The sequence below is a fragment of the Ranitomeya imitator genome, chromosome 2 (genome assembly GCF_032444005.1).
Source record: "Ranitomeya imitator isolate aRanImi1 chromosome 2, aRanImi1.pri, whole genome shotgun sequence".
Lineage (NCBI taxonomy): Eukaryota > Metazoa > Chordata > Amphibia > Anura > Dendrobatidae > Ranitomeya > Ranitomeya imitator.
Genome location: NC_091283.1, coordinates 254,638,323 through 254,710,411, shown reverse-complemented (window position 1 = coordinate 254,710,411; position 72,089 = coordinate 254,638,323). Strand labels below are relative to the sequence as shown.

Here is a 72,089-nt window from a genome sequence, read left to right as displayed (position 1 = left end):
GCCATCTTGGATCCGGGGCTGGAGCAGGCAGGGAGGGAGGTAAGACCCTCGCAGCAATGCGATCACATTGCGTTGCTGCGGGGGGCTCAGGGAAGCCCGCAGGGAGCCCCCTCCCTGCGGGAAGCTTCCCTATACCGCCGGCACATCGCGATCATCTTTGATCGCGGTGTGCCGGGGGTTAATGTGCCGGGGGCAGTCCGTGACCACTCCTGGCACATAGTGCCGGATGTCAGTTACGATAGGCAGCTGACACCCGGCCGCGATCGGCGGCGCTCCCCCCGTGAGCGCTGCCGATCGCATATGACGTACTATCCCGTCGGTGGTCATAGGGGCCCACCCCACCTCGACGGGATAGTACGTCTAATGTCAGAAAGGGCTTAAGGTAACAACTATACTTTTTACTACAGAAGCACTCGTAGACACATTGTCACGTGACTGACTCCCGTTTGACAGACCTCATGCTACAACTTAGCCTCACAACGTAGTCTACTGGGGTGTAATATTATAAGTCTAAACATACCCTTTATACTGTATATATTGTTTTGTATATGTGTTGTCTTGTAATTTTTGTATATTATGTATCTAAAGATTTTGTATATACTGTTTTGTATTCACAGTGCGACTTTAGAGTAAGACCCGGGAGGGTCGAAACGTCAATCACATTGAGTCGCTTGTACAATTGTTTAATAAGTGCCTACTATTTGATCTGTCACATTTGATTGACTTCTGTTTTTCACTTGAATAAATTAGCAAGTTTCAAAAAATCCTTTTGTTTCTAAGATATTCCACACAGGGAGTGCGGTGGATTTCAATAATATTGATATTAGACCTTACGGTCTGTCTCACCAGCACCCCGATCTAAATTTAGAGTACAGGCCAAATTAGATATATTTATCCTCGGGAAGGAAAGGCATCTGCTTCCCCGATTCTAAGATCACTCCTAAGAACCTTCTTGTTGTGGAAGTTTGGAGTTTTGATTTTTCTAGTTTCGAGATCCATCCTAGGGACTGCAGGATGTCCAGTGACTTCTTTACATGAATTCTGAGTACCTGGGAAGACTGAGCTATGATTAGTAGATTGTCTAAGTATGGTACGATACAGACACCCTGCCCCCGGATGTAGGCCACGGTCTCTGACATAATTTTTGAGAATACACTTGGTGCTGAGATGCCAAAAGGGAGCACATTGTACTGGTAGTGCTTCACCTGCTGGTTTTGAAGAATGGCAAACCTTAAATATCTCCTGTGTCATGGATGAATGGGGACATGAAAGTAAGCATCTTTCAAGTCGATGGTTGCCATCAGAAAATTGGGTCCTATCAGCGGAATTGCTGATTTCACTGATTCCATCTTGAACCTTCTGTAGTATACATGCCGATTTAGACCCTTCAGGTTTATGATGATCTGTGCATCCTCTGAAGGTTTCTTTATGATGAAGAGGCAGGAGTAATGATCTTATCCCCGCTCTTTTGCTGGCACAGGGAAGATTACATTTGAACTGAGCAATTTCTGGAGACCCAATATCAAGAGGTCTTGAGCTCCCTTGGACGATAGGGAGGTGGCTATCAGACCCCAGGGGAGGACTCAAACTCTATAAGGAGGCCCTCTTTGATGATATTGAGGACCCACTGATGAAAAAAATCTTGAGCCTCCCCCAACGGCATCGGAGTAATTGTTTATCCTGATTCTGCTGCTGGGCAACAAGCGTGTTTCTGCCTTTCCCCTTAGCGTAGCTCCATCTTCCCATCTTTCCCTTGTCTCTGGCTTGAGAGGTCTGAGGCATAAAGGGACGAAAAAACATTTTCTTAGCAGGTTTCTGCTCCAGAAGGGTTTTCTTTTTCTAATGGTTTTCGCCTTTTCTAATATATCATCAAGAGGAGGCCCGAAGACGTACTCTCCTTTAAAGGGTATGGAGCAGTGGAGCCTGCTCAGCGGAGACGTCAGTCCCAGCGTCTCGCTCAGTCTGACTCTGTACAAAGAGTTACTGCTGCTTTTCCTGCTTCTGCCATTGGAGTCAATGCTGGGCAGCGGCGAGCAGATGCTTCTGGGACTAAGTCCTGCTTTTCTCGTTCTGAGCATGCCCAGAGTAAGATCTCTCAGTGGAGATCGAGGGTCACATGATCAGATACTGCAGCTAAGGCCATTGGTCCTTAAGGAAGGTCCTGTAGGTGCTCACGCTCTGTGGCAGCCTCTCATTGTTCCTTCTAGGAAGGTCCTGTACGTGCTGCAACTATTTAAGGCTCGCATGGCCGCACGGCCATGTGCTAGTATTGTTCTATGTTATGTGCTTTGCGCCAGTGTGGTCACGTAAGAGTGTGTTCAGGAACCTGGCTGAAATTAGCCTTAGAATGCTGGCACCTCCGGCGAGGAGATTGTGTTTGAATGTATTCAGGGACCTGGCTGAAATAAGCCCCTAGAATGCTGGCACCTCCGGCGAGGAGTTTTGTGTGCATGCGTGACCACTGACTGCTCTCTGTTTGGGCAGTTAGCCTGTGCCTCTGTGAAGTCTTTGCTTTCACGGCTACTCAGTGAATTAACTGAGTTAGTCCATACCGCCACATAGTGCTGCCGTTTGCTAGCAGCAGATTCTCCTGCACACTGGACCACGGGCTGCAAACGCACCAATAACAGTAAAAACATCTATATTTACTCTGTGCGTTCCGCTAGCCCTAACAGAATACTAGCGCCAGGGTCTGGCTAGTAAATGGCGGACATTCAGCAATCCTTGTGGTATATCCAGCAGCTGGAGGGTAGGTTGGCAGCTCTCGAGAGCTCAACCTCAGCTGTGGATGTTACCACAGTTGCTGTACAGGCTGCTAGCGTGGCTGCAGCAACCTTGTCCACTGCCACCCCTGTTCCGACATTATCTCGCCTCCCGCTGCCAGAAAAATTTTCTGGAGATAGCAAATCTTGTAGGGGATTTGAGAGTCAGTGCTCTATTCATTTCGAGCTCCTGGCCGCACGTTTTCCCACAGAGTGGGCTAAGGTGGGATTTATTGTGTCTCTCTTGTCGGACAGGGCGTTGGAATTGGCTACACCGCTGTGGGAGCATGGCGATCTTGTGGTGCAGAGTGCTCTGCTGTTCCTGAGCACTCTGAAACAGGTCTTTTTAGGACCTCAAGTCACCCATGATACGGTGCTCCAACTGCTGGCATTAACTCAGGGCGAGTCCTTGGTCAGCCATTTTGCTGTCCACTTCCGCACTTTAGCTTCTGAGCTGGAGTGGTCGGATAAAGCCTTTATCCCCATATTTTGGAGGGGGCTGGCTGATCACGTGAAGGACGCTCTGGCCACTAGGGAGATTCCTGCCACACTAAAGGAGTTAATAACTGTCTCTACTCGTATTGACCTCTATTTTAACCCCTTCCCGACCCATGACGCCACGTAGGCGTCATGAAAGTCGGTGCCAATCCGACCCATGACGCCTATGTGGCGTCATGGAAAGATCGCGTCCCTGCAGATCGGGTGAAAGGGTTAACTCCCATTTCACCCGATCTGCAGGGACAGGGGGAGTGGTAGTTTAGCCCAGGGGGGCTTCACCCCCTCGTGGCTACGATCGCTCTGATTGGCTGTTGAAAGTGAAACTGCCAATCAGAGCGATTTGTAATATTTCACCTATTATAACTGGTGAAATATTACAATCCAGCCATGGCCGATGCTGCAATATCATCGGCCATGGCTGGAAATACTAATGTGCCCCCACCCCACCCCACCGATCGCCCCCCCAGCCCTCCGATCTGCCCGGTACACTGCTCCGGCTCCCCTCCGTCCAGTGCTCCGCTCCCCCCGTGCTCTTGTCCGCTCCCCCCGTGCTCCAATCACCCCCCCTGCACTCCGATCCACCCCCCCTGCACTCCGATCCACCCCCCCGTGCTCCGTTTCACCCCCCCGTGCTCCGTTCCAACCCCCGTGCTCCGTTCCACGCCCCCCGTGCTCCGTTCCACGCCTGCCGCGCTCCGATTCCCCACCCTATGCTCCGATCCCCCCCCCCCGTGCTCCCACCCACCCCATCATACTTACCGATCCTGCCGGGCTCCGTCCGTCTTCTCCCTGGGCGCCGCCATCTTCCAAAATGGCAGGCGCATGCGCGGTGCGCCCGCCGAATCTGCTGCCCGGCAGATTCGTTCCAAAGTGCATTTTGATCACTGAGATATAATCTATCTCAGTGATCAAAATAAAAAAAATAATAAATGACCCCCCCCTTTGTCACCCCCATAGGTAGGGACAATAAAAAAATAAAGAAATTTTTTTCCCCCCACTAATGTTAGAATAGGGTTAGGGTTAGGGGTAGGGATAGGGGTAGGGTTAGGGTTTCGGTATGTGCACACGTATTCTGGTCCTCTGCGGATTTTTCCGCTGCGGATTTGATAAATCCGCAGTGCTAAACCGCTGCGGATTTATGGCGGATTTACCGCGTTTTTTTCTGCGCATTTCACTGCGGTTTTACAATTGCGATTTTCTATTGGAGCAGTTGTAAAACCGCTGCGGAATCCGCACAAAGAAGTGACATGCTGCGGAATGTAAACCGCTGCGTTTCCGTGCAGTTTTTCCGCAGCATGTGTACAGCGATTTTTGTTTCCCGTAGGTTTACATTGAACTGTAAACTCATGGGAAACTGCTGCGGATCCGCAGCGTTTTCCGCAGCGTGTGCACATACCATTAGAACTAGGCTATGTGCACACGGTGCGGATTTGGCTGCGGATTCGCAGCAGTGTTCCATCAGGTTTACAGTACCATGTAAACATATGGAAAACCAAATCCGCTGTGCCTATGGTGCGGAACATACCGCGCGGAAACGCTGCGTTGTATTTTCCGCAGCATGTCAATTCTTTGTGCGGATTTCGCAGCGTTTTACACCTGTTCCTCAATAGGAATCCGCAGGTGAAATCCGCACAAAAAACACTGGAAATCCGCGGAAAATCCGCAGGTAAAACGCAGTGCCTTTTACCCGCGGATTTTTAAAAAATGATGCTGAAATATCTCACACGAATCCGCAACGTGGGCACATAGCCTTAGGGTTAGAATTAGGGTTGTGGTTAGGGTTGTGATTAGGGTTATGGCTACAGTTGGGATTAGGGTTAGGGGTGTATTGGGGTTAGTGTTGGAGTTAGAATTGAGGGGTTACCACTGTTTAGGCACATCAGGGGTCTCCAAACGCAACATGGCACCACCATTGATTCCAGCCAATCTCGTATTCAAAAAGTCAAATGATGCTCCCTCACTTCCGAGCCCCGACATGTGCCCAAACAGTGGTTTACCCCCACATATGGGGTACCAGCATACTCAGGACAAACTGCGCAACAATTACTGGGGTCCAATTTCTCCTGTTACCCTTGTGAATCTAAAAAAATGCTTGCTAAAACATCATTTTTGAGGAAAGAAAAATGATTTTTTATTTTCACGGCTCTGCGTTGTAAACGTCTGTGAAGCACTTGGGGGTTCAAAGTGCTCACCACATATCTAGATAAGTTCCTTGGGGGGTCTAGTTTCTAAAATGGGGTCACGTGTGGGGGGTTTCTACTGTTTAGGCACACCAGGGGCTCTGCAAACGCAATGTGACGCCCGCAGACCATTCCATCAAAGTCTGCATTTCAAAAGTCACTACTTCCCTTCTGAGCCCCGACGTGTGCCCAAACAGTGGTTTACCCCCACACATGGGTTATCAGCGTACTCAGGAGAAACTGGACAACAACTTTTAGGGTCCAATTTCTCCTGTAACCCTTGGGAAAATAAAAAATTCTGGGCTAAATAATTATTTTTGAGGAAAGAAAACGTATTTATTATTTTCACGGCTCTGCATTATAAACTTCTATGAAGCACTTGGGGGTTCAAAGTGCTCACCACACATCTAGATAAGTTGCTTTCGGGGTCTAGTTTCCAAAATGGGGTCACTTGTGGGGGTTTCTACTGTTTAGGCACATCAGGGGCTCTGCAAACACAACGTGACGCCCGCAGAGCATTCCATCAAAGTCTGCATTTCAAAACGTCACTACTTCAATTCCGAGCCCCGGCATGTGCCCAAACAGTAGTTTACCCCCACATATGGGGTATCACCGTACTCAGGAGAAACTGGACAACAAATATTGGGGTCAAATTTCTCCTGTTACCCTTGGGAAAATTAAAAAATTCTGGGCTAAATAATTATTTTTGAGGAAAGAAAACGTATAAATAGAATACAGATAATAAATGGGAAATGTTTAAGAACATCCTTAATAGGCAGTGTAAGCGGTTTATACCTTGTGGGAATAAAAGGACTAGAAATAGGAAAAACCCAATGTGGCTAAACAAAGAAGTAAGACAGGCAATTAACAGTAAAAAGAAAGCATTTGCACTACTAAAGCAGGATGGCACCATTGAAGCTCTAAAAAACTATAGGGAGAAAAATACTTTATCTAAAAAACTAATTAAAGCTGCCAAAAAGGAAACAGAGAAGCACATTGCTAAGGAGAGTAAAACTAATCCCAAACTGTTCTTCAACTATATCAATAGTAAAAGAATAAAAACTGAAAATGTAGGCCCCTTAAAAAATAGTGAGGAAAGAATGGTTGTAGATGACGAGGAAAAAGCTAACATATTAAACACCTTCTTCTCCACGGTATTCACGGTGGAAAATGAAATGCTAGGTGAAATCCCAAGAAACAATGAAAACCCTATATTAAGGGTCACCAATCTAACCCAAGAAGAGGTGCGAAACCGGCTAAATAAGATTAAAATAGATAAATCTCCGGGTCCGGATGGCATACACCCACGAGTACTAAGAGAACTAAGTAATGTAATAGATAAACCATTATTTCTTATTTTTAGTGACTCTATAGCGACAGGGTCTGTTCCGCAGGACTGGCGCATAGCAAATGTGGTGCCAATATTCAAAAAGGGCTCTAAAAGTGAACCTGGAAATTATAGGCCAGTAAGTCTAACCTCTATTGTTGGTAAAATTTTTGAAGGGTTTCTGAGGGATGTTATTCTGGATTATCTCAATGAGAATAACTGTTTAACTCCATATCAGCATGGGTTTATGAGAAATCGCTCCTGTCAAACCAATCTAATCAGTTTTTATGAAGAGGTAAGCTATAGGCTGGACCACGGTGAGTCATTGGACGTGGTATATCTCGATTTTTCCAAAGCGTTTGATACCGTGCCGCACAAGAGGTTGGTACACAAAATGAGAATGCTTGGTCTGGGGGAAAATGTGTGTAAATGGGTTAGTAACTGGCTTAGTGATAGAAAGCAGAGGGTGGTTATAAATGGTATAGTCTCTAACTGGGTCGCTGTGACCAGTGGGGTACCGCAGGGGTCAGTATTGGGACCTGTTCTCTTCAACATATTCATTAATGATCTGGTAGAAGGTTTACACAGTAAAATATCGATATTTGCAGATGATACAAAACTATGTAAAGCAGTTAATACAAGAGAAGATAGTATTCTGCTACAGATGGATCTGGATAAGTTGGAAACTTGGGCTGAAAGGTGGCAGATGAGGTTTAACAATGATAAATGTAAGGTTATACACATGGGAAGAGGGAATCAATATCACCATTACACACTGAACGGGAAACCACTGGGTAAATCTGACAGGGAGAAGGACTTGGGGATCCTAGTTAATGATAAACTTACCTGGAGCAGCCAGTGCCAGGCAGCAGCTGCCAAGGCAAACAGGATCATGGGGTGCATTAAAAGAGGTCTGGATAAACATGATGAGAGCATTATACTGCCTCTGTACAAATCCCTAGTTAGACCGCACATGGAGTACTGTGTCCAGTTTTGGGCACCGGTGCTCAGGAAGGATATAATGGAACTAGAGAGAGTACAAAGGAGGGCAACAAAATTAATAAAGGGGATGGGAGAACTACAATACCCAGATAGATTAGCGAAATTAGGATTATTTAGTCTAGAAAAAAGACGACTGAGGGGCGATCTAATAACCATGTATAAGTATATAAGGGGACAATACAAATATCTCGCTGAGGATCTGTTTATACCAAGGAAGGTGACGGGCACAAGAGGGCATTCTTTGCGTCTGGAGGAGAGAAGGTTTTTCCACCAACATAGAAGAGGATTCTTTACTGTTAGGGCAGTGAGAATCTGGAATTGCTTGCCTGAGGAGGTGGTGATGGCGAACTCAGTCGAGGGGTTCAAGAGAGGCCTGGATGTCTTCCTGGAGCAGAACAATATTGTATCATACAATTATTAGGTTCTGTAGAAGGACGTAGATCTGGGTATTTATTATAATGGAATATAGGCTGAACTGGATGGACAAATGTCTTTTTTCGGCCTTACTAACTATGTTACTATGTTACTATGTTATTTATTATTTTCACGGCTCTGCGTTATAAACTTCTATGAAGCACTTGGGGGTTCAAAGTGCTCACCACACATCTAGATAAGTTCCTTTCGGGGTCTAGTTTCCAAAATGGGGTCACTAGTGGGGGGTTTCTACTGTTTAGGCACATCAGGGGCTCTGCAAACGCAACGTGACGCCTGCAGAGCATTCCATCAAAGTCTGCATTTCAAAACGTCACTACTTCACTTCCGAGCCCCGGCATGTGCCCAAACAGTGGTTTACCCCCACATATGGGGTATCAGCGTACTCAGGAGAAACTGGACAACAACTTTTTGGGTCAAATTTCTCCTGTTACCCTTGGGAAAATAAAAAATTGCAGGCTAAAAGATCATTTTTGAGAAAATAATTTTTTTTTTTTATTTTCATGGCTCTGCGTTATAAACTTCTGTGAAGCACTTGGGGGTTCAAAGTCCTCACCACACATCTAGATTAGTTCCTTTGGGGGTCTAGTTTCCAAAATGGGGTCATTTCTGGGGGATCTCCAATGTTTAGGCACACAGGGGCTCTCCAAACGTGACATGGTGTCCGCTAATGATTGGAGCTAATTTTCCATTTAAAAAGCCAAATGGCGTGCCATCCCTTCCGAGCCCTGCCGTGCGCCCAAACAGTGGTTTACCCCCACATATGGGGTATCAGCGTACTCAGGACAAACTGGACAACAATATTTGGGGTCCAATTTCTCCTATTATCCTTGGCAAAATAGGAAATTCCAGGCTAAAAAATCATTTTTGAGGAAAGAAAAATTATTTTTTATTTTCATGGCTCTGCGTTATAAACTTCTGTGAATCACCTGGGGGTTTAAAGTGCTCAATATGCATCTAGATAAGTTCCTTGGGGGGTCTAGTTTCCAAAATGGGGTCATTTCTGGGGGAGCTCCAATGTTTAGGCACACAGGGGCTCTCCAAACGCGACATGGTGTCCGCTAACAATTGGAGCTAATTTTCCATTCAAAAAGTCAAATGGCGCGCCTTCCCTTCCGAGCCCTGCCGAGTGCCCAAACAGTGGTTTACCCCCACATATGAGGTATCGGCGTACTCGGGAGAAATTGCCCAACAAATTTTATGATCCATTTTATCCTACTGCCCATGTGAAAATGAAAAAATTGAGGCGAAAAGAATTTTTTTGTGAAAAAAAAGTACTTTTTCATTTTTACAGATCAATTTGTGAAGCACCTGAGGGTTTAAAGTGCTCACTAGGCATCTAAATAAGTTCCTTGGGGGGTCTAGTTTCCAAAATGGGGTAACTTGTGGGGGAGCGCCAATGTTTAGGCACACAGGAGCTATCCAAACGCGACATGGTGTCCGCTAACGATGGAAATAATTTTTCATTCAAAAAGTCAAATGGCGCTCCTTCCCTTCCGAGCCTTACCATGTGCCCAAACAGTGGTTTACCCCCACATGTGAGGTATTGGTGTACTCAGGAGAAATTGCCCAACACATTTTAGGATCCATTTTATCCTGTTGCCCATGTGAAAATGAAAAAATTGAGGCTAAAAGAATTTTTTTGTGAAAAAAAAGTACTTTTTCATTTTTACGGATCAATTTGTGAAGCACCTGGGGGTACAAAGTGCTCACAATGCATCTAGATAAGTTCCTTGGGGCGTCTAGTTTCCAAAATGGGGTCACTTGTGGGGGAGCTCCAATTTTTAGGCACACGGGGGCTCTCCAAACGTGACATGGTGTCCGCTAAAGAGTGGAGCCAATTTTTGATTCAAAAAGTCAAATGGCGCTCCTTCCCTTCCAAGCCCTGCCGTGCGCCCAAACAGTGGTTTACCCCCACATATGAGGTATCAGCGTACTCAGGACAAATTGGACAACAACGTTCGTGGTTCAGTTTCTCCTTTTACCATTGTGAAAATAAAAAAATTGTTGCTGAAAGATAATTTTTGTGACTAAAAAGTTAAATGTTCATTTTTTCCTTCCATGTTGCTTCTGCTGCTGTGAAGCACCTGAAGGGTTAATAAACTTCTTGAATGTGCTTTTGAGTACCTTGAGGGGTGCAGTTTTTAGAATGGTGTCACTTTTGGGTATTTTCAGCCATATAGACCCCTCAAACTGACTTCAAATGTGAGGTGGTCCCTAAAAAAAATGGTTTTGTAAATTTCGTTGTAAAAATGACAAATCGCTGGTCAAATTTTAACCCCTATAACTTCCTAACAAAAAAAAATTTGATTCCAAAATTGTGCTGATGTAAAGTAAACATGTGGGAAATGTTATTTATTAACTATTTTGTGTCACATATCTCTCTGGTTTAACAGAATAAAAATTCAAAATGTGAAAATTGCGAAATTTTCAAAATTTTCGCCAAATTTCCGTTTTTATCACAAATAAACGCAGAATTTATTGACCTAAATTTACCACTAACATGAAGCCCAATATGCCACGAAAAAACAATCTCAGAACCGCTAGGATCCGTTGAAGCGTTCCTGAGTTATTACCTCATAAAGGGACACTGGTCAGAATTGCAAAAAACGGCAAGGTCTTTAACCCCTTCCCGACCTTTGACGCATACGCTGCGTCATGAAAGTCGGTGCCATTCCGACCCATGACGCAGCATATGCGTCATGGAAAGATCGCGTCCCTGCAGATCGGGTGAAAGGGTTAACTCCCATTTCACCCGATCTGCAGGGACAGGGGGAGTGGTAGTTTAGCCCAGGGGGGGTGGCTTCACCCCCTCGTGGCTACGATCGCTCTGATTGGCTGTTGAAAGTGAAACTGCCAATCAGAGCGATTTGTAATATTTCACCTAAAAAAATGGTGAAATATTACAATCCAGCCATGGCCGATGCTGCAATATCATCGGCCATGGCTGGACACATTAATGTGCACCCACCCCACTCCTCCGATCGCCCCCCCAGCCCCCCGATCTGTGGTCTGCTCCTTTCGGTCCTGTGCTCCGCTCCCCCGTCCTCCTGCCCGCTCCCCCCGTGCTCCAATCACACCCCCCGTGCTCCAATCAAACCCCCCCGCACTCCGATCCCCCCCCCGCACAGCGATCCCCCCCCCCGCACAGCGATTCCCCCCGTGCTCCGATCCACCCGCCCGCACAGCGATCCCCCACTCCGTGCTCCAATCCACCACCCCATGTTCCGATCCACCCCCCCGTGCTCCGACGCCCCCCCCCGTGCCCTGATCTTCCCCCCCCTATACTTACCTGGCCTCCCGGGGACCGTCCGTCTTCTTTCCTGGGCGCCGCCATCTTCCAAAATGGCAGGCGCATGTGCAGTGCGCCCGCCGAATCTGCCGGCCGGCAGATTCGTTCCAGAGTGAATTTTGATCACTGAGATATAACCTATCTCAGTGATCAAAATAAAAAAAAAAAGTAAATGACCCCCCCCCCCTTTTGTCACCCCCATAGGTAGGGACAATAAAAAAAATAAAAATTTTTTCCCACTAAGGTTGGGGTAAGAACTAGGGTTAGGGTTAGGGGTAGGGTTAGGGGTAGGGTTAGGGTTTCGGTATGTGCACACGTATTCTGGTCCTCTGCGGATTTTTCCGCTGCGGATTTGATAAATCCGCAGTGCTAAACCGCTGCGGATTTATGGCGGATTTACCATGTTTTTTCTGCGCATTTCAATGCGGTTTTACAACAGCGATTTTCTATTTGAGCAGTTGTAAAACCGCTGCGGAATCCGCAGAAAGAAGTGACATGCTGCGGAATGTAAACCGCTGCGTTTCCGTGCAGTTTTTCTGCAGCATGTGTACAGCGATTTTTGTTTTCCATAGGTTTGCATTGAACTGTAAACTCATGGGAAACTGCTGCGGATCCGCAGCGTTTTCCGCAGCGTGTGCACATACCTTTAGAATTAGGCTATGTGCACACGGTGCGTATTGGCCGCTGCGGATCCGCAGCAGAGTTCCATCAGGTTTACAGTACCATGTAAACATATGGAAAGCCAAATCCGCTGTGCCCATGGTGCGGAAAATACCGCGCGGGAACGCTGCGTTGTATTTTCCGCAGCATGTCAATTCTTTGTGCGGATTCCGCAGCGTTTTACACCTGTTCCTCAATAGGAATCCGCAGGTGAAATCTGGACAAAAAACACTGGAAATCCGCGGTAAAACGCAGTGCCTTTTACCCGCGGATTTTTCAAAAATGGTGCTGAAAAAATCTCATACGAATCCGCAACATTGGCACATAGCCTTAGGGCTAGGGTTGGGATGGAATTAGGGTTGTGGTTCGGGTTAGGGGTGTGTTGGGGTTACGGGTGTGTTGGGGTTAGGGTTGTGATTAGGGTTACAGCTACAGTTGGGATAAGGGTTAGGGGTGTGTTGGAGTTAGAATTGAGGGGTTTCCACTGTTTAGGCACATCAGGGGGTCTCCAAACGCAACATGGCGCCACCATTGATTCCAGCCAATCTTGTATTCAAAAAGTCAAATGGTGCTCCCTCACTTCCGAGCCCCGACGTGTGCCCAAACAGTGGTTTACCCCCACATATGGGGTACCAGCATACTCAGAATAAACTGCGCAACAATTACTGGGGTCCAATTTCTCCTGATACCCTTGTGAAAATAAAGAAATGCTTGCTAAAACAATTTTTGAGGAAAGAAAAATGATTTTTTATTTTCACGGCTCTGCGTTGTAAACGTCTGTAAAGCACTTGGGGGTTCAAAGTGCTCACCACATATCTAGATAAGTTCCTTGGGGGGTCTAGTTTCTAAAATGGGGTCACTTGTGGGGGGTTTCTACTGTTTAGGCACACCAGGGGCTCTGCAAACGCAATGTGACGCCCGCAGACCATTCCATCAAAGTCTGCATTTCAAAAGTCACTACTTCCCTTCTGAGCCCCGACGTGTGCCCAAACAGTGGTTTACCCCCACACATGGGGTATCAGCGTACTCAGGAGAAACTGGACAACAACTTTTGGGGTCCAATTTCTCCTGTAACCCTTGGGAAAATAAAAAATTCTGGGCTAAATAATTATTTTTGAGGAAAGAAAACGTATTTATTATTTTCACGGCTCTGCATTATAAACTTCTATGAAGCACTTGGGGGTTCAAAGTGCTCCCCACACATCTAGATAAGTTCCTTTCGGGGTCTAGTTTCCAAAATGGGGTCACTTGTGGAGGGTTTCTACTGTTAAGCCACATCAGGGGCTCTGCAAACGCAACGTGACGCCCACAGAGCATTCCATCAAAGTCTGCATTTCAAAACGTCACTACTTCACTTCCGAGCCTCGGCATGTGCATAAACAGTGGTTTACCCCCACATATGGGGTATCAGCGTACTCAGGAGAAACTGGACAACAACTTTTTGGATCCAATTTCTCCTGTTACCCTTGGGAAAATAAAAAATTCTGGGCTAAATAATTATTTTTGAGGAAAGAAAACGTATTTATTATTTTCACGGCTCTGCATTATAAACTTCTATGAAGCACTTGGGGGTTCAAAGTGCTCACCACACATCTAGATAAGTTCCTTTCGGGGTCTAGTTTCCAAAATGGGGTCACTTGTGGGGGGTTTCTACTGTTAAGCCACATCAGGGGCTCTGCAAACGCAACGTGACGCCCACAGAGCATTCCATCAAAGTCTGCATTTCAAAATGTCACTACTTCACTTCCAAGCCCCGGCATGTGCCCAAACAGTGGTTTACCCCCACATATGGGGTATCAGCGTACTCAGGAGAAACTGGACAACAACTTTTGGGGTCAAATTTCTCCTGTTACCCTTTGTAAAATAAAAAATTGCAGGCTAAAAGATCATTTTTGAGAAAATAATTTTTTTTTTTATTTTCATGGCTCTGCGTTATAAACTTCTGTGAAGCACTTGGGGGTTCAAAGTCCTCACCACACATCTAGATTAGTTCCTTTGGGGGTCTAGTTTCCAAAATGGGGTCATTTCTGGGGGATCTCCAATGTTTAGGCACACAGGGGCTCTCCAAACGTGACATGGTGTCCGCTAATGATTGGAGCTAATTTTCCATTTAAAAAGCCAAATGGCGTGCCATCCCTTCCGAGCCCTGCCGTGCGCCCAAACAGTGGTTTACCCCCACATATGGGGTATCAGCGTACTCAGGACAAACTGGACAACAATATTTGGGGTCCAATTTCTCCTATTATCCTTGGCAAAATAGGAAATTCCAGGCTAAAAAATCATTTTTGAGGAAAGAAAAATTATTTTTTATTTTCATGGCTCTGCGTTATAAACTTCTGTGAAGCACCTGGGGGTTTAAAGTGCTCAATATGCATCTAGATAAGTTCCTTGGGGGGTCTAGTTTCCAAAATGGGGTCACTTGTGGGGGAGCTCCAATGCATAGGCACACAGGGGCTCTCCAAACGCGACATGGTGTCCGCTAACAATTGGAGCTAATTTTCCATTCAAAAAGTCAAATGGCGCGCCTTCCCTTCCGAGCCCTGCCGTGTGCCCAAACAGTGGTTTACCCCCACATATGAGGTATCGGCGTACTCGGGAGAAATTGCCCAACAAATTTTATGATCCATTTTATCCTACTGCCCATGTGAAAATGAAAAAATTGAGGCGAAAAGAATTTTTTTGTGAAAAAAAAGTACTTTTTCATTTTTACAGATCAATTTGTGAAGCACCTGAGGGTTTAAAGTGCTCACTAGGCATCTAAATAAGTTCCTTGGGGGGTCCAGTTTCCAAAATGGGGTCACTTGTGGGGGAGCGCCAATGTTTAGGCACACAGGAGCTCTCCAAACGCGACATGGTGTCCGCTAACGATGGAAATAATTTTCCATTCAAAAAGTCAAATGGCGCTCCTTCCCTTCCGAGCCTTACCATGTGCCCAAACAGTGGTTTACCCCCACATGTGAGGTATCGGCGTACTCAGGAGAAATTGCCCAACACATTTTAGGATCCATTTTATCTTGTTGCCCATGTGAAAATGAAAAAATTGAGGCTAAAAGAATTTTTTTGTGAAAAAAAAGTACTTTTTCATTTTTACGGATCAATTTGTGAAGCACCTGGGGGTTCAAAGTGCTCACTATGCATCTAGATAAGTTCCTTGGGGCGTCTATAGTTTCCAAAATGGGGTCACTTGTGGGGGAGCTCCAATTTTTAGGCACACGGGGGCTCTCCAAACGTGACATGGTGTCCGCTAAAGAGTGGAGCCAATTTTTGATTCAAAAAGTCAAATGGCGCTCCTTCCCTTCCAAGCCCTGCCGTGCGCCCAAACAGTGGTTTACCCCCACATATGAGGTATCAGCGTACTCAGGACAAATTGGACAACAACTTTCGTGGTTCAGTTTCTCCTTTTACCATTGGGAAAATAAAAAAATTGTTGCTAAAAGATAATTTTTGTGACTAAAAAGTTAAATGTTCATTTTTTCCTTCCATGTTGCTTCTGCTGCTGTGAAGCACCTGAAGGGTTAATAAACTTGGTTTTGAGTACCTTGAGGGGTGCAGTTTTTAGAATGGTGTCACTTTTGGGTATTTTCAGCCATATAGACCCCTCAAACTGACTTCAAATGTGAGGTGGTCCCTAAAAAAAATGGTTTTGTAAATTTCGTTGTAAAAATGACAAATCGCTGGTCAAATTTTAACCCTTATAACTTCCTAACAAAAAAAAATTTTGTTTCCAAAATTGTGCTGATGTAAAGTAAACATGTGGGAAATGTTATTTATTAACTATTTTGTGTCACATATCTCTCTGGTTTAACAGAATAAAAATTCAAAATGTGAAAATTGCGAAATTTTCAAAATTTTCGCCAAATTTCCGTTTTTATCACAAATAAACGCAGAATTTATTGACCTAAATTTACCACTAACATGAAGCCCAATATGTCACGAAAAAACAATCTCAGAACCGCTAGGATCCGTTGAAGCGTTCCTGAGTTATTACCTCATAAAGGGACACTGGTCAGAATTGCAAAAAACGGCAAGGTCTTTAAGGTCAAAATAGGCTGGGTCATGAAGGGGTTAAGGTCAAAATAGGCTGCGTCATGAAGGGGTTAACGAGCGGAGGTTAGAGCGAGCCCAGCGTAGGCAGAGGTTTCGGCTGGCTCCTACCTTTGCCAAACCTCTGGAATCTCTGGTCCTGGTTCCTGAGTCACATGAGGCCATGGAAGTGTCACGAGCGGGATCTAAGTCCTGGACCGCTTGAGCACTAAAGGTCTGTCATGTTTGCCAGCAGTCAGGACATCTTGCCACCAGATGTCCCCAGCGGTCGAGGAAACGTCAGCGTCTAGTGGTAGTAGGTGGAGGTACACTAGACACGGCGACGTTTGCCTCCAAATTGTCCTTCAAGGGGACAATTATTATAGGCTCATCCTCCCACTCGGTAGAGCTCTGCGTGGATTCTGGGGCGGAGGGCAATTTTATGTCTTCTGCCTTCGCCCATCATCACGCAATACTCTGGAACTCTCTACCCCAACACATCAGACTTGCGCCTACCATAGAAACCTTCAAAAAGAACCTGAAGACTCATCTCTTCCGACAAGCCTACAGCCTGCAGTGATCCTCAACCTACTGAACAGCCGCACAGCCAGCTCTTCCCTCTCCTAGTGTATCCTCACCCACCCCCTGCAGACTGTGAGCCCTCGCGGGCAGGGTCCTCCCTCCTTATGTACTCGTGTGCCTTGTTATCTGTTCATGTTTAATGTAATTGTCTATATTTGCCCCGTATTCACATGTAAAGCGCCATGGAATAAATGGCGCTATAAAAATGTATAATAATAATAATAATTATGCAGACGTGTTCTCCAAAAAGGCGGCGTAGACCCTTCCGCCCCATCGCCCCTATGACTGTCCTATTGATCTCTTGCCTGGGGCTGAGCCTCCCCGGGGTTGAGTCTATCCATTATCTCTCCCGGAGACTGAGGCAATGTCTCAGTACATTCAAGAGAATCTGGCAAGAGGTTTCATCAGGAAGTCAGTGTCACCTGCTAGGGCTGGGTTCTTCTTCGTGCAGAAGAATGGGGAACTGCGTCCATGCATAAACTACAGGGATCTTAACGCCATCACCGTTAAGAATAAGTATCCTTTGCCCTTGATATCTGAGCTCTTCGATAGGCTTCGGGGAGCAAGGGTATTTACTAAATTAAATCTGCGGGGTGCTTACAACCTGATTCGCATCCGTGAGGGGGATGAATGGAAGACGGCTTTTAACACCAGGGATGGCCACTATGAATATCTGGTGATGCCCTTCGGGTTCTGTAATTGTTCTGTCTCCGCCATCTAATATTGTTACCCTGATTATCTGTTTGCGTAATTGCAGGTTTCTCAGTATGGATATTCATACCTTTATTAGTTTGTGATGCTTTGGCTCCCTCTAGCGGTCAGAGTTATGTTGGCAGTTCAATCTTGTTTTTGTATTATCCATGTCTGATTCTCCTCCTCCTTTGCAATGCATTATGGTAGCTCAGCCTCCATTTCCCTCCATTTTTCCTTTCACTTTCTTCAGTCTGCCTTCAAGGAAAGACGCTTCACTTCATCCCCCTTGCGATTGCATTGCCGGTATGTCTTTATGCTTTCCGTAGATATTTCTGCTCCATATTAGCCTAGCCTAGCCAGCTGTACTCCCAGTTTAGTCACTAGCTTTCTAAATGTTATGCATAATGTATATCATGTGTATTATGTATCTGTTCTATACCATGCACTGATTCTATGTATATCATTGTTCACAGTTTCACCGCATCAATATACCACTACATTTAATAAAGCACAGACTCAACCACAGTCTCCTTATTGGACCCCGGTATAGCGGTTTAGCTGACTGTATAGCTACGTATGAGCCTGCCTCAGCTAGTGAGGACAGAACAGTAATGCCCCAGCCGTTTTCCAAGACTTTGTGAACGACATCTTCCGGGATATGCTCTCCACCTCGGTCGTAGTCTATCTGGATGATATTCTCATCTACTCTCCAGATATTGACTCCCACTGGAGAGATGTTTGCAAAGTCTTCGACCTCCTACGGGCAAACTCCCTCTATGCCAAGTTGGGGAAGTGTATGTTCGAGCAGGAGTCCTTACCTTTCCTAGGCTATATCATCTCCGCCCAGGGATTGGCTATGGATCCTGCCAAACTACAGGCTGTGATGGACTGGCAGGAACCCCATTCTCTTAAAGCGGTGCAGCGCTTTATGGGGTTCATTAATTATTATCGCCAGTTCATTCCGCACTTCTCAGCTTTGGTAGCTCCCTTGGTTGCCCTCACCAAGAAGGGGGCAAATCCCAAATTGTGGTCTGAGGAGGTCTCCAAGGCCTTTAACTCCATAAAGTCACACTTCGCTAGCGCTCCCATCCTACATCGCCCCGATGTAGATAAGCCAGTTATCATGGAGTCAGTGCTGGGCAGCGGCGAGCAGACGCTTCTGGGACTAAGTCCTGCTTTTCTCGTTCTGAGCATGCCCAGAGTAAGATCTCTCAGTGGAGATCGAGGGTCACATGATCAGATACTGCAGCTAAGGCCATTGGTCCTTCAGGAAGGTCCTGTAGGTGCTCACGCTCAGTGGCAGCCTCTCATTGGTCCATCTAGGAAGGTTCTGTACGTGCTGCAACTATTTAAGGCTCGCATGGCCGCACGGCCATGCACTAGTATTGTTCTATGTTATGTGCTTTGCACCAGTGTGGTCACGTAAGAGTGTGTTCAGGGACCCGACTGAAATAAGCCCCTAGAATGCTGGCACCTCCGGCGAGGAGATTGTGTTTGAATGTATTCAGGGACCTGGCTGAAATAAGCCCCTAGAATGCTGGCACCTCTGGCGAGCAGTTTCGTGTGCATGCGTGACCACTGACTGCTCTCTGTTTGGGCAGTTAGCCTGTGCCTCTGTGAAGTCTAACAGGGCACAGTGCTTTGCTTTCACGGCTACTCGGTGAATTAACTGAGTTAGTCCATACTGCCATATAGTGCCGCCGTTTGCTAGCAGCAGGTTCTCCTGCACGGTGGACCCCGGGCTGCGAACGCACCAATAACAATAAAAACATCTATATTTACTCGGTGCGTTCCGCTAGCCGAAACACCATGGATCTGGCAGCTACACGAACTGATTCCGCTGAGGCATCAGCAAGAAATCCAGCTGAATTTTTCAGCAACTGAAGGGAATCTAATAATTCCGCTCTTCAGGTCCCTCTTGTTATGTGACTCTCCAATAGGTCCATCCATCTACAGAGTGATCTAGCCACGCATGTAGAGGCTATATTAGAAGAGGAGGAGGTGTCCCAGGATTTTTTCAGGAGACTCTCCACTTTTCTATCCATAGGGTCCTTTAGCTGAGAGGAGTCCTCGAAGGGGAGAGCAGTTTTCTTAGCTACTCTCGCAACTTGAACGTCTACTTTAGTAACGTCCCAGGATACAGAATCACCCTCTAAAGCAGTGGTCCCCAACTCCAGGCCTCGAGGGCCACCAACATTGCAGGTTTTCAGGATTTCCTTAGTATTGCACAGAGGTTGGAATCATCACCTGTGCAGATGATCACATTACCACCGATGCAATACTAAAGAAATCCTGAAAACCTGAACTGTTGGCGGCCCTCGAGGCCTGGAGTTGGGGACCACTGCTCTAAAGGGAATCTATGTTTTAAATCTGAAGGGATGTTCAGACATTTTTCCAGAAACCTCCATTCTTGGGAGATCATGTTTACGATGTTCTCATGAACTGGGAACCCTATTTGCCTCTCTGCTTAAAAGCCCCCAAACATCTGATCTCGTACTGTTTGGGGAACCTGTTCCTCCTCACGGCTTATAGTGTTATGGACCGCAGTTATTAATTCCTCCATGTACTCCATAGGGAAGTATTTCCTAGCTTCTGTGCTGTGAGATGAAGATTCTTCCCATCTCCCTGAGGCTTGTAAGAGCCCTCAGAATCTGAATCAGAGTCCTCAACCTGCAGCTTCCTTTTCTTAGGGAGACATGGTCCCGGAGAAGGAGTAGGAGTGGGTGCAAAGGTAGCTAAGGAGGACTGGACCTTCTGCTTCAGTAGGGTACGGATTTCTTCTAGAAGCGAGGGATGTTCGGCCCTAACCAGGAGTCCGTACACTCCTGACATAACTTCTTTTCCCATCGGGATGGAAGTTAATTAGAGCAGAGGGCACACTTACGAATTTTCCTTGCCGGGTTTTTGTGGGTAGATCTGTCTTCCTATGGAAGAGTGGGGAGAGTAATACAAAAAAAAAAACAGGAACCGGATTAGGACCCCTCATTTCCAGTACTTACTGGGGCAGCGCTGAGTTCTGCAGAAGCAGTGCCTGAGGCGGAAGCACCCTCCATAGTGTAGGGCAGGGGTCCCCAACTCCAGTCCTCAAGGCCCACCAACATGTCATGTTTTCAGGATTTCCTTAGTCTTGCCCAGGTAATAATTGCATCACCTGTGCAATGCAAAGGAAATCCTGAAAACATGACCTGTTGGTGGGCCTTGAGGACTGGAGTTGGGGACCCCTGGTGTAGGGGATCAGCCTTACCTGAGGGTGTCTACTGGCAGGTTTACATAAGAATAAACCCTACCCACTGCGCCACAATCATTCCCCCTCTTCCTCCCTGGGTCCAGAGCAGGCTTCCACTGACTTTCACGTGCTCTGTAGGCCGTTCAGAGGTCCAGAGGCCGAAGAGGGCCGAAACCTGGAAGTACATGCGTTCCAGCGGTGAAACGCAAGACCCAGAAGTGACACGCGCCCTTTGATGATATCACTTCCGGGTCACAGAACAGCGCGCGCGTGCGAGAGGAAGACCAGAGAGCTCAGGGAGGTCTCTGGCATGGGAGTCTCCATCCCATTTTACCCTCATAGGGGCGCAGGAGGGCCAGGGGAGGGTCCCAGAATCCACACGAGGGGAGACAGGAGCAGAACGGAGGAGGGAAGCAGAGCCCCGACTACCACTGCCCAGTTATACAAATACCAGGTAACTGCAGTCACCAGCCACGCAGCATACCAGACCCTCTCCATGCCCCATAGGGGACAGGACAGACACTGGCAAGTGGATGGAGGGAGGGTCTTTTAACCTCTCTGTGCTTCCTGTCCCCCATTAGAGCGTGGAGACAACATCCTATGCTGTCGTGGAAGGTGACTAGAGAAAAATGCATTACACTCGTCTGACTCTCCTGCATCAAAATCAGACCGATTTTAAAATCGCTAGTGTGACACCAGCAAGAGTGTTTATACGTCACCTCACCCTACATACTAAGATGTGGGGTATATGTGTTTTCTATTAGTCACCTTCTGACTAACCTTCAGGGGGTGAATTCTGGGTTTAGTTTTACATTTGGAATTGATAAAGTTTAGTTTTATCATTTTGTCAGCAAACATGAGGAATGACAAGAGACAACACATTTCAGAAGATCCAATTTTGGAATAAAGAAGTGCACACTGGCGGTTACCACTCAGAAATAGATTGTTGATAAGTCTCAGATGCAGCTGGTGAAAGTGACAGGCTCTGTGCCAGTTCCTGTAAAAAATTTTGGGCTAATAAACGAGATACCAATTAACTGGCTATGCTGAGATAATAGAGAGAGAAAGAAAAAAAAATACTCACTCTGATTGTTAATATGGAGCATATATCAGGAAACTCATAAGAATGAAATCCTTTTGGTGGACTGCCAATAAAAAATAGTATAGATCATATACGGAAATGGATAGGATTACCAGTAGTACTGCTGGCTAAAAACTGTTCAGTACTTACTAGTGTTGAGCGATACCTTCCGATATTTGAAAGTATCGGTATCGGATTGTATCGGCCGATATCCGAAAAATATCGGATATCGCCGATACCGATACCCGATACCAATACAAGTCAATGGGACAAATATCGGAATGTATCCTGGAATGGTTCCCAGGGTCTGAAGGAGAGGAAACTCTCCTTCAGGCCCTGGGATCCATATTCATGTAAAAAATAAAGAATAAAAATAAAAAATATGGATATACTTACCCCTTCGGCGGACCCTGGACCTTAGCGGTGTAACCGGCAGCCTGCGTCCCTAAGAATGCAGGGTGAAGGACCTTCGATGACGTCGCGGCTTGTGATTGGTCTCGTGACCGCTCACGCGACCAATCACGAGCCGCGACGTAATTGCAGGTCCTTCACTCGCTCATTCTTAGGAAGGGAGGCTGCCGGTTGTAGCGGTTACAACCAGGGCGCGTCTGAGGGTGAGTATATCAATATTTTTTATTTTTATTCTTTATTTTACACATGATTATTCATCCCGATACCGATTCCCGATATCGCAAAAATATCGGAACTCGGTATCGGTGGGTGCTGCTGCTAAGCGTGGTGGTGCTTGCTGGCAGTGACAGTGTGGTCTGAGGACACGCCGACTCCTTGCGTGCTCCGGCCGCAAGCAGCGCTAAGGGTAGCGGCGTGGAAAAAAACTTCTGTGACGTCACGTAGAAGCAGGACGGGTGCGCGATATATTCAATCCTACGCATTTAACTCTATGCGAGTATTTCTCTAATCACGGCTATCTTATATCATTTATTTAGTGCTTGCTATCAGTGTTTCCACTAGTTGGGCTGTCATCACCTACAATTATTACACGCTGCCTCTGCCCGTATCTTATATCGCAGTAAGGTCTTATGGGCTCATATTAATCTTACACATAGAAGCACAGGTTATTCAAGCACTCAGCTGCACGAGCGATTTCCTCTAATTACCGCTCTCATTTACCTAGTGCTTTCTACCAGTATCTCATTGGTTGGACTGCCTTCACCTTCAAGTGTCAATTGCTGCCTCTGCCTATACTGCAATAAGCCTCAAATACTCCGAGGCTCGTATTTAGGTATAGGGAACACATCCATTAATCATATAACATATTGTTATTCCCTGAAGTACTAAATATGCACAATTAAAGCACACTACTAGCAGAACCCCTTGATGCTAGAACCCAGTACCAGGTTCAAGAAGTCTCTCATGGACATTCGCACCAAGTAGTAGGTACTGAACATTTTTTAGCCAGCAGTACTACTGGTAATTCTATCCGTTTCCGTGTATGATCTATACTATTTTTTATTGGTAGTGACCACAAAAAGGATTTAATTCTTATGAGTTTCCTGATATATGCTCCATATTAACACAATCACAGAGTGAGTATTTTTTTTTTCTTTCTCTCTCTATTATCTCAGCATAGCGTGGTGAATTGGTATCTCGTTTATAAGATCCAATTTTGGTGAAAACAATTTCAACATTCTGAACATAAAAAAGGCATCTTCCCTATGTGACATCTCTGATGTTTATTAACAGTTGATTTCCAAATAAAAAATTTCCACATTAAGAAAATGAAAAAGGCTTCTCTCCTGTGTGAGTTCTCTGGTGACTAACAAGATGAGCTTTCTGGATAAAACATTTCCCACATTCTGAACAGGAAAAAGGCTTCTTCCCTGTGTGAGTTTTCTGGTGGATCTCAAGAACTGATTTCTGATTAAAACATTTCCCACATTCTGAACAGGAAAAAGGCTTCTCCCCTGTGTGAGCTCTCTGGTGGATATCAAGAACCGATTTCCGATTAAAACATTTCCCACCTTGAAGCGGACCTTCCCCTTCAGATGGCAACGGGATCAGATTTCATATCTCGGGGTGAACCTCACCTCGGATCCTCTTCAATTATTTTCTTTGAACCATCAGGTCATTTTGAACAAGGTGGGATCCCTTCTGGAGTCTTACGGCCCATTGAGGCTGTCGTGGCTCGGTAGGATTCAGGTTGTTAAGATGGATATTCTGCCGAGATTTCTTTATATCTTTCAGGCGATTCCCATTTGGCCACATAAATCTTTTTTATTAAAATACAGTCCTTGATTTCCCGTTTTATCTGGAAGGGGAAAACACCGAGGGTGAGTTACAAGGTTTTATCTAGGCCACGTCAGTTTGGTGGGGTGGGTCTTCCCAACCTCCGAAGCTATTGCAGGGCGGCCATATTAGTTCGCCTCTTGGACTGGAAATATAAAATTAAATTTAAAAAATGGGTAGAGTTGGAACAAGAATGGTCCGATTTGCCTCTTCATTATCTTCAGTGGATCCCAAAGCAATATGCACCTAACCTAAGGCTATGAGGGCATGGCACTGCAGTGGTGTGAAGGGGTCTGCTCCTTCTGGGGCCAGCCTTCTTACACCTATTTTTTGCAACCCGGCATTTCCTCCGGGCATTCACAGGAAAGCCTTCATGGGTTGGAAATACGAGGATGACATACGGGTTGGTGATATCTTACAGCGTGGCGAGATTCCCACCCTCTGTTCCCTCCAAACCCAATCTCCCTCTACTAAACTTCTTTGGTGGGAGTACTTGCAGGTCCGGTCCTTCCTGGCCTCTTTGAATTTGCCAAGGGGTTCGCACTGTAGACTCTCTCCCTTGGAACTGTTGTTTGCCGGTGGAGACGCCCCGAGCAGGGGAATCTCTTCCCTCTACTCAATTCTTTCAACACCTGACTCTGACACAAGGCTCTATTTCCAGTCTGCTTGGGAGAAGGATTTGGGGCGGACTTTGTCGGATGAGGAATGGGAGCGTTGCTTCCTGATGAACCATAAACTCCCGAGTTCCAGTGAGGCCTCGGAGAAGGGGTATAAACTGCAATATAGGTGGTACCTCACTCCTGACAGGTTACACAAATTTTCTCCCTCAATTTCAAACTGCTGCTGGAGGTGTGGAAATGGCATTGGCTCCCTTTTGCATATCTGGTGGGACTGCCCCTTGATTAGAACATTCTGGGACCAAGTGTTCCGAAATTATGGTTTGATCACAGGCAAGCACATAACCGGTACTCTGGAGATAGCATTGCTCTCCATGAATCCCGGTTCGGTGGGATCCCAAAAAAAGGATATCCTTAAGTTTTGCCTAGCGGCTGCTAGGACGGTGATTCTCCGCCGATGGCGAGACCCGGTTCCCCCCGATGTTGTGCAGTGGTTTTCAGAATTTGAAACCATCTTTAGGTTGGAGGAAATTGATGCAGACATTTCACAGACAAGGGTCTCCTTTTTAGGTATCTGGACTGAATGGATTTTATTTAAAGATTCTGCTCGTTTCCCTGACCTGTTTACCTGATACGCATGTCTATTCTACAGTTGATTACTAAGCTATTTTTCTTTTCTTTTCGTATTCTCATTTTATATTTCTTTTCTTGAGCCCCACCTACTTGGGCTCCCCCCTCTATTTCCTCCTCTTTCTATCTCCCCCCTGGGTGAGCTGTTCTCCTTCCACCAGTTCGGTGTGATAGGTCTGTACCATGATTTACCAGTTACTTTTATAATTATAATAATACTATTTGCGTACATGTCTCGCTCTTGGAGACATGGGCGATCTGATTTTAGGTATGCTTTCTTTTATTTATGGTTTTGAAAGTCCTCGCCTGTTGCGGGGGCGTTTTTGCTTATAAGTTAAAGTTACCGTAGTCATTCTGGAGGGTTTACTCCCTCTAATTGTTTTTCTCTTTTCTCTCTTTTATGTAAGATTTATGCAAAGGTTTGTGAATGAGTGTTTTTTGTGTTACTCTTCTCGAATTGTATATTATAAGGAAAAGTACTTTGCTCATTGTCGTAGTTTTTAACTACTGTTTTTCTTGTAAAATTCTCTTCTCTATAATAAAAATATATTTACACATAAAACATTTCCCACATTCTGAACAGGAAAAAGGCTTCTCCCCTGTGTGAGATCTCTAATGGATATCAAGAACTGATTTCTGATTAAAACATTTCCCACATTCTGAACAGGAAAAAGGCTTCTCCCCTGTGTGAGCTTTCTGGTGGATATCAAGAACTGATTTCTGATTAAAACATTTCCCACATTCTCAACAGGAAAAAGGCTTCTCCCCAATGTGAACTTTCTGGTGGATATATAGAGCCGATTTCCGATTAAAACATTTCCCACACTCTGAACAGGAAAAAGGCTTCTCCCCTGTGTGAGCTTTCTGGTGGATATCAAGAACAGATTTCCGATTAAAACATTTCCCACATTCTGAACAGGAAAAAGGCTTCTCCTCTGTATGAATTCTTAGATGAATAATAAAATTACATTTCTGGATAAAACATTTCCCACATTCTGAACAAGAAAAAGGCTTCTCCCCTGTGTGAGCTTTCTGGTGGATATCAAGAACTGATTTCCGATTAAAACATTTCCCACATTCTGAACAGGAAAAAGGCTTCTCTCCTGTGTGAACTTTCTGGTGGATATCAAGAAGGGATTTCCGATTAAAACATTTCCCACATTCTGGACAGGAAAAAGGCTTCTCTCCTGTGTGAGCTCTCTGGTGAATAACAAGATGAGCTTTCTGGATAAAACATTTCCCACATTCTGAACAGGAAAAAGGCTTCTCCCCTGTGTGAGCTTTCTGGTGGAGATCAAGAACCGATTTCTGATTAAAACATTTCCCACATTCTGAACAGGAAAAAGGCTTCTCCCCTGTGTGAGATCTATGATGACTAACAAGATGTGATTTCTTTACAAAACATTTCTCACATTCTGAACAGGAAAAAGGCTTCTCCCCTGTGTGAGCTTTCTGGTGGATATCAAGATCTGATTTCTGATTAAAACATTTCCCACATTCTGAACAGGAAAAAGGCTTCTCCCCTGTGTGAGCTCTCTGGTGACTAACAAGATGAGCTTTCTGGATAAAACATTTCCCACATTCTGAACAGGAAAAAGGCTTCTTCCCTGTGTGAGCTTTCTGGTGGAGATCAAGAACCGATTTCCGATTAAAACATTTCCCACATTCTGAACAGGAAAAAGGCTTCTCCCCTGTGTGAGCTTTCTGGTGGAGATTAAGAACCGATTTCCGATTAAAACATTTTCCACATTCTGAACAGGAAAAAGGCTTCTCTCCTGTGTGAGTTCTATGGTGAGTAACCAAATCTGATTTTTTGTTAAAACATTTCCCACATTCTGAACAGGAAAAAGGCTTCTCTCCTGTGTGAGTTCTATGGTGAGTAACCAAATCTGATTTTTTGTTAAAACATTTCCCACATTCTGAACAGGAAAAAGGCTTCTCCCCTGTGTGAGATCTCTGGTGGATATCAAGAACTGATTTCTGATTAAAACATTTCCCACATTCTGAACAGGAAAAAGGCTTCTCCCCTGTGTGAGCTTTCTGGTGGATATCAAGAACTGATTTCTGTTTAAAACATTTCCCACATTCTGAACAGGAAAAAGGCTTCTCCCCTGTGTGAGCTCTCTGGTGAATAACAAGATGAGCTTTCTGGATAAAACATTTCCCACATTCTGAACAGGAAAAAGGCTTCTCCCCTGTGTGAGCTTTCTGGTGGAGATCAAGAACCGATTTCCGATTAAAACATTTCCCACATTCTGAACAGGAAAAAGGCTTCTCCCCTGTGTGAGCTTTCTGGTGGATATCAAGAACCGATTTCCGATTAAAACATTTCCCACATTCTGAACAGGAAAAAGGCTTCTCTCCTGTGTGAGTTCTATGGTGAGTAACCAAATCTGATTTTTTGTTAAAACATTTCCCACATTCTGAACATGAAAATGACTTATTTGCTTTAGGAGCAGTTTGTTTTTTAATGCCTCTTTTGTAACTTTGATTTTCCTTAGTATTCAGTAATGAATCAGAAGATTGAACCTGTTTTATAGGATCAGATGACAGATCTTTGCTGTGAATGGATGATGATATATCTGGAGTAACAGCAATCACTTCAGTTGTATCTTGTAGGATCTCAAGATCATCAGATTTAAAAATTGAAGATGGCATCTGTCCCTCTGATCTCCTGGTACAGTCATCTGCTAAGATAAACAATTTTTAACAAAATATCCTTGAGTTTTATAATATTGAACATTTCTACTTAAACTGTCCATAAAAATGGAAAGTTATGTAAAAAAACTAATTATTTACCAAGACAATGACTGTTCACAGTCTAATAGAAAACCTTGTTGGATGAACCAGTAGTGCGTGGCGTTAAACTGTTTGGTTTCTTTTTATTCGATATTTGGGAGGCAGAATGAACAATCAATGTTATGTAGGCGAAAATAAAGTAAATATGTATGAGCAGGCACCACCGCAAAATAAATTGGGATCACCTAATGCATATCAATAGTAAACATAGCAACAAGCAAGGAAAGTATATGCACACAAAACAGGGATCACTAAAAAATAAACAATTCTCTATTAGAGAACACATACAATTTAAAAACAATTAAAATAGTCCACAACATGGACTGAAAAAAATCAAGATCCATAATAAAGAGTATAATACTCGTGGACCCGTTAGCCTAAAAAATGACAGTCAGAGTATCAAGCAATATCCCTGGAATAAAAGGCATCAATCTATAACACTTATCAACCAGAGGAATATGCCCCATTTACCATATATAGATGCTGTCAGCACAATAGCTGCACCATGCCACAGTGAGAGCAAAGCAATCTATACAATGTCAGCACCAAAGTGTGCATAGACACTTCAGGTGTTGATACGTGTGGGTCCATGAACCCGTTTAGCCGAATTATTTGTACACAGGGGAGACTGTAGGACTTGTATCACATTTCTATATCCTTGTGTTTTCTTTATTATGTTCCCATGTTTTTTTATTTTACCATGCCACTGTGATTATGCACATTTTGGTGCTGACATTGTATAGATTGCTTTGCTCACGCTGTGCCATGGTGCAGCTATTGTGCGGACAGCATCTATATATGGTAAATGGGGCATATTCCTCTGGTTGATAAGTGTTACACATTGATGCTCTTTATTCCAGGGATATTGCTTGATAGTCTGACTGTCATTTATTAGGCTAACGGGTTCTCGAGTATTATACTCTTTATTATGGATCTTGATTTTTTTCAGTCCATGTTGTGGACTATTTTAAGTGTTTTTAAATTGTATGTGTTCTATAATAAAGAATTGTTTATTTTTTTAGCGATCCCTGTTTTGTGTGCATATACTTTCCTTGCTTGTTGCTATGTAGGCGAAAATAATATCAATTCTCATCTGACAAAAACAAGTCCCCACTCAGGTCCATCATCTGTCAATGGAAAAACAGAGGATCCCACACTATTAGTGGCTCAAAGGTTGTTAAAAACCAACAGAGTTTCTATAAACCAATTGAGCAAAATCCGCTCTCACTTCTGAGTCTTGCAGTGTGCTCTAACAACATTTAGGATCCCTGTATCTTACAATACTATAGTGAGAAGAATCCACTTAATTTGCAGTGTGTGTCTCCTGGAGCACAATCTGGGCACTATGTGCTGGGTAATAAAATGGCAAATGTGTAATTTTCACTCTCCAACATCCACTGCGTGTTCATTTCCGAAAAGTGGCGTCAAAATAGTCACTCCTATACATTATAACCCTCAGTGAATTAATTTATAAAATGGAATCACTTTATGGGGATTTCGACTTTTCTGGCTTTCTGTCATTTAGTCATATTAGGGCTTCTGCATATGGTGTGTCCAATCTCATCTGGGATCTGTTCCTGCTGTCCAGCTGGAGTAATCTGCTCCCTACATCAGCCAATTGGAAAGTACCACACCCTACTAAAGCTCAAAGCATGAACCACAACAGGAGGAAAAAAAGGGAGGAAAAAACCTCCACTATTCTAGAAAAAACACCACAGAAAATCAGACAAAGGTGCTTACCTGTCTAGGCCTCAAATCATGGTGCAGCGGGCCCAAGTAAAGATGGCGACTGCACAGGTGCGGTAATACAAAATGAGACAGCCAGCCTACAATCTGGGATTGGCCGCTTGGCACACCAGTGCAAATAAATAATCTGCAGCAGTGATCGCACAGAGTATGCACAGCAACTGGATCATGGCCTATTAGTAACACCCTGTTTTGTAAGTTGTGGCCTCTGTTCACACAAGACGCATTACAGTTAGCACTGGGCAGCCCGCCACAGGGTGTTACTAATGGGTTATGATCCAGTTGCTGTGCATACTCTATGTGAACACTGCTGCAGATTATTTATTTGCACTGGTGTGCCACACCTGTGTAGTCACCATCTTTACTTGGGCCAAGTGCACCGTCTGTTTGTGTTTCTCTGTCACGGAAATCGCGTGTCACTGATTGATCGTGGCTGGCTGGGCACGACCAATCAGCGACAGGCACAGTCCGGCCGCGAATTGGCCCCTCCCTAATCCTCTCCAGTCAGTGCCCCCTCCATACTCCCCTCCAGTCAGCTGCCATTACCCCTGTAAGTGTGACCAACTTTTTACTATTGATGCTGCCTATGCAGCATCAATAGTAAAAACATATAATGTTAAAATATTATATTATATTAATTATAATATTATATTCTCACCTTCCGACGTCCGCGGCAGCCTTTTCCGCTCCTCGCGACGCTCTGGTCCCAAGAATGCATTGCGACAATGACCCCAGATCGCGAGACCGCTACATCATAGCGGGTTATTGCCACAAAGGCATTACTGGGAACAGAGGGTCTCCCGCATCGCTGATTGGTCGCGGCCGGCCGGGCATGACCAATCAGCGACATTGGGGTGGTATATTCTGCGTGGGCTGGGCTATGTACTACATGGCTATGCTATATACTACGTGGGCTGTGCTATATACAACGTGGGCTGTGCTATATACTACGTCTGCTGTGCTATATACTACGTCTGCTGTGTTTTATGCTACGTGGGCTGTCAGACTCTTTCGCCCGGGCCCTCAAAAACCTGGAGTTGGCACTGGCTTCACTAATTGGTCACTCCCGGCCGGCAGCGAACAATCAGCAACAGACGCAGTCCGGCCACAAATTCGAGCGGGATTTCAACCACGCTTCGCTAATTGGTCGCGCCCGGCCAGCCGAATCCTGTGTATTCATTGCATTATTCTGAAATCTTCATAAATAAACTACATACATATTCTAGAATACCCGATGCGTTAGAATCGAGCCACCATCTAGTCAGTAATAAATGAGGAGCTAGTGGTGAAACCTCTCTGGGTAATTAGAGCACGGGGCTCGGTGACTTCACAATCTAAACTATCGGAAGCTCCAATATTTTCTGTCAGATGAATTTCAAGAAGAAATATTACACATTTAAAGAGAACTGTGTATAATAGTGCAGAGTGGAAATTTCTTAAAGGGAACCTGTCAGCAGGATTGTGCTCAGTGACTACAGACACAGTCAGGTCGGTGTCGTTATACTGATTACACCGATACCTGGTGATGAAATCCGTCTTGTGGTTGTCGTTTAATCTGTATTTGTAGTTTTCAGTTAATGAGATTCTCGTGCTCTGGGGCGGGGCTGTGGGCGGGGCTATGTGGTGCTCTGGGGTGGGGCTGTGGGCGGGGCTTTATGTGGTGCTCTGATTACATATTCATCTGTATTGGCTTATGATAGGTCGCTGATCCCTCACTAACCTGTCCCCATTTTTACATAATGTATATAATAGTGTTGATATTATTGTTGATAATGCCTATAATATTGCGGCTATTGGGAGGATTAGAAAAAAAACTTACATCCAGCAAAATGTCACCGGCGATGGAAGCACCTGCTCAGTCTATAAGTAAGAGATAGATGCTACTGGACAGGCGCCGCTGGTGACATTTTGATGGATGTAATTTTTTTTCCTAAGCCTCATAATAAAACTACAAATACAGATTAAACAACAACCACAAGATGGATTTCATCCCCAGGTATCAATGTAATCAGTATAACGGCACCGACCTGACAGTGTCTGTAGTCACTGAGCACAATCCTGCTGACAGGTTCTCTTTAAATTTGGATCTTAGGCATTTGGAAGAGGCGATGGAGAGGTTTTTTTTTAAGACTATCAGGGAGTTACAGGGTATGTGCACACGTTGCGGATTTTGCTGCGGATTTTTCCGCAGAGGATTTGGAAAATCCGCAGTGCAAAACCACTGCGGTTTTCACTGCGGATTTTCACGCGGTTTCTTCTGCGGATTCCTCTGCGGGTTTTCAACTGCACTTTCCTATTGGTGCAGGTTGAAAACCGCTGCGGAATCCGCAGAAAGAAGTGACATGCTACTTCATTTTTTCCGCAGCGTTTCCGCGCGGAATTTTCCGCAGCATGTGCACTGCGGTTTTTGTTTTCCATAGGTTAGCATTGTACTGTACACCGCATGGAAAACTGCTGCGGATCCGCAGCGTCAAATCCGCTGCGGATCCGCAGCAAAAACCGCATCGTGTGCACAAAGCCACAGACTCATAAGTGAGACAGGCCGATCCCACCACAATCAAACTATCATACAGAATGAACAGGTGAAAAAAGACATTTTTTATTCTATATTACATCCCCAACAACAACGTATCTATGATGGGAGAACTCCAACAGTAAACCAGAGTAGCATTCATTTATGGTGGACCATTGGAGCTACTATGAATCCTGACCAGAAGATTAGAGAAAATAATATCGCTCCCCATTTCAGGAGAGATTGTGCAGTAATCTGAATTTCTTAGGATCAAAAACAATGTAATTTATGAGGTGGAGTGAATCCATGAATCCAGGGCTGGAGCCAACACATCTCCTGCAGGCGGAGTTGTAACTAATATAGAAAAGGGCTTTCAATGCCCAAAGCCATTTGAACATTTTTGGGTGGAGGAGAATGTTGTGGTCTAGAGGCAAAATGGTGACCATGGTAATACGGCCGGACCACACCACCGATAAAGCAGCCACAGCCGGTGATGAGAAAAATCTGTGACCTCTCTGCATTTAGTGGTTACTACTCACCTGGGTAGCCATATGTGGGAATCTCCTCTATACACCGCTCATCCCCCCTCACATATGTCTCTTTAGTATTAATATGGGTCATATCTTCACCCTGAAACAAATATTGTAAAAGTCACCGACAGATGGAGAAGTAACATCTATGATCAGCTCTAATCCTGCCATCTCCACCGTTCTCATTACACAAGTATAAAACATATAATACTGGTGGATAAAACAAGACTGAGCACAAGACCTTCACCGGTATCTACACATCATAGGGGAGATCTCCTGACACCTTCTCTCCATCTACCTGATGATCCTGAGGAGCATTGGGATCTTCTTGGTTACAGTCCTGTGGAAGAAGAGGACGGGGACATCTCTCTGGTGTTGTCCTCTTACTGGATAGATCTGGAGGAAACACATACAGGGAGTGAATTCATTCTTTACATACAGATAATTATAGGCCGTGTGTATTTAGTCCTGTCCTATTACCTGGAGATGTGAGGGGCTGGGGAACCTCCATTATGACGTTCTTGTACAGATCTCTGTGTCCTTCTAAATACTCCCACTCCTCCATGGAGAAATAGACGGCGACATCCTTACACCTTATAGGAACCTGACACATACAATGATACCGTCATCCCCCGATCCCTTCATAGTGTTACTGTATAATGTCCCAGTATTCCCAGCACTGTCACCTCTCCAGTCAGCAGCTCAATCATCTTGTAGAGGAGTTCTAGGATCTTCTGGTCATTGATGTCCTCATGGATCAGGGGGTGAGGTGGAGGCCCCGTGATTGGGCTCAGGGGTCTTCCCCATCCCTCAGACACAGGGTCCTGACAGCGATCACTAGAGGTCTTCTTCACCACTGTATAATCCTGGTAATGGAGAGACACATTAATAAATCTCACTACAGACATTTCCAGAGTCCTCAGCTCTCCAGTTCTGTCCATCTGTTATTCCCATAGATAAGAATGATGTAATGTGACGTCATCAGAATCTCTCACCTCTCCAGTAAGCCGGAAGAGGATCTCTAGGGTGAGGTGTAATATCCTCTCCGCCATCTTGTCTCTGTCCATATCCATCTTTGATGGGTAAATCAGGAAAATGTTCTTTTGTAGAAAATCTTCACTGAGAGGATCCGATATTGTAGAGACCTGAATGAGAAGATGAGCCGATGTAACATCATAAGAATCCTGTAATAATACAATTACTGGAGATAATAAGGGAAACATATGAGGAGATTTATTATTTTACAGTATTTAGTTTCCTTCTTTACATCTACTAATAAATCCTATATATTTAGGCCACAGACAACAAGCAGTTTCCTCCTCGGAGTCGGCAGCTGAATACGTTCCTCATAGACTCATCTTCCATAACGCTAATTCTCGTCTCATTTACCGACCCTGGAATCGGCATTAGCAATACTGCAGGAGATATTCATTACACGCGACATGATAAATAACTACTTCATGATGAGGACGACATTTTCATCTTCTACTACGGGTCTAGAAGTCTTGGGCGAACTGAAGACCGCGCTCACGAGGTAGATTTTAGGTTTTTTATTGAAGCCTACGCCTAGCGTAGGCTTCAATAAAAAACCTAAAATCTACCTCGTGAGCGCGGTCTTCAGTTCGCCCAAGACTACTACCCTCAATATCCTTTTGGATTTTTGTGGAGACCTGCTGCTACGGTTATGCCTTCATGGGAGTTGTGACCTTTGGTTCACAACTGAAATAGGTGAGCACATTTCCCGCAAAGGATTGTATTCTTTCAAATATAGTGAGACACATTGGGGGCGCCTTGTGTTTTTTTTTTTTCTTTACTACGGGTCTAGAGACAGATTTGGCCAGAGTCGGTCACTGACTCCATCACCACCGGCCTCTATATGAAAGTTTCCCGTCTTCCCCGCACTGTAATCTTCTATCACGTTAGATCTCAGGTCTGATTCACATGCAGAAGTTTGTTTATAGCCTAGGAAGGGGGTAATACCCATGGAGCTTCCATGGCTAGTAATATCAGCTCACAACTATATACTTAGCCTTTAGTGGCTATTAAAATGGGGGCCCTCCCCAAAAATTGATGTGGGGTCCCCCTATAATTAATAACCAGCAAAGGTTATGCAGACAGTTCCGGGTTGATATTAATAGCCTAGGAAGGACCATTGATACGGTGGCCCCAGGCTAAAAAAAATCAGCTCTCAGCCACCCAGAAAAGGCACATCTCTAAGATGCACCAATTCTAGCACGTAGCATCTCTCTTCCCACTTGACCGTTAGTGGATATCGCTGAAATTGTGATGATGGGAAGGAGAGGGTGACCAATACCACACGCCACCGAGCCTTGTCAATTCATAGGCATCATAGCAACCAAGTGGGCTACCGTTTTGGATTATACACTCCTGCCTATTCAACTATCGTATTATTATTTATTGTTATAGCGCCATTTATTCCATGGCGCTTTACATGTGAGGAGGGGTATACATAATGAAAACAAGTACAATAATCTTAAACAATACATGTCATAACTGGTACAGGAGGAATGAGGACCCTGCCCGCGAAGGCTCACGTATGGGAAATATCTCATAGATCCTGGGTTCATTAGTATTTGCACCAAGAATGAGGCTAAGTGAGTATTTATTGTCAGTGGTCGGAGGTAGTCAGTGAGGTGGATGGTACCATATTGTGCATGTAGGGGGCAGTGCTGTGGGAACATTAAAAAGTGGGGGGATGGCAGTACTGTGGAAACATTATCCTGTGTCTGTGGGAACAAAATACTGTGTGGTGGGATGATGGTACTGTGGGACCTTTATACTGTGTGTGGGGGTATGGCGGTACCATGAGAACATTATACTGTGTGTGGTGGGATGGAGGTACTGTAGGAACTTTATACTATGTGGAGGGGGTAAGGCGGTACTATGAGATTATGTGTGTGGTGGGATGAAGGTACTGTAGGAACTTTATACTGTGTGTGGTAGTATGGCGGTACTGTGAGAAGATTATACTGTGTGTGATGGGATGATGGTACTGGGGAACTTTACTGTGTGGGGGGTATAGCGGCGTCTACACATCATAGAGGAGATCTCCTGACACCTTCTCTCCATCTACCTGATGGTCCTGAGGAGCATTGGGATCTTCTTGGTTACAGTCCTGTGGAAGAAGAGGACGGGGACATCTCTCTGGTGTTGCCCTCTTACTGGATAGATCTGGAGGAAACACATACAGGGAGTGAATTCATTCTTTACATATAATTATAGGCCATGTGCATTTAGTCCTGTCTATTACCTGGAGATGTGAGGGGCTGGGGAGCCTCCATTATGACGTCCTTGTACAGATCTCTGTGTCCTTCTAAATACTCCCACTCCTCCATGGAGAAATAGACAGCGACATCCTGACACCTTATAGGAACCTGACACATACAATGATACCGTCATCCCCCCGATCCCTTCATAGTGTTACTGTATAATGTCCCAGCATTCCCAGCAGTGTCACCTCTCCAGTCAGCAGCTCAATCATCTTGTAGATGAGTTCTAGGATTTTCTGGTCATTGATGTCCTCATGGATCAGGGGGTGAGGTGGAGACCCCGTGATTGGGCTCAGGGGTCTTCCCCATCTCTCAGACACAGGGTCCTGACAGCGATCACTAGAGGTCTTCTTCACCACTGTGTAATCCTGGTAATGGAGAGACACATTAATAAATCTCACTACAGACATTTCCAGAGTCCTCACCTCTCCAGTTCTGTCCATCTGTTATTCCCATAGATAAGAAGGATGTAATGTGACATCATCAGAATCTCTCACCTCTCCAGTAAGCCGGAAGAGGATCTCTAGGGTGAGGTGTAATATCCTCTCCGCCATCTTGTCTCTGTCCATATCCATCTTTGATGGGTAAATCAGGAAAATGTTCTTTTGTAGAAGATCTTCACTGAGAGGATCCGATATTGTAGAGACCTGAATGAGAAGATGAGCCGATGTAACATCATAAGAATCCTGTGTAATAATACAATTACTGGAGATAATAAGGGAAACATATGAGGAGATTTATTATGTTAGGGTACCGTCACACTATAACATTTCGATCGCTACGACGGTACGATTCGTGACGTTCCAGCGATATCGTTACGATATCGCTGTGTCTGACACGCAGCAGCGATCAGGGATCCTGCTGAGAATCGTACGTCGTAGCAGATCGTTTAGAACTTTCTTTCATCGCTGGATCTCCCGCTGTCATCGCTAGATCGGTGTGTGTGACACCGATCTAGCGATCTAGCGATGCGATCCAGCGATGCGTTCGCTTGTAACCAGGGTAAACATCGGGTAACTAAGCGCAGGACCGCGCTTAGTTACCCGATGTTTACCCTGGTTACAAGCGTTAAACTAAAAAAAAACAAACAGCACATACTTACATTCTGGTGTCCGTCAGGTCCCTTGCCGTCTCTGCTTCCCGCACTGTGACTGCCGGCCGTAAAGTGAAAGCAGAGCACAGCGGCTGTGCTTTCACTTTCACTTTACGGCCGGCAGTCAGTGAATGCGGGAAGGGACCTGACGGACACCAGAATGTAAGTATGTGCTGTTTGTTTTTTTTTAGTTTAACGCTTGTAACCAGGGTAAACATCGGGTAACTAAGCGCGGTCCTGCGCTTAGTTACCCGATGTTTACCCTGGTTACCCAGGGACCTCGGCATAGTTGGTTGCTGGAGAGCTGTCTGTGTGACAGCTCCCCAGCGACCACACTACGATTTACCTACGATCACGGCCAGGTCATATCGCTGGTCGTGATCGTAGGTAAATCATATAGTGTGACGGTACCCTTACAGTATTTAGTTTCCATCTTTACATCTACTAATAAATCCTATATATTTAGGCCACAGACAACAAGCAGTTTCCTCCTCGGAGACGGCAGCTGAATACGTTCCTCATAGACTCATCTTCCATAACGCTAATTCTCGTCTCATTTACCGACCCTGGAATCGGCATTAGCAATACTGCAGGAGATATTCATTACACGCGACTAGGGTTGAGCGACTTTTACTTTTTTAGGGTCGAGTCGGGTTTCGAGAAACCCGACTATCTCAAAGGTCGAGTCGAGTGAAATCGGCCGATTATCGCGAAAAGTCGGGGATCGACCGAAACACGAAACCCAATGCAAGTCAATGGGAAAGCATAGTCTGCAGTGAGTGGAGGCCAGGAAAACACCTACAGTGCCCATTTTAATGGCAAAAACATACATTCTTGTTACTGAAGCTTGTCAATCTTAATTTACCTTATAATAATAGTTAGGCATTGGAAATTGGGGGTCATTTGGCTAAAGTTGTGGGGGGTAGGGCTGGTTCAAGTATTTAGTGGACCCAGGAAACGTGAACCACGTCACGGCAGTGGAGCAGGGAGAGGTAAGTATTTCAACTTTGCAAGTGCTGTGATCCTGAGCAAGCAGTTGGGGCCCACTCGTTCGCATTGGCACTGGGCCCCTCAAAGTACGGCGGTGTTTGCACGGCGGTGGTGCCTCCCACCGGCAGCGACACTTTTGCGTACTATGAGGGACCCTGTGCCAGTGATGTCACCAATGAGTATGCCCCCCCCACCTGATGAAGGAACCTGCACTTTCATCTGCACCTTCCTCTTTATCCCCGTGTAAGGTGGTATGCTATGCGGGAAGGGGAACCTGACTTGCAGCAGGGTCACATTCAGGCTGTGTAGCGTGCAAGGGGAATGTAGCGGTCTGGGTCAGTGTACCAGTATAGTAGAGTAAACAAAGAGCTAGCACTCGACTGTAGATGGATTGTGGACGGTGCAAGTGAACGGAGTCAGATGACCCCAAATCTTTGAAGAAAAACGAATCACCGCACACGTCAGGACAAGTCAATTTTGCTGAAGTGAATGTCTTTATTGAAGGTGCAAAGACTGAAGACGTAACAAGGCAACAATTTCTAACGTTTCGGCCACATATTGGCCTTGATCACAGAATGGTGCCTTAATAGTAGTCCAAATCATATCGTATGGTAAGAGTTGAATTCAAAAGTAAGTACGGCCCTGTGATCCCCCAGATGGACGCCGGCGGGTACCTATTTTCAATCGCAATAGTACGTGATCGTGCAAATGTAGTTCAAGTATATAAGTCCAATGTGAGCTTCAGCTAGGGTCCTAATGCAACACATGTTCCATGGCAATGTAGGGAAGGACTGTAGAAGGTAGACGCAGAGGATACCAAGCGTATAATTGTATCAGTGTGGAGTAGGCACACGAAAAGCTCTACGAAGAGATGCACGTTATTAATGTAAAGTGGTATAACCGCATAGGAGGAAAGAGGTCCCATATCTATAACATGTATATAAACGGAAAAAAGCACTACCTAGGGTCCTACTGCAGCAAATGTTCCTTAGCAAAAAACGGAAGAAATGTAGGAAGTGGAAGCAAAGGATACCACGTAGCGTTAATGAACCAGCGTTGAGTGGATTCGCCCGTATAGAATATCCATAGGTGGCGCAGGGGTCACGAAGTCCGCAACATTTCGGCCACATATTGGCCTTGATCACAGAATGGTGCTGAAAAAACGGAAAAAAAATCGTATGAATATACAGTATGTACAGTGATAAACAAAATATATACATCATATATACAATATATACAGACTCAGTATGGAAAAGAACGCCAAAAACTGAGACGTAGGAAAAACAGAACTCATGTCGGTAGAAAGTCAATGACTAGGCAGGTAAAGGCAGTCACCATCCTGCAGACCACGTTATCAATCGGGACATTCAGACAAGGAACTGGGTCCTTATAGGAGATTTACCTAGATATGGATGAAGAAAAACAGCAGGAGGACAAGATAGATAAACATACCCTTAATAGTAGTCCAAATCGTATCGTATGGTAAGAGTTGAATTCAAAAGTAAGTACGGCCCTGTATGTATATGTATATATATATATATGTGTATGTATGTATGTGTATATATATATATATGTATGTATATATGTGTATCTTCCACCAGTGCATTTAGTTTTGCCTGCGGTTATTCCCTCAGTTACTTTCCTCTTCTATTTCTCTCTTGGTACTACTTAGGATTGTACAACCATCCCCATATAATCTATATCCCCTCTCTCGGGCCTTTAATTATACCCGGTCTTACTTCTCCTCCACACCGTTATCATTAGACTCTAACTGCGCAGCGATTAGGCACACACATATATACTCCACTTCTCCCATGTCAGGTTTCCTGACTGTGCGGACACCGCCGCAGTAGATTGGCGTCCTATGCCTTTATACCCCCAGCTGCTAGTACGCAAGCGCAGGTTTTTTTACAGCGCCCGCCCACACCCTTTTCATGACGGCGCGTGCGCCGTCGGGCCTGGCTTTACGTCAGTGCATAATGGACACAGTGCAGGCGCCGGCCCCTTCTGGCTGTCCTCGTACAATGCCTACATACACTGCGCAGGCGCCGGCGTTCTACCCGCACATCCGGTCAGGTGGTTCCGGGATCGCTTAAGAATAGCGTCCCCCGGCGCATCCAACGGGACCACCTTTGCGGACTTCGTGACCCCTGCGCCACCTATGGATGTGAGACCTCCGACCTCAGATAAGTTCCCACGCAGTTACACCGCTCAACATTTATAATGTGCATCTTTCCATGGATTCTATACGGGCGAATCCACTCAACACTGGTTCATTAACGCTAAGTGGTATCCTTTGCTTCCACTTCCTACATTTCTTCCGTTTTTTGTTAAGGAACATTTGCTGCAATAGGACCCTAGGTAGTGCTTTTTTCCGTTTATATACATGTTATAGATATGGGACCTCTTTCCTCCTATGCGGTTATACCACTTTACATTAATAACGTGCATCTCTTCGTAGAGCTTTTCGTGTGCCTACTCCACACTGATACACTTATGCCGCTTGGTATCCTCTGCGTCTACCTTCTACAGTCCTTCCCTACATTGCCATGGAACATGTGTTGCATTAGGACCCTAGCTGAAGCTCACATTGGACTTATATACTTGAACTACATTTGCACAATCACGTACTATTGCGATTGAAAATAGGTAACCGCCGGCGTCCAACTGGGGGATCACAGGGCCGTACTTACTTTTGAATTCAGCTCTTACCATACGATACGATTTGGACTACTATTAAGGCACCATTCTGTGATCAAGGCCAATATGTGGCCGAAACGTTAGAAATTGTTGCCTTGTTACGTCTTCAGTCGTTGCACCTTCAATAAAGACATTCACTTCAGCAAAATTGACTTGTCCTGACGTGTGCGGTGATTCGTTTGGGTCAGTGTACCAGCAGACTCATCTAGCACTGGCTGGGCAATGGGCAGGATGAGGAGGAAACACAGATATAGGCCCAAATAATAAAGTGGGCTAAATGCAGTTCAAAATTGGTAACAGGACTAACCAGGCGGCATTGCTTTGTTCAGTGGAGGACAACTGTAATGAGAGGCTGACACAGTGAGTAGGCCCAAATCAGTAAGTAGGCTAAATGCAGTTAAAAATTGGTAACAGAAGTAAATAGGCGGCACTGCTTTGTTCAATGGAGAACAGCAAGGAGCGGCAGACACAGTTAGTAGGGCCAACAAAACTAGTAGGCCAAATGCAGTGTTATATTAAAAACAGACTTAGTAGGCCTAAAATAAAAAAAAGTAGGCTCTATGCACTTTTAAATAGGTACCAGGGGTACACAGGCAGCATTGGTGTGGTCAGCGGAGGACAATTGGAAGGATTGTCTGACACAGTACTCCAAAATAATACCTAGATGTTAACGTCTCGCAAAAAAAACAAAACAAAAAAAAGGGTGGCATACTTAGGTACAGGGGTGGGCTCCTCTGCTGACTTTCAGACATTGTTATTTGGCGCAAAGTATTTACTGGTGTAAATGTAGGACAGGGCCACTGAATATTTTAACCCCTTCATGACCCAGCCTATTTTGACCTTAATGACCTGGCCGTTTTTTGCAATTCTGACCAGTGTCCCTTTATGAGGTAATAACTCAGGAACGCTTCAACGGATCCTAGCGGTTCTGAGAGTTTTTTTCGTGACATATTGGGCTTCATGTTTGTGTTAATTTTAGGTCAATAAATTCTGTGTTTATTTGTGATAAAAACGAAAATTTGGCAAAAAGTTGGAAAATTTCGCAATTTTCACATTTTGAATTTTTATTCTGTTAAACCAGAGAGTTATGTGACACAAAATAGTTAAAGGGAACCTGTCACCCCGTTTTTTGAGATTGAGCTATAAATACTGTTAAATAGGGCCTGCGCTGTGTGTTCCTATAGTGTATGTAGTGTACCCCGATTCCCCACCTATGCTGAGAAATAACTTACCAAAGTCGCCGTTTTCGCCTGTCAATCAGGCTGGTCAGGTCGGGAGGGCGTGGTGACATCGCTGGTTCTTCCTCAGCTTTACGTTGGTGGTGTAGTGGCGTAGTGGTGAACAAGCAGCGCGCGATCTGCGCTGTCATCCCTTTCGTCGGTGGGGGCGGCCATCTTCCTGGGGCCGCGCGTGCGCAGATCGAGTGCTCTGCTGCACGGGGCTTCAGGAAAATGACCGCGGGATGCCGCGCGTGTGCATTAGAGATCGCGGCGACCATTTTCCCAAAGCCGAGATGCAAACTCCCACATGTATACTTTACATCAGCACAATTTTGGAAACAACATTTTTTTTTGCTAGGAAGTTATAAGGGTTAAAATTTGACCAGCGATTTCCCATTTTTACAACGAAATTTACAAAACCATTTTTTTTAGGGACCACCTCACATTTGAAGTCAGTTTGAGGGGTCTATATGGCTGAAAATACCCAAAAGTGACACCATTCTAAAAAGTGCACCCCTCAAGGTGCTCAAAACCACATTCAAGAAGTTTATTAACCCTTCAGGTGCTTCACAGCAGCAGAAGCAACATGGAAGGAAAAAATGAACATTTAACTTTTCAGTCACAAAAATTATCATTTAGCAACAATTTTTTTATTTTCCCAATGGTAAAAGGAGAAACTGAACCACGAAAGTTGTTGTCCAATTTGTCCTGAGTACGCTGATACCTCATATGTGGGGGTAAACCACTGTTTGGGCGCATGGCAGGGCTTGGAAGGGAAGGAGCGCCATTTGACTTTTTGAATGAAAAATTGGCTCCACTCTTTAGCGGACACCATGTCACGTTTGGAGAGCCCCCGTGTGCCTAAAAATTGGAGCTCCCCCACAATTGACCCCATTTCGGAAACTAGATGCCCCAAGGAACTTATCTAGATGCATAGTCAGCACTTTGAACCCCCAGGTGCTTCACAAATTGATCCGTAAAAATGAAAAAGTACTTTTTTTTCACAAAAAAATTCTTTTAGCCTCAATTTTTTCATTTTCACATGGGCAACAGGATAAAATGGATCCTAAAATTTGTTGGGCAATTTCTCCTGAGTACACGGATACCTCACATGTGGGGGTAAACCACTGTTTGGGCACATGGTAAGGCTCGGAAGGGAAGGAGCGCCATTTGACTTTTTGAATGAAAAATTATCTCCATCGTTAGCGGACACCATGTCGCGTTTGGAGAGCCCCTGTGTGCATAAACATTGGAGCTCCCCCACAAGTGACCCCATATTGGAAACTAGACCCCCCAAGGAACTTATCTAGATATGTGGTGAGCACTTTGAACACCCAAGTGCTTCACAGACGTTTACAACGCAGAGCCGTGAAAATAAAAAATCATTTTTCTTTCCTCAAAAATTATGTTTTAGCAAGCATTTTTTTATTTTCACAAGGGTAACAGGAGAAATTGGACCCCAGTAATTGTTGCGCAGTTTGTCCTGAGTATGCTGGTACCCCATATGTGGGGGTAAACCACTGTTTGGGCGCACGTCGGGGCTCGGAAGTGAGGGAGCACCATTTGACTTTTTGAATACAAGATTGGCTGGAATCAATGGTGGCGCCATGTTGCGTTTGGAGACCCCTGATGTGCCGTAACAGTGGAAACCCCTCAATTCTACCTCCAACACTAACCCCAACACACCCCTAACCCTAATCCCAACTGTAGCCATAACCCTAACCCCAACACACCCCTAACTACAGCCCTAACCCCAACACACCCCTAACCCTAATCCCAACTGTAGCCATAACCCTAACCACAACCCTAACCACAACCCTAATTCCAACCCTAACCCTAAGGCTATGTGCCCACGTTGCGGATTCGTGTGAGATTTTTCAGCACCATTTTTGAAAAATCCGCGGGTAAAAGGCACTGCGTTTTACCTGCGGATTTACCGCGGATTTCCAGTGTTTTTTGTGTGGATTTCACCTGCGGATTCCTATTGAGAAACAGGTGTAAAATGCTGCGGAATCCGCACAAAAAATTGACATGCTGCGGAAAATACAACGCAGCGTTTCCGCGCTGTATTTTCCGCACCATGGGCACAGCGGATTTGGTTTTCCATAGGTTTACATGGTACTGTAAACCTGATGGAACACTGCTGCGAATCCGCAGCGGCCAATCCGCTGCGGATCCGCAGCCAAATCCGCACCGTGTGCACATAGCCTAATTCTAAAGGTATGTGCACACGCTGCTGAAAATGCTGCGGATCCGCAGCAGTTTCCCATGAGTTTACAGTTCAATGTAAACCTATGGGAAACAAAAATCGCTGTACACATGCTGCAGAAAAACTGCACGGAAACGCAGCGGTTTACATTCCGCAGCATGTCACTTCTTTCTGCGGATTCCGTAGCGGTTTTACAACTGCTCCAATAGAAAATCGCAGTTGTAAAACTGCAGTGAAATGCGCAGAAAAACCACGGTAAATCTGCCATAAATCCGCAGTGCTAAACCGCTGTGGATTTATGGCAGATTTACCGCGGTTTTTCTGCGCATTTCACTGCAGTTTTACAACTGCGATTTTCTATTGGAGCAGTTGTAAAACCGCTGCGAAATCCGCAGCAGAAAAATCCGCAGCGGAAAAATCCGCAGAGGACCAGAATACGTGTGCACATACCGAAACCCTAACCCTATTCTAACGTTAGTGGAAAAAAAAATTCTTTATTTTTTTATTGTCCTTACCTATGGGGGTGACAAAGGGGGGGGGTCATTTACTATTTTTTTTATTTTGATCACTGTGATATAACCTATCTCAGTGATCAAAATGCACTTTGGAACGAATCTGCCTGCCGGCAGATTCGGCGGGCGCACTGCGCATGCGCCCGCCCATGGAGAAGACGGACGGACGGACCCCGGGAGGATCGGTAAGTATGATGGGGTGGGGGGAGAGCACGGGGGGGGATCGGAGCATGGGGGGTGGATCGGAGCGCGGGGGGGGGGGTGCATCGGAGCACGGGGGGGTGGATCGGAGCACGGGGGAGGTGGATCGGAGTGCAGGGGGGTTGGATCGGAGCATGGGGGGTGACTGGAGCATGGGGGGAGCGGACAAGAGCACGGGGGGAGCGGAGCACAGGATGGAGCGGTGCATAGGACTGATCGGAGGACTGGGGGGGGCGATCGGTGGGGTGGGGGCACATTAGTGTTTCCAGCCATGGCCGATGATATTGCAGTATCGGCCATGGCTGGATTGTAATATTTCACCAGTTTTAATAGGTGAAATATTACAAATCGCTCTGATTGGCAGTTTCACTTTCAACAGCCAATCAGAGCGATCGTAGCCACGGGGTGGGGGGGGGGGGGTGAAATACCACTCCCCCTGTCCCTGCAGATCGGGTGAAATGGGAGTTAACCCTTTCAACCGATCTGCAGGGACGCGATATTTCCATGATGCCACATAGGCGTCATGGGTCGGATTGGCACCGACTTTCATGACGCCTACGTGGCGTCAAAGGTCGGGAAGGGGTTAAGTAGCATCATACATGTCAACAAATTGGTATTGTCAGTGCCAGGCATTGAAGGATTTCACTGCATAGACTAAACAGAGGTGGAGCAGTGACAGATAATTTTGCAAGTGGTAGAGCACAGTTTGAGCTGGGGGGTGGGGAGTCAGCCCATTTAGGGAGGTGTAAACATGTCGTATGCTGGACATACAGCAGCTGCAAATTAAGAGATTGGAATAGTCAGTAAGACCAGTCCAAAAGCAGGACCTTTTTACAGGAAAGCTAGGTGTCAGCCGGGAAAGGTGGGGCAAAATAATTAGAAATCCATGAATGGTTCATTTTAATGGTTAGATCATCAACATTTTGGGTAGCCAGACGAGTCCTTTTTTCGGTCAGTATTGAACCTGCAGCACTGAATACTCTTTCTGATAGCACACTAGCTGCTGGGCAAGCAAGCTCCTGCAATGCATATTCGGACAATTCAGGCCAGGTGTCTATTTTGGATGCCCAGTAATCAAATGGGAATGACGGGTGAGAGAGAACATCGATAGGGGAGGAAAAATAGTTAGTAACTATACTGGACAAATGTTGTCTCCCGTCACTTTGAATTGATGCTGCAGTACCTGTCCTGTCTGCGGTCATTGCGAAATCACTCCACAACCTGGTCAGAAAACCCCTCCGTCCAACGCCACTTCTGATTTGTGCACCTCTAACTCCTCTGCCCTGTTGCCCCCTGCAGCTCGTGTGAGAACCATCACCGCCGCTGTGTGCTGGGAATGCCTGAATCAAACGGTCAACAAGAGTTGCTTGTTTGGTTGCCAATATTTGTTCAAGGTTCTCATGTGGCATGATATTTTGCAGTTTCTCCTTATAGCGTGGATCCAGAAGGCAGGCCAACCAGTAATCGTCATCGGTCATCATTTTTATAATGCGGGGGTCCCTTTTTAGGATACGCAAGGCATAATTCTCCATGTGGGCCAATGATCCGGTTGTCAATTCACTGCTTGTGCTGGGTTGAGGAGCACTTTCGGGCAAATCAACGTCACTTGTCTCCCTCAAAAACCCTGAACCTGGCCTTGCAACGCCACCAGTTTTTATTGCCCCCTGAGAAGCTTCCTCATCCAAAAAATACTCATCCCCATCATCCTCCTCCTCTTCGCTCGCCACCTCGTCCAGTAGACTTTCCTGACCAGACAGACAATGGCTGACTGTCATCAAGGCTTCGCTCGTCCTCGGCTGCAGACGCCTGCTCCTTTATGTGCGTCAAACTTTGCATCAGCAGACGCATTAGGGGGATGCTCATGCTTATTATGGCGTTGTCTGCACTAACCAGCCGTGTGCATTTCTCAAAACACTGAAGGACTTGACACAGGTCTTGTAGCTTCAACCACTGCACACCTGACAACTCCATGTCTGCCATCCAACTGCCTGCCCGTGTATGTGTATCCTCCCACAAATACATAACAACACGCCTCTGTTCGCACAGTCTCTGAAGCATGTGCAGTGTGGAGTTCCACCTTATTGCAACGTCGGTGATTAGGCGATGCTGGGGAAGGTTCAATGATCGCTGATGGTTCTGCATACGGCTGGAGTGTATGGGCGAACGGCGGATGTGTGAGCAAAGTCTGCGCACCTTCAGGAGCAGGTCGGGTAACCCCGGATAACTTTTCAAGAAGCACTGCACCACCAGGTTTAAGGTGTGAGCCAGGCAAGGAATGTGTTTCAGTTGGGAAAGGGAGATGGCAGCCATGAAATTCCTTCCGTTATCACTCACTACCTTGCCTGCCTCAAGATCTACAGTGCCCAGCCACGACTGCGTTTCTTGCTGCAAGAACTCGGACAGAACTTCCGCTGTGTGTCTGTTGTCACCCAAACACTTCATTGCCACTAGCTGTTCCATAATGGGACACCTCATGTGCAACAGTGGCAGCTGCGGATGGAGTGGTCGTGCGACTGCGGTCTGTGGACGAGTTCTCGCTTCTGCTGGAGGACGAGGAGGAGGGGGGGGCGAACGCCTACAGCCAACTGTTTCCTAGACCGTGGGCTAGGCAGAACTGTCACAATATTGCGTCCCCTGTGGACCCTGCATCCACCACATTAACCCAGTGTGCCGTGATGGACACGTAACGCCCCTGGCCATGCCTAATGGTCCATGCATCTGTTGTCATGTGCACCTTTCTACTCACAGATTGCCTGAGTGCATGGACAATGCGGTCTTTTACATGCTGGTGGAGGGCTGGGATGGCTTTTCTCGAAAAGAAGTGTCGACTGGGTAGCTCGTAGCGTGGTACAGCATAGTCCATCAGGGCTTTGAAAGCTTCGCTTTCAACTAACCGGTAGGGCATCATCTCTAACGAGATTAGTCTAGCTATGTGGGCGTTCAAACCCTGTGTACGCGGATGAGAGGATGAGTACTTCCTTTTCCTAATGAGAGTCTCATGTAGGGTGAGCTGGACTGGAGAGCTGCAGATCGTGGAACTAGCGGGGGTGCCGGTGGACATGGCAGACTGAGAGAGGGTTGGTGATGGTATTCTTGCTGTTGCCCTACATACAGTGTTTCCTACCAAGAACCTGGTGATTCTCTGACTGCTTTGGCCTTGCGACGAAACTTCCACATTTGCTGCAGGTGGTGTGGTAAACGGTGGGCTTACAGTGAGGGAAGGGATGTAGCGTTGCTGACTAGCTTCTTTGTGAGAGGGTGCAACAACGTTAAGGGACGTTTGGTAGTTAGTCCAGGCTTGCAAGTGCATGGTGGTTAAATGTCTATGCATGCAACTTGTATTTAGATTTTTAACATTCTGACCTCTACTGAAGGTCCTTGAGCATTTCTTACAGATGACTTTGCACTGATTATTTGGAACTTGTTTAAAAAAGTGCCAGACTGCACTCTTCCTACTATCGGATACCTTTTCAGGCATTGCACACTGAGCTACTTTAACCGGATGGCCACGCTGTCCTACAACAGTTATAGGTTTTGACACACATTTTTGGCCAGATACGGGCCTGCCAGATGGAAGCTGTTGCGATGTTGATGCCTGCTGTGGCTCCTCCTCCTCCTCCGCTTCAGAGCTACTGCCGGCTGCACCCTGTTCCCCCAATGCTGCCAATCAGGGTCAACAACTGGGTCATCTATGACCTCCTCTTATATGTCCTGTGCACCTTCCTCTGTGTCACCGTGTAAGCCGGTGGTATAGCGTTCGTGACGGGGCTCCATAGTCTCATCAGGGTCAGATTCTGGATCAGTACACTGCGAGGGCAATGTTGTGATCTGAGTCAAACGAACAGCATAATAATCTGGCTGTGGCTGTGCATCTGTGCACTCCATGTCCGATTCATCTTGTAATGGGCATGGCCTGTTAACAATTTCCCTTTCTAACCCAGGCACGGTATGTGTAAAGAGCTCCATGGAGTAACCCGTTGTGTCGCCTGACACATCCTTCTCTGTTGTTCTGGGTGAAGAACACAAGAAAGCGACTTATCCCTGACCGGGAACATCCACTGACGACGCGCTGCTTTTACATTTTGCACTTTCCGAAGAGGAGGCAAAAGAGCTAGAAGCAGAGTCAGCAAGGAAAGCCAAAACTTGTTCCTGCTGCTCCGGCTTTAAAAGCGGTTTTCCTACTCCCAGAAAAGGGAGCGTTTGAGGCCTTGTGTAGCCAGACGATGACGCTGGCTCAACAACTCGAGATTTAGGTGCTATATTGCTTTTCCCACGACCACCTGATGCTCCACCACCACTACCATCATTACTAGCTGGCAATGACCGCCCACGGCCACGACCTCTTCCACCAGACTTCCTAATTCTTGGAAAAATGTAACCAAACTAACAAACGGTACTGTAAAACCAGTTAGAAGGTGGACGCAAACTTGTTGTGAATTTAAATCTCCCTTTATAGGTGGGTGAGACTGCAGGGAAAATCAGGCCCACTGTATTACAGTACACAGCTTCAGTGGCTGACAGATATGCCACTAACAGGACTGACGCAGATGCACACAGTGGAAATAAAAATCTCCCCCTTATTTTTTTTTTTTTTATATGGGAGACTAGTGAATAAATCTGGCCCACTGTATTACAGTATAGTTTCTGTGGCAGAAAATGAATGACAGCTACAGCTACCACAGACAGGACTGGCGCAGATGCACAGATTTGCCAATATTAATCTCCCCCTTTTTTTTTTATATGGGAGACTAGTGAATAAATCTGGCCCACTGTATTACAGTATATTTTCTGTGGCAGAAAATGACTGACAGATACCACAGACTGGACTGGCACAGATTTGCCAATATTAAGCTCTCCTTTTTTTTTATATGGAAGACTAGTGAATAAATCTGGCCCACTGTTTTACAGTATAGTTTCTGTGGCAGAAAATGACTGACAAGATACAACAGACTGGACTGGCACAGATGCACTGATTGGCAATATAAATCTCCCTTTTTAGGTGTGGGACAGTGCAGAAAAATACAGGCCCACTGTTTCACACTACACAGTTTCAGGGGCAGAAAGTGGCTTGAAGAGATTATATATATATATATATATATATATATATATATATATGTATATATATATATATATATATATATATATATATATAGGGACTGTACTACAATTACTATGTCCCTACAGTAATCTCAGAAAAGTATGGCAGGCAGCAAGAAAAAGGACTGCTGCACAAAAAAGTGTGGACAAACAAACAAGATAGCTGTGCAGAAAGGAAGGAGCAACAGGATTTGTGCTTTGAAACAAGCAGTTGGTTTGCACAGCGGCGTACAAACAGCAATGCAGCTATCAGGGAGCCTTATAAGCTACAGAGCTGATGCACAGAAATCTAGCCTCCACTGTCCCTGCAAGGAAAAGGTGGTGTTGGACAGTGGAAATCGCTACAGCACAAGCGGTTTGGGGGTTTATATTCCCTGCCTAACGCTATCCCTGATTCTGACAAAGCTGCAGCAACCTCTCCCTATGCTCAGATCAGCAGAAGTAAGATGGCGGTCGGCGTGCACGCCCCTTTATAGCCCCTGTAACGCCACAGAAAGCAAGCCAATCACTGCCATGCCTTCTCTAAGATGGTAGGGACTGAGAACCATGTCATCACGCTGCCCACACTCTACGTCCACCTTCATTGGCTGAGAAATGGCGCTGAATGCGTCATATGAAACGCGACTTTGGCGCGAAGGTCGCCTACCGCGTGGCCGACCCCACACAGGGATCGGGGCAGGTTTCATGAAACCCGACTTTGCCAAAAGTCGGCGACTTATGAAAATGACCAATCCGTTTCGCTCGATTCTAATGGTGACTGGTTGTTGCTCTAGGTGGTTGCTGTGTTTCATTCTCAGATATTGCAGCCACAATGCACTGGTGTTGTTTTTTTACACTTTGGATGGTTCTTTGGAGAACAGGGCATTTATCTTCTTGGCCTCAGCTTCTCTAATGTATCTCCCTTGTCTTGCAGCGAGTGCTGTGAGCCTTTGTTTAGCAGTCTCTAGAGTTGGGGTCAGGCCTTTGTACTTCTCCAGCTTGGTTTTATTCTTGATCTTTACACACTTTTGTATTTCTGATAGTTGGCTGACTTCCCTTCGTGGCACCTTGATCTTTGTCTCCAGGCTTCTTTTGCAAGGGGGACACGTACTTCTGTTGTTCTTTCTGGTTGTATAGCCAAGCATTTCCATGATTGCTGAGGCCGTAGCATAGATCATATTATTAGTTTGAGTTATGGTGGTGGAAGGTATTGATGCAAGAGTTGCTCTATTAGCATCCTCTAGCATACTGTCTGGTGGTGTTTCTTTGCTGAGCCTTGGCAGTCGACAATTGGTATTGATGGTATTTAGTTTATCTAAGATCTTCTGTCAGACCAGTTGCAGTTCTCTCTAGTTGCAGGGTTGGATCAGGATCTTCAGGGGGTTGCACATGTTGTTCTTCCAGGTCTTCATGTGGGGTGGATCTACAGTGCAGTTGATCCATCTCAAGTTGTGATAATAGCTTTCTCTTTATGATATTGAAACGTTGTGTGACTAGTTTTCCAGATCCAGGTTCTCTTGCCTTGTCCATGTATGGTTTGGTCCAGTAGCCCAGGTATCATCAGATTGTCCTGGTTCCTCGACATCTGACGCGGACCTTGTTAATCCAGACAAATCCAAGCAGGCATGACTCTCTTTGCTCGTGACACTCTCATGGTTATCGAGGTAGGCACCATAGTGTTATGGACCATTACTGGTATATTATGTCCAACAGGGCAGAGCCAGGATTTGAACCCCAGTCTCCCACATTGGTGGCTGTGATTTTACTAAATGCGGCACATGTATTGCCGGCTTCTATTATATCTTTTATCCAATGTTGCCGACTTTTTCCGATCTTAAGAAAAATGTTCGTGTTACCGATCATGAATCCGAATATAGAATATTCGTGACAAATTTATTTTTGACGATCGTTTTCTGAACATATTCGCTCATCTCTAATTATGGCCACCACAACCTGCTACACAAAATAAAACCCACACTCTGTATGGAGGCATTTACAGTACACCACAACCCCAGTATAATGGCCCCTACCAGCCACACATTCAGTATTAGAGTCCCAACAGCTCTTCTCTTAATATGATGCCCCCACAATTCCTGATATAACCACACACACTACTCAGCCAACCCAGTTTCTGAGGAGCGCTGCTCTGGTCTGTGCAGTGTGAGTACTGAGGCTCCGCACTACAGGTGTGATGTAGTGACGTCATTGTGCCTGCAGTGCACGGAGTCTCAGACTCAGAAGTGAAGGCTGAATGGTGGATCAGGAGCTTTCCACTCCCTGATTCACTAATCTATTCAGCGGTATCACCGTCATGGGAATGTGGATATCACTGACATTGTGATGATGGGAAGGAGAGGGTGACCAATACCACACCCCACCGAGCCCTGTCAATTCATAGGCCTCATAGCAACCGAGTGGGCAACCTTTATGGATGACACACTCCTGCCTATCCAACTATCGTATGGAAATATCTCATAGATCCTGGGTTCATTAGTATTTGCACCAAGAATGAGGCTGAGTGAGTATTTATTAATTGTCGGAGGTAGTCAGTGAGGTGGATGGTACCATATTGTGCATGTAGGGGGCAGTAAATTATACAGTCTGTGAGGGGGATGCCAGTCCTGTGGAAACATTATCCTGTGTTTGCGGGAAGCCACAAGTGTGGGAACATTATACTGTGTGTGGGGGTATGGCGGTACTGTAGGAACATTATACTGTGTGATCGGGATCATATATATTGCATAAGGTGTCTAAAAAGTGAAGGGGTGCCAAGCAAAGGAAAGCATACCTCCCAACCGTCCCGGATCCAGGGGGACTGTCCTGATTTTGACAATCAGCCCCGCGATCCCGGGCGGGACATTAATTGTCCCGCACTGGATGGAAGGTGTGTAATGTCACCCGGTCAGTTGAGAGCTCCCTGAGTCCCTGCACCCGCAGAACAGCACACCACATAATCATAATGGCTGCTCTGTGCGCACAGGACCTGTGATGAGGACACAGGAGGGAGGAGTCAGGGGTCACATGATCGATCGGGAGGACCTCTGTGTACAGGACTCTGCTGGTTGCTATGGCGCCGGACGAGGGTAAGTGTATGTGTGAGGTCAGGAGGTGTTTACAGTGTGGATGTAGCAGAGTCGTGTGTGTATGAGGTGTATGGATCGGAGCAGCGTGTGAAAGGTGTATGGAGCGGAGTCGTGTGTGTAAGAGGTGTACAGAGCACAGCCACGTGTGTACGAGGTGTACGGAGCGGAGCCATGTGTGTAAGAGGTGTGCGGATCAGAGCAGAGTGTGAAAGGTGTATGGAGCAGAGTCGTGTGTGTACGAGGTGTACGGAGCGGAGCCGTGTGTGTACGAGGTGTACGGAGCGGAGCCGTGTCTGTACGAGGTGTACGGAGTGGAGCCATGTGTGTAAGAGGTGTGCGGATCAGAGCAGAGTGTGAAAAGTGTGTGGAGCAGAGTCGTGTGTGTACGAGGTGTACGGAGCTGTGTGCATGAGGTGTACAGAGCACAGCCGCGTGTGTACGGAGCAGAGCCATGTGTGTAAGAGGTGTGCGGATCAGAGCAGAGTGTGAAAGGTGTATGGAGCAGAGCCGTGTGTGTACGAGGTGTACGGAGCAGAGCCGTGTCTGTACAAGGTGTACGGAGCTGAGCCACGTGTGTACGAGGTGTACAGAGCAGAGCCACGTGTGTACGAGGTGTACAGAGCAGAGCCACGTGTGTACAAGGTGTGAGGAGCAGAGCCACGTGTGTACGAGGTGTGCGGAGCAGAGCCACGTGTGTACGAGGTGTGCGGAGCAGAGCCACGTGTGTACGAGGTGTGCGGAGCAGAGCCACGTGTGTACGAGGTGTGCGGAGCAGAGCCACGTGTGTACGAGGTGTGCGGAGCAGAGCCACGTGTGTACGAGGTGTACAGAGCAGAGTCATGCGTGTACAAGGTATACGGAGCGGAGCAGTGTGTGCAATGTGTATAAAGCTGAGCCATGTGTGTACGAGGTGTACACAGTGGAGCCGTGTGTGTATGAGGTGTATGGAGTGGAGCCGTGTGTGTATGAGGTGTACGCAGTGGAGCCGTGTGTGTGCAAGGTATACGGAGCGGAGCAGCGTGTGCAATGTGTATGGAGCGGTGTTTGTACGAAGTGTACGGAGCGGAGCAGCGTGTGCAATGTGTATGGAGCAGAGCCGAGTGTACGAGGTGTATGGAGAGGAGCCGTGTGTGTATGAGGTGTATGGAGCAGAGCCGTGTGTGTACGAGGTGTATGGAGCGGAGCCGTGTGTGTACGAGGTGTATGGAGCAGAGCCGTGTGTGTATGAGGTGTATGGAGCGGAGCCGTGTGTGTACGAGGTGTATGGAGCGGAGCTGTGTGTGTAGGAGTAGCTATGTGTGGCCATTATACGGTATGGAGCATCATGTGCGGGGAAGAATCTGAGGTACCAGCTCATGGTAAAGTGCCCGAGGCAGCTGGGTGTGGGGCAGAACCTACTTACAGGGCATAATGGGGGCATTACACTGTGTGGGGCCAAGAAAGGGGCCCTGTACTAGGAGAACAATCCGCTCCCTCACTTCCTGTCCTCCATAGTTGGCTTGTATGTATCTATTACAGGAAACACAACAACGTTATGATTCTTATAAAGAGTCTCAGTGCAGAAGGGGTTAATGTCCCCGCGCTCAGTAATGGGGAATCTCCACATACCTCCACCTGCAGAGCCGCACTCCACATATATGGCTGCTCTGTGAGCACAGGACCTGTGATGAATTAGAAGAATATGCTCCACTATGGAGGATTTTGAATGCCGGGCAACAGAAATGAAGGCAAGATTTTTGGAGAGGGGATACAGCAAGAGGAGTATTAAAAAAGCTTATAACAGAGCCAGGAACACTGATTGTCACCAACTTCTTTATTCCTCCAATAAAAGAGCAGCAAGTAATCAGGTAAGACTGGTAACTACGTACAGTTCCCAATGGGGTAAACTTTTGGAAAGTGTGGAAAAGCACTGGCCAGTTTTGCTGGCAGATCCAGGGCTGAGACAATATTTGGCTAAAAAACCCTCAATCACAGCACGGAGATCCAAAAATTTGAGGGACTTGCTAGTGCAGAGTTATTACACACCAAAAGAACGCCCCCAATTATTTCCATCGCTAAAGCATCCTTCGAAATCTCCATGGGGTAGCAAACCTTGTGGGAAGTGTGTGGGCTGTCCCAACATGGATACGGCAACGGAGTTTGAGTCCTCAGATGGACGCAAGTTTAAAATTACGCATACGATAACTTGCACTACAAGTGCAGTGGTGTATTATGCATACTGCACTTGTACAAAAATTTATGTAGGCCTGACTACAAGGGCCTTAAAAGTGCGCGTAAGGGAACACGTTAGGGATATTCTGGCTGCCAAGGAGGAGGAGAACTTGGACTTACTTAAAAGTGTTCCTAGACACTTTAAACAGCATCATGCCTGTGATCCCTCCCAGTTTCGTGTGAAGGGCATTGATTGTATTCCTGTAAGCCCAAGAGGGGGTAATGTGAGTCGGAATTTAGCTCAAAAAGAGTCCCGATGGATATGGGAATTACGGACCCTTAAACCAGATGGGTTGAATGAAACCCTGAGTTTTGCACCTTTTCTTTAATATGGTCGTTTTTTAATTTTTTGTTGGTTTCATTGGTTTCTGTTTTTAATGTGATTATGCTGATTTTAACTTTGTATTATTTTATTTACAGTCACCAAGTTGCATCCCCGTCATTGCATTCGTAAATGGATGATTGAGAGTATGGAGAGAGTGGGCATCATTTCTGAGCATGTTCAAGCACTTTGCACTTTATTGTGTTGTTTAGGCTTTTGTATATTTCATAATCATAATAATATGGTATATTAATGTATTATGTAAATTATAGGGTCCATTAGTGTAAGACTGTCATACTTTGCACTTTTTCCACTACGCACCAGAGCAATAAATATTGTTTATTTAAATTTTTGTATGTATCTCTTATATGCATTTTATGTAAATGGATATGATGTATTTATTATTGTATTATCCTTATTGTTGTTATTACTTACTGGACTTTTCATATGGGAAGTGTCCTTGTATATGTATTACTGTAAAATTCGTTTTGTTATTATTTTCACGGTGCTCATTGATGTCTATGTATGATGTATTGATTTGTTGGGGGTGCACTTACTTCGTTTATGGTGGCTTGTTGCGTCTGGGATCCCCTCCTGTGCGCGTGCGTGTTCTCTCCTGGGGGTTGCGCGTTGTTGCCGGCGTCTTGGTCGGGCTGGCGCTCACGTCACCGTCCTATGGGCGTTCCCGTGGGCGTGTTTGCCGGAAGACGCTGGCGGTGACTGGGACCTTGACGGAGCGATCTGCGCACGCGCCGCTACTAGGCTGTGATCCTATGACGCAATTTTGCATTCTAAAGTGATTGGTCAGTTGAGGTATTTAAGGGAACGTTGGATCTGATGATGCCACTCCCCCGGAAGGCATACGAGCCGAAACGCGCGTAGGGGTGGCACCATCAGACCGGAGGTAAAGTAATACTACTAACAGGGATTTTGATTACTGTGCTGCCGGATTGAACTGTAGTTTGGGGGCCATATAGTGTGACGCTGTTTAGGCATTCAGTGATAGTGCCGTTTGAGCATAAGGGGTTTCCCTTCTTGGAGCTTTTGATACATTTTCCTGGCAGTGGGTTATATGAGATGTAACACGTTTACCTCTGGTCTGGGGTGTTTTTATATAGTACCGTTTTCCATCACAACTGTGTTTTAACATTCTTTTGTTATGTTGTTGAATAATAAATACTGATTTTTTGTACGATGAGGTCTCTGTGCAAGCTTTTTGTAGGTCATTTGTATTGGAATTGTGCGGGGCCGATATGATATATATCCCCGGAGGGGCATAGGGTGTAATTTGGTTCACCCTGCGTATTGTTTGTCTTAATTGGTACTGATATTATAAAGGCCGGAGCCCCAAAGGCAGAACAGATTTGGCGCCAACAAAGGAAAGGGGTGCGGGGAAGAATCTGAGGTACCAGCTGATGGTAAAGTGCCCGAGGCAGCTGGGTGTGGGGCAGAACCTGCTTACAGGGCATAATGGGGGCATTACACTGTGTGGGGCCAAGAAAGGGGCCCTGTACTAGGAGAACAATCCGCTCCCTCACTTCCTGTCCTCCATAGTTGGCTCGTATGTATCTATTACAGGAAACAGAACAACAACGTTATGATTCTTATAAAGAGTCTCCGTGCAGAAGGGGTTAATGTCCCCGCGCTCAGTAATGGGGAATCTCCACATACCTCCACCTGCAGAGCCGCACTCCACATACATGGCTGCTCTGTGCGCACAGGACCTGTGATGACGTCATGCCCATGTGACCGGAGGGGGCGGAGCCTCTCCCTCCATAGAGCAGACAGGAGGAGGCTGTGGATGTCAGGGCGGAATTGGGGTATTTTTGGGTCATTCTCCAAAGTCACAGATCAGGTAAGTGGGGGTCTGCCTGGGGAAGGGGGTGACGTTGCTTGCCTGGGACTGCGTGCTGGAGGGGCCTGCCTGGGGAAGGGAGACTGCATGCTGGGGGTCTCTGTGGGAAGGGGGTCATGTTGCATGCGTGGTGGATCTGTGTGCAGGGGGTCTACCTGCAGAATGGGGCTGATGTTACTCGCATGGGTCTGCATGGTGTGGGGGGCTGATGTCACGTGCTGTGCAGGTCAGTGTGTGATGTCACTTGCAGTGGGGGCGCTGGGATGTATAGTGCTACGTGTGAGGGGGCGAACGGGATGGATGATGATGGAGATCTGAGGGATTCATATTACTTATCATGAGAATCTCTGCCTGATGGGGAGTCAGTCCTGTTGTTGTTTCTTTTTTTTTTTTGTTTGTTTTTTTTACATAAAACTTTCTCATTAATATTATTGGGCACACATGACGTCAGGTTGATGACTGACCTATGACCTCTGGGAGCGAAACTGCGTGATAATAATGTCTCCAGATCCTGGGCTTTATTCTGTTCTGTTCAGTATTATCCCGGTGGCCACTGGTGTCGGCCATTACTTGTATAGATTTTTCTCCATGATTTTTTTTTATTCTCGGTATTGTGGCTTTTCCCCATCCTGTGCCCCCGGAGCAGTGACCTCCCTGCAGATGTCATCTCATCACTGGACTTCTCTTCACCAAGTGGAGCTGGAGCCCCCACAATCCATGTGAGGACCCAAAGGGAGGACACTGCGGGCGTCTGATGATGTCAGATAGATGAGTAGAATTACTTAAAAAAAAAAAAAAAAACAACTCCATTTTCTCGATTTATTCTGTCTCCCGCGCTCCCCTCTGTCTCCCGCGCTCCTCTTAATTGTTTTGATTTCTAAAATTCTTTATTATTCATTTGTATGGATGCATATATTTATATATCTTTTATTTCTAACTATCTAACTTGTAATAAACTTGTTTGACAGCTATGAGTTGAGTTTTCATTTCTATAATTCTTAAGCGCGGGGTGATATTAGTGGAGGGTAACGCAGTTGGATCTGTATCAGGCTGAGTTTACACATTGCAGGTTATTGGGGAAACGATCTGTAGGGGCGTCCTCACCAGTAGACCGGACCCGCACTTCCATGTAGCCCATACAGCCGGACTAGCTGTATGGTTTTTCTTTTTGTTTTTTTTAAATCCATAATTGTTTTTTCTTTATAAGACATAAGCTGGTCTTCTCTGAGGGTTTCACTGCTGCTGCCACCACTGATGGGACAGGCTGTGACATATTTTCCAGAGGAATAATGTATCTCTGGAATGTTAGGCAATATTCACATTTTTATTTTTTTTGTACTAATGGTTTACAAAATTCTGACGACCCTTGACACAGCTGGAATGAATGTGTCGCATGGATTTGTCTTGCTCCATCAATGAAGGAATGTTCCCCTCAGACCTCCTGGATCAGACCTAAATCACAGGACAATAAACCCTCACCCTCCTCATCTATGAGCTGCCCCAATATTTATGGCCACAACTGTTTCCCCCTCCCATATTGATAGTTCTGCGTCACTTTTCTTACTTATTGCCAGTTCTCTATAATATGTCACTCTTCACATTTTATCTCGCTTTTGTTAGCATAACAATCAGATGAGGGCAATCCTGTAAATGTCGGCCGCCCTCGGAGCAATGTTCTTCTATCAGGCTGGGCAGATCTGTATTCAGCTGCAATGTGACTGAGATCAGATGGGTGTGAGCAGAAAACATTGGACGCCATACGGCCCATCAGTGCGACATTTATAAAGATACAATTCTGTAATATGGAAAACTGGAAATGGTCCTGTAAGATTAATAAAAACTGGGCTAGTCCACCAATGAGAAGTGGGAACAAAACATCCCGTTCTCCTGGATGAGCGTGGGAGCGCTTTCTGTAACCACGGCTGTAAGCGTCCTCCTATACCGAGCCTGATAAAGACCGGAGGAGACACCGGCTGCAATCATTGTTACACTTCTCCTTTAAAAGGGTATCGACCACTAATGATTCTCAAATTTTAATTTTTTTATTTTTTTTTTTAATAGAAAAATGTAGACAATTACCGTATACTGTTTATTTACCACCCTTGTGCAGCATGCTGTAACTACCTGATGCACGCTGCCAGTAATGAAGCATGGGTCAGTGTGCCCTAATTCAGCCTCTTTACTGGGAATTATTGTATAGTATTGTAGAGGAGAGCATCAAATGAAGGTCGTGGTGGAGGTGTACCTGCTCCAAGGAGATGACATGGTTGATCTGTGCCCGTTACGTGTCCACATGAAACACGTTCCTCTGCTGCATGCAGTCCACGGGATGTTGTGCACCATATCCTAGGCACGAGCACCGCTGGATGGATAGTGAGGCAAGAACATGTGCAGACGGTGTTAGATTGGATGGCTGATAGCGCCTCCAGTCCCATCCACTGCTGAAAGTGCAGAGTTTTCACCTGAGGACCTTGGGCATCTTTCTACCACCTCAACCACTTGCAAATCGGCTAAACAGTATCAGCCCAAAGTCATGAAGCAGTCTCTTCTGATTTTTTTTTTTTTTTTTTTTTAACATTTCTTAACCTGAGCACCACCTGCATCTGAGTTCTAAGTACGAGCTGCAGTAGAGTAGACACCTTAAAAAACATGACAGATTTGAGCTTTCCTCCCGCTCCCTCTTCTGCTGCGGTCTTGACCTCTTCATCCAGCTCACAAACAGCCTACCCGCAAAGACAGGATGTGACCGCACCACCACCAGCAGTGTCACCAAGCATCTCCACCCTGTCCCATGGAAGTGTTCATCTCTCCATCACCCAAACCCCATAGAGAAAGAGGAAATACCCCACTACCCGCCCACAGGCCCTGGTCCTGAATAACAGCATTTACCAATTCCTGGCCTTTGGAACGCTGCCATTCCAGCTGATTGAGAAAAACCATTAAAAAAAAATGGTGGTGGCTGTTGCGAAGTACGTGGTTCTCATCCACCACTAATGTTTCAAGTTGGCCATCCCTGCCCAGCACACACATGATGCAACCAAAATCAGGTGTGCACTGTGCAACACCATCAGTGGCAAGGTCCAGATAACTACCGATACGTGGACCAGTAAGCATGGGAAGGGACGTTACATCTCCCTATCTGCACACTGGGTAAATGTGGCAGCTGGGACAGAGGAGGAAGACGTTCTAGCGCATGTCCTACATCTATTGTTGGACATTGCTCTGCCCATGTGGCCTACTCCGCTTACTCCATCACCTAGCAGGAAGACTTGCACCAGCAACTTCAACACAGCCAGGGGGAAAAGACAGTAGGCTGTTCTCAAACTCATCATTTTGGGGGACAAGTTCCATACTGCACAAGAGCTGTGGACAAGGAATAAACGAGACTGATGAGTGGTTGGTGCTGCTGGACCTAAATCCAGGCCTGGTGGTGTGCAATAGCGGGCGATACCTGGTAGCAGCTCTAGGCCTAGCTGGTTTGATCACATCCCTTGCCTGGCACATGTGTCAAGTTTAGTGGTGCAAATCTTTCTTAAAAATTACCCATATGTGAGTACACGATTATGGCGTTCACACCCTGCAGCTGCTCGACGGTCTGCACTGCAGTGTCACTTCTGCCTTCTCGCTCAGCGCCTCATATGTGACATATCAACAAGGTGGAACTGAAAAGTTGAATACGCTGTAGAGGCTGTGCGAGTAGAAGCAATACTGGAGTTTCAGCTGCAGCACGCACGGGCGAGTCGCTCTGTGGAACAACACTTCACCGTCATGTCGTGAACACAACAGGATGGCACTCAAAGTAGCTCACGGGCATCGCTGGAGTATGGCAGGGAGGATATAGGACATAGACCATACACCTCCCACAAAGGGCAGTTTGTCTTTGCCTCTGGGCAGCCTGGCATGAATTATTATTATTTATTTACTAGATGGTGGCCCGATTCTAACGCATCGGGTATTCTAGAATATGCATGTCCACGTAGTATATTGCCCAGCCACGTAGTATTTTGCCCAGTCACGTAGTATAATGCTCAATGCAGTTATGGCCCCATAGATACACCATATAATGCTCCATGCAGTTATGGCCCCATATAATGCTCCATGCAGTTCATTATGGCCCCATAGATGCCCCATATAATGCTCCATGCAGTTCATTATGGCCCCATAGATGCCCCATATAATGCTCCATGCAGTTATGGCCCCATATAATGCTCCATGCAGTTATGGCCCCATATAATGCTCCATGCAGTTCTTTATGGCCCCATAGACGCTCCATATAATGCTCCATGCAGTTCTTTATGGCCCCATAAACGCTCCATACAGCATAGTGCCACATGTAATGCTGCTGCTGCTGCAATAAAAAATAAAAAAAAAATCACATACTCGCCTCTTGTCGCTGCTCCTCAGCGTCCCGTCTCTCCGCACTGACTGTTCAGGCAGAGGGCGGCGCGCACACTAATACGTCATCGCGCCCTCTGACCTGCACAGGCACTACAAGAGGACGGTAAAACGGAGCGGCGTCCGGCAGATGGAACGCGGACAGGTGAATATTAAATACCTGCTCCTGATGCTGTCCCTGCCTGTTCCATGGTACCGCAGATTCTTCGTGCCTGCGAGAGAAGGACCTGCCATGACATAACGGTCACATGACCGTGACGTCATGGCAGGTCCTTCTCGCGCAGGCGCGCAAGGCCTGTGATGACACCGCGGTCACATGACCGTGACGTCATGGAAGGTCCTTGTCGCATACCATCCTTAGCACCGGAACATCGCGAACAGCGGGAAAGGCGCCGGAGGGTGAATATATGATGATTTTTTATTTTTGTATTTTTAACATTAGATCTTTTTACTATTGACGCTGCATAGGCAGCATCAATAGTAAAAACTTGGTCCCACAGGGCTAATAGCGGCGGTAACGGAGTGCGTTACTAGCTGCATAACTGTTATGATCAGGTGGCCTTGGAGCAGCATGAAATGACCTTCGCTGGAGCAGTGGTAACTTTACTGACCACAAACCCTGATCCTACCACCGCAACTAGAAGTAGCCGTGGGGTGTGCCTAACCAGACCTAGACACCTCGACACAGCCTAAGGACTAAATATTCCTAAAGATGGAAATAGGAAAACTCTCTTGCCTCAGAGTAGACCCCCAAAGGATAGGTAGCCCCCCACAAATAATGACTGTGAGTAGGAGAGGAAAAGACACACGCAGACAGAAAACAGGGATAAGCAAAGGAGGCCACTTCTACCTAGATAGGAAAGGATAGTACAGGATACTATGCGGTCAGCATAAAACAATACAAAATATCCACAGCAGAAAAATACAAAAACTCCACCACCTAACTAAAGATGTGGAGAGTATATCTGAGACTCCAGCGAGTCCAACTAGACTGAGAAAAACATCAGGCACAGTCTAGCAGGAACAAAATAGAAACAAGATAAGCACAGAAAATAAACGCACAGCTGTGTGTCTAAAAAAATGAAGAAAACACTTATCTTAGCTGAATTGGCAACAAGCAGGAGGGGCCAGGCAGAGGACCAACACTTCCACAGGAACATTGACTACTGGCAAGGACTAATGAGTCCTGCACAGCTAAATACCCCAGTCCGAATTGCAATTAACAGAAACACCTGTCCAAGACTGCTGCTCAAGAATAACTGCATTACCATCAACAACCACCAGAGGGAGCCCAAGAGCAGAATTCACAACAGTACCCCCCCCTTGAGGAGGGGTCACCGAACCCTCACCAGAGCCCCCAGGCCGGTCAGGACGAGCAAGATGAAAGGCACGAACCAAATTAGCGGCATGGACATCAGAGGCCGAAACCCAAGAATTATCCTCCTGGCCATAACCCTTCCATTTGACAAGGTACTGAAGCTTCCGCCTCGAAAAACGAGAATCCATCTTCTCAACCACATATTCCAACTCCCCTGTTATGGCCGGCAATCAGGCAACACAGCGTGCAGTAATCAGCGCACATACAGAGATCTGGCAATAACCAAAAACAATAGGACGAGCTCTGAGACGTGGAATCTCTGTAGACTGCAGTACCTGAACTATCCTCACACAACTGTAAGCAGCAGTGGATTGCGCCTATCAACTACCTATGCAACTCGGCACTGCCTGAGGAGCTGACTAGCCTGAAGATAGAAATACAAGCCTGACTTACCTCAGAGAAATACCCCAAAGGAATAGGCAGCCCCCCACATATAATGACTGTTAGCAAGATGAAAAGACAAACGTAGGAATGAAATAGATTCAGCAAAGTGAGGCCCGATATTCTAGACAGAGCGAGGATAGCAAAGAGAACTATGCAGTCTACAAAAAACCCTAAAACGAAAACCACGCAAAGGGGCAAAAAGACCCACCGTGCCGAACTAACAGCACGGCGGTGCACCCCTTTGCTTCTCAGAGCTTCCAGCAAAAGTTAATAGCAAGCTGGACAGAAAAAACAGAAAACAAACTAGAAGCACTTATCTAGCAGAGCAGCAGGCCCAAGGAAAGATGCAGTAGCTCAGATCCAACACTGGAACATTGACAAGGAGCAAGGAAGACAGACTCAGGTGGAGCTAAATAGCAAGGCAGCCAACGAGCTCACCAAAACACCTGAGGGAGGAAGCCCAGAGACTGCAATACCACTTGTGACCACAGAAGTGAACTCAGCCACAGAATTCACAACAGTACCCCCCCCTTGAGGAGGGGTCACCGAACCCTCACCAGAACCCCCAGGCCGACCAGGATGAGCCACATGAAAGGCACGAACAAGATCTGGGGCATGGACATCAGAGGCAAAAACCCAGGAATTATCTTCCTGAGCATAACCCTTCCATTTGACCAGATACTGGAGTTTCCGTCTAGAGACACGAGAATCCAAAATCTTCTCCACAATATACTCCAATTCCCCCTCCACCAAAACAGGGGCAGGAGGCTCCACAGATGGAACCATAGGTGCCACGTATCTCCTCAACAACGACCTATGGAATACATTATGTATGGAAAAGGAGTCTGGGAGGGTCAGACGAAAAGACACCGGATTGAGAATCTCAGAAATCCTATACGGACCAATAAAACGAGGTTTAAATTTAGGAGAGGAAACCTTCATAGGTATATGACGAGAAGATAACCAAACCAGATCCCCAACACGAAGTCGGGGTCCCACACGGCGTCTGCGATTAGCGAAAAGCTGAGCCTTCTCCTGGGACAAGGTCAAATTGTCCACTACCTGAGTCCAGATCTGCTGCAACCTGTCCACCACATAATCCACACCAGGACAGTCCGAAGACTCAACCTGTCCTGAAGAGAAACGAGGATGGAACCCAGAATTGCAGAAAAATGGAGAGACCAAGGTAGCCGAGCTGGCCCGATTATTAAGGGCGAACTCAGCCAACGGCAAAAATGACACCCAATCATCCTGGTCAGCGGAAACAAAACATCTCAGATATGTTTCCAAGGTCTGATTGGTTCGTTCGGTCTGGCCATTAGTCTGAGGATGGAAAGCCGAGGAAAAAGATAGGTCAATGCCCATCCTACCACAAAAGGCTCGCCAGAACCTCGAGACAAACTGGGAACCTCTGTCAGAAACAATATTCTCAGGAATGCCATGTAAACGAACCACATGCTGGAAGAACAAAGGCACCAAATCAGAGGAGGAAGGCAATTTAACCAAGGGCACCAGATGGACCATTTTAGAAAAGCGATCACAGACCACCCAAATGACCGACATTTTTTGAGAAACGGGAAGGTCAGAAATGAAATCCATCGAAATATGTGTCCAAGGCCTCTTCGGGACCGGCAAGGGCAAAAGCAACCCACTGGCACGTGAACAGCAGGGCTTAGCCCTAGCACAAATTCCACAGGACTGCACAAAAGAACGCACATCCCGTGACAGAGATGGCCACCAGAAGGATCTAGCAACCAACTCCCTGGTACCAAAGATTCCTGGATGACCGGCCAGCACCGAACAATGAAGTTCAGAGATAACTCTACTAGTCCACCTATCAGGGACGAACAGTTTCTCGGCCAGACAACGATCAGGTTTATTAGCCTGAAATTTCTGCAACACTCTCCGCAAATCAGGGGAGATGGCAGACACAATGACTCCTTCCTTGAGGATACTCGCCGGCTCAGATAACCCCGGAGAGTCGGGCACAAAACTCCTAGACAGAGCATCCGCCTTCACATTTTTAGAGCCCGGAAGGTATGAAATCACAAAATCAAAACGAGCAAAAAATAACGACCAACGGGCCTGTCTAGGATTCAAGCGCTTGGCAGACTCAAGATAAGTAAGGTTCTTATGATCAGTCAAAACCACCACGCGATGCTTAGCACCCTCAAGCCAATGACGCCACTCCTCGAATGCCCACTTCATGGCCAGCAACTCTCGGTTGCCCACATCATAATTACGCTCAGCAGCAGAAAATTTCCTGGAAAAGAAAGCACATGGTTTGAACACTGAGCAACCAGAACCTCTCTGTGACAAAACCGCCCCTGCACCAATCTCAGAAGCATCAACCTCGACCTGGAACGGAAGAGAAACATCAGGTTGACACAACACAGGGGCACAGCAAAAACGACGCTTCAACTCCTGAAAAGCTTCCACGGCAGCAGAAGACCAATTAACCAAATCAGCACCCTTCTTGGTCAAATCGGTCAATGGTCTGGCAATGCTAGAAAAATTACAGATGAAGCGACGATAAAAATTAGCAAAGCCCAGGAATTTCTGCAGACTTTTTAGAGATGTCGGCTGAGTCCAATCCTGGATGGCCTGAACCTTAACCGGATCCATCTCGATAGTAGAAGGGGAAAAGATGAACCCCAAAAATGAAACTTTCTGCACACCGAAGAGACACTTTGATCCCTTCACGAACAAGGAATTAGCACGCAGTACCTGGAAAACCATTCTGACTTGCTTCACATGAGACTCCCAATCATCTGAGAAGATCAAAATGTCATCCAAGTAAACAATCAAGAATTTATCCAGATACTCACGGAAAATGTCATGCATAAAAGACTGAAAAACAGATGGAGCATTGGCAAGTCCGAACGGCATCACCAGATACTCAAAATGACCCTCGGGCGTATTAAATGCCGTTTTCCATTCATCTCCCTGCCTGATTCTCACCAGATTATACGCACCACGAAGATCAATCTTAGTAAACCAACTAGCCCCCTTAATCCGAGCAAACAAGTCAGAAATCAATGGCAAGGGATACTGAAACTTAACAGTGATCTTATTAAGAAGGCGGTAATCAATACACGGTCTTAGCGAACCATCCTTCTTGGCTACAAAAAAGAACCCTGCTCCCAATGGTGACGACGATGGGCGAATATGTCCCTTCTCCAGGGACTCCTTCACATAACTGCGCATAGCGGTGTGTTCAGGTACGGAGAAATTAAATAAACGACCCTTAGGGAATTTACTACCAGGAATCAAATCGATAGCACAATCACAATTCCTATGCGGAGGTAGGGCATCAGACTTGGACTCTTCAAATACATCCTGAAAGTCCGACAAGAACTCTGGGATGTCAGAAGGAATGGATGACGAAATAGACAAAAATGGAACATCACCATGTACTCCCTGACAACCCCAGCTGGTTACCGACATAGAGTTCCAATCCAATACTGGATTATGGGTTTGTAGCCATGGCAACCCCAACACGACCACATCATGCAAATTATGCAGTACCAAAAAGCGAATAACTTCCTGATGTGCAGGAGCCATGCACATGGTCAGCTGGGCCCAGTACTGAGGCTTATTCTTGGCCAAAGGTGTAGCATCAATTCCTCTCAATGGAATAGGACACCGCAAAGGCTCCAAGAAAAACCCACAACGTTTAGCATAATCCAAATCCATCAGATTCAGGGCAGCGCCTGAATCCACAAACGCCATGACAGAACATGATGACAAAGAGCACATTAAGGTAATGGACAAAAGGAATTTGGACTGTACAGTACCAATAACGGCAGAGCTATCGAACCGCCTAGTGCGTTTAGGACAATTAGAAATAGCATGAGTAGAATCACCACAATAGAAACACAGTCTGTTCAGACGTCTGTGTTCGTGCCGTTCTACTTTAGTCATAGTCCTGTCGCACTGCATAGGCTCAGGCTTACTCTCAGACAATACCGCCAGATGGTGCACAGATTTACGCTCGCGCAAGCGACGACCGATCTGAATGGCCAAGGACATAGACTCATTCAAACCAGCAGGCATAGGAAATCCCACCATTACATCCTTAAGAGCTTCAGAGAGACCCTTTCTGAACAAAGCCGCTAGTGCAGATTCATTCCACAGAGTGAGTACTGACCATTTCCTAAATTTCTGGCAATATACTTCTACATCATCCTGACCCTGGCATAAAGCCAGCAGATTTTTCTCAGCTTGATCCACTGAATTAGGCTCATCGTAAAGCAATCCCAGCGCCTGGAAAAATGCATCAACATTACTCAATGCAGAATCTCCTGGTGCAAGAGAAAACGCCCAGTCCTGTGGGTCGCCGCGCAAAAAAGAAATAATAATCAAAACCTGTTGAATAGGATTACCAGAAGAATGAGGTTTCAAGGCCAAAAATAGCTTACAATTATTTCTGAAGCTCAGGAACTTAGTTCTGTCACCAAAAAACAAATCAGGAATCGGAATTCTTGGTTCTGGCATCGATTTCTGATCAATAGTATCTTGAATCTTTTGTACATTTACAACGAGATTATCCATTGAGGAGCACAGAGCCTGAATATCCATGTCCACAGCTGTGTCCTGAAGCACTCTAATGTCTAGGGGAAAAAAAAGACTGAAGACAGAGCTAAGAAAAAAAAATGATGTCAGGATTTCTTTTTTCCCTCTATTGGAAATCATTGGTTGGCTCCTTGTACTGTTATGGCCGGCAATCAGGCAACACAGCGTGCAGTAATCAGCGCACATACAGAGATCTGGCAATAACCAAAAACAATAGGACGAGCTCTGAGACGTGGAATCTCTGTAGACTGCAGTACCTGAACTATCCTCACACAACTGTAAGCAGCAGTGGACTGCGCCTATCAACTACCTATGCAACTCGGCACTGCCTGAGGAGCTGACTAGCCTGAAGATAGAAATACAAGCCTGACTTACCTCAGAGAAATACCCCAAAGGAATAGGCAGCCCCCCACATATAATGACTGTTAGCAAGATGAAAAGACAAACGTAGGAATGAAATAGATTCAGCAAAGTGAGGCCCGATATTCTAGACAGAGCGAGGATAGCAAAGAGAACTATGCAGTCTACAAAAAACCCTAAAACGAAAACCACGCAAAGGGGCAAAAAGACCCACCGTGCCGAACTAACAGCACGGCGGTGCACCCCTTTGCTTCTCAGAGCTTCCAGCAAAAGTTAATAGCAAGCTGGACAGAAAAAACAGAAAACAAACTAGAAGCACTTATCTAGCAGAGCAGCAGGCCCAAGGAAAGATGCAGTAGCTCAGATCCAACACTGGAACATTGACAAGGAGCAAGGAAGACAGACTCAGGTGGAGCTAAATAGCAAGGCAGCCAACGAGCTCACCAAAACACCTGAGGGAGGAAGCCCAGAGACTGCAATACCACTTGTGACTACAGAAGTGAACTCAGCCACAGAATTCACAACACTCCCCATCGACCAACACAGGGGCCGGAGGATCAACAGGGAACAACGGGCTCCACATATTTCCGCAACAAAGATCTATGGAAGACATTATGGATAGCAAAAGAGGCCGGAAGCGCCAGACGAAAAGGCACCGGATTAATAATCTCAGAAATCCTATAAGGACCAATAAACCGAGGCTTAAACTTAGGAGAAGAAACCTTCATAGGAACATGACGGGAAGATAACCAAACCAAATCCCCCACACGAAGCCGAGGACCAACACAGCGACGTCGGTTAGCAAAACGTTGAGCCTCCTCCTGAGACAACACCAAATTGTCCACCACCTGAGCCCAAATCTGCTGCAACCTGTCAACCACAGAATCCACACCAGGAAAGTAAGAAGACTCAACCTGCCCAGAAGAAAAACGAGGATGAATACCAAAATTACTAAAAAAAAAGGCGAAACCAAAGTAGCCGAACTAGCCCGATTATTAAGGGCAAACTCGGCCAATGGCAAAAAAGCCACCCAATCATCCTGATCAGCAGACACATAGCATCTCAAATAAGTCTCCAAAGTCTGATTAGTACGCTCGGTCTGGCCATTTGTCTGAGAATGAAATGCAGAAGAAAAATACAAATCAATGCCCAGCCTAGCACAAAAGGCCCGCCAAAACCTAGAAACAAACTGGGAACCTCTGTCGGACACAATATTCTCAGGAATACCATGCAAACGGACCACATGCTGAAAAAACAACGGAACCAAATCAGAAGAAGAAGGCAATTTAGGCAAAGGCACCAAATGAACCATCTTAGAGAATCGGTCACAAACAACCCAGATAACCGACATCCTCTGGGAAACAGGAAGATCGGAAATAAAATCCATAGAAATATGCGTCCAGGGCCTCTCAGGGACCGGCAATGGCAAAAGCAACCCACTAGCATGGGAGCAACAAGGCTTGGCCCTCGCACAAGTCCCACAGGACTGCACAAAAAACGGCACATCACGCGATAAAGAAGGCCACCAAAATGACCTACCAACCAAGTCTGGTACCAAAAATGCCAGGATGACCAGCCAACACAGAACAGTGAACCTCAGAAATCACTCTACTAGTCCATCTGTCAGGAACAAACAGCTTCACCACAGGACAACGATCAGGTTTGTCAGCCTGAAATTTCTGAAGAACCCGTCGTAAATCAGGAGAAACGGCAGAAAGGACCACCTCTTCCTTCAAAATACCGACTGGTTCCAAGACCTCAGGAGAATCAAGAAAAAAACTCCTAGAGAGGGCATCAGCCTTAATATTCTTAGAACCCGGAAGGTACGAGACCACGAAATCAAAATGAGAAAAAAACAAAGACCATCGAGCCTGTCTAGGATTCAACCGTTTGGCAGACTCGAGGTAAATCAGATTCTTATGATCGGTCAAGACCATAATACGGTGCTTAGCTCCCTCAAGCCAATGTCGCCACTCCTCAAACGCCCACTTCATAGCCAACAACTCCCGATTGCTGACATCATAATTGCGTTCAGCAGGCGAAAACTTACGGGAAAAGAAGGCACACGGTTTCATTAAAGAACCAACAGGATCCCTCTGAGACAAAACAGCCCCTACCCCAATCTTAGAAGCGTCAACCTCAACCTGAAATGGAAGAGAAACATCCGGTTGACGCAACAAAGGAGCAGAAGTAAAACGATGCTTAAGTTCCTGAAAGGCAGAGACAGCCGCAGGGGACCAATTCGCCACATCAGCGCCCTTCTTCGTCAAATCAGTCAAGGGTTTAACCACGCTGGAAAAATTAGCAATGAAACGGCGATAAAAATTAGCAAAACCCAAAAATTTCTGAAGGCTCTTAACGGATGTGGGCTGAATCCAATCATGAATGGCCTGAACCTTAACCGTATCCATCTCTATAGACGAGGGAGAAAAAATAAAGCCCAAAAAGGAAACCTTCTGCACCCCAAAAAGACACTTAGACCCTTTCACAAACAAGGCATTGTCACGAAGGATCTGAAATACCATCCTGACCTGCTGCACATGAGACTCCCAATCATCGGAAAAAATCAAAATATCGTCCAAATATACAATCAACAATTTATCAAGATAAGTCCGGAAGATATCATGCATGAAGGACTGAAAAACAGATGGAGCATTAGAGAGTCCGAATGGCATCACAAGGTATTCAAAATGGCCCTCGGGCGTGTTAAACGCAGTTTTCCATTCATCACCCTGCTTAATACGAACAAGATTATAAGCCCCCCGAAGGTCAATCTTAATAAAGCAACTAGCTCCCTTAATCCTAGCAAACAAATCGGAAAGCAAAGGTAAAGGATATTGAAACTTGACCGTGATCTTATTCAAGAGGCGATAATCAATGCAGGGTCTTAAGGAACCATCTTTTTTAGCAACAAAAAAGAACCCCGCTCCCAACGGTGAAGAAGATGGCCGAATATGCCCTTTCTCCAAAGACTCCTTAATATAGCTCTGCATTGCGGTATGTTCAGGCACAGATAGATTAAAAAGTCGACCCTTAGGAAACTTACAGCCTGGAATCAAGTCAATAGCACAATCACAGTCCCTGTGCGGTGGAAGAAAACTGGACTTGGGCTCATCGAATACATCCTGAAAATCAGACAAAAACTCTGGAATCTCAGAAGGTGAAGAAGAGGAGATTGACATCAAAGGAACATCATTATGAACCCCTTGACAACCCCAACTAGTCACAGACATGGACTTCCAGTCCAACACAGGATTATGTACCTGTAACCATGGAAAACCCAGCACGATAACATCATGCAAGTTATGCAACACCAGAAATCGACAATCTTCCTGATGGGCTGGTGCCATGCGCATGGTTACCTGTGTCCAAAACGGGGGCTTATTTTTAGCCAAG

At 46.0% G+C, this 72,089-nt stretch overlaps 1 protein-coding gene across 5 annotated transcripts; it reads right to left on the bottom strand.

The window, feature by feature from the left end:
- Positions 1 to 25,652: 25,652 nt before the first annotated feature.
- LOC138662959 (zinc finger protein 420-like) lies at positions 25,653 to 57,468 on the bottom strand. Of its 5 annotated transcripts, none has more exons than XM_069748977.1 (11): positions 57,418 to 57,468; positions 36,627 to 36,776; positions 36,318 to 36,497; positions 36,111 to 36,234; positions 35,934 to 36,031; positions 33,835 to 33,984; positions 33,526 to 33,705; positions 33,320 to 33,443; positions 33,138 to 33,235; positions 32,849 to 32,939; positions 25,653 to 27,942 (listed from the first exon to the last, which is right to left on the bottom strand). In XM_069748977.1, the coding sequence occupies exons 1-11, from the start codon at positions 57,442 to 57,444 to the stop codon at positions 25,997 to 25,999; spliced, it is 3,168 nt and encodes a 1,055-aa protein (XP_069605078.1). In that variant the 5' UTR covers positions 57,445 to 57,468; the 3' UTR covers positions 25,653 to 25,996. The 5 variants fall into 5 exon arrangements, with proteins under 5 accessions (XP_069605078.1, XP_069605079.1, XP_069605081.1 ...); XM_069748978.1 differs by having other exon boundaries at positions 25,653 to 27,939; XM_069748980.1 differs by lacking the exon at positions 57,418 to 57,468 and adding an exon at positions 39,174 to 39,366 and having other exon boundaries at positions 25,653 to 27,939.
- Positions 57,469 to 72,089: the final 14,621 nt, after the last annotated feature.

Excerpts from the sequence above, each read along its gene's own strand:
- LOC138662959 (XM_069748977.1), bottom strand. The coding sequence starts at position 57,444 with ATGTGGAGTGCGGCTCTGCAGGTGGAG. Across the intron at positions 36,032-36,110 it reads CCAGCCCCTCACATCTCCAG|ATCTATCCAGTAAGAGGGCA; the intron begins GTAATAGACAGG and ends TGTTTCCTCCAG. Across the intron at positions 32,940-33,137 it reads ATGCTCCTCAGGATCATCAG|GGTGAAGATATGACCCATAT; the intron begins GTAGATGGAGAG and ends TATTTGTTTCAG.